The sequence below is a fragment of the Oratosquilla oratoria genome, chromosome 6 (assembly GCF_046742065.1).
Source record: "Oratosquilla oratoria isolate Oo_2021 chromosome 6, ASM4674206v1, whole genome shotgun sequence".
In the NCBI taxonomy this organism is placed as follows: domain Eukaryota; kingdom Metazoa; phylum Arthropoda; class Malacostraca; order Stomatopoda; family Squillidae; genus Oratosquilla; species Oratosquilla oratoria.
In genome coordinates, this window is record NC_134782.1 from 72,900,217 (window position 1) to 72,972,305 (window position 72,089).

Consider the following 72,089-nt stretch of genomic DNA (forward strand, 5'->3'; position numbering starts at 1 on the left):
CTGAGGGCTCAATTGATGAACTGCCCAGCCACAGCAGCCAGCCCCAGATTTCCCCATCTGATATAGAGGAGCCTGAAGAGGAACAGCAGGAACCGCAGGACTTGGATTGATGGAGTCACAAAGTTCAGAGCCTACTATATCTACAATATCAGAGTCTGATGCCTGTTCCTAGGAACTTCCCCCCTCCAGGGGATGGCCATGACAGAAGGCTCCATTTGCTCCTATCCTTGCACTCTCTTCATGTTTAACCATTCATGACAAGGAAATTTGGAGTGTTTAATCTTTGAAGATTATACTAAGAGTAAATTTTGTAAGGTATATTGGCCCATATATATCTACACTTGTTGCAGCATCCAAGTCCTGAATAAAAAGGTCACTTACTTCTTTATTTTCATACTGTGTCTAATGTCTCTTTGGATAAGGTGGATATGCATATGTGGAGGGATGAATCAAGTACTTACACCTGTTTTCATATACTTTATATTTAATAATGAAAAAAATAAATAATAATAATAAACTTGCGATTATTATTATTATTTTTTTCATCACTACTTACCAGCTTTCATAACCTTAAAAAATTTTTCTTAATCTCAGCTGGCAACAGTCAGCCCACATAGATCTCTCTGGAAGATTAAAAAAAAAAAAAAAAAAAAAAAAAAACACAAACAGTCTATGTTGTACCAGTGCAGGAGTGTCTGTAATTGTTTGAAAGTAGAAAAAGGGGAGAAGAACTTGCCAGCTGCCAGCTCTCCCTATATATGATACTAACTAATGCCTGAGTTTCACTGTATGGAAAACCCACTGCCTCACAGTATATTGGTCCTTGGGTCCTCCAACAGGTCTTTCTGGGAAGAAAATTTGGACCGACGTTGTCTCCTTTGTATAGGTGTGGGACGGTTTCTACATCAACAGCTAAAAGTGGTAAGAGAGCAACTGTCAAATGTAAGCTTTTTATGTGCAAAAAAAGTGTAAGTTATACAGCTGAAGTTGATAGAAATCTTGGGTCCAATATGGAGACCAAATGTCAACCCCTCTGGGCTACACCTCCTGTTGTAGGTGAAGGGGATGACTTTAGAAACTGGTGAGCTCTGCTGTCCATTTTTCATATCACAATAAGCAGGTACCCATCATTGGTCTTTTCCTATGTTTAAAGGTGGGAGGAATAATAGAGATCTTAGTCTCGGTTGATATGCAGCAAGTATTATGAAGGACTCTTGTATTTTCCTCTAACATTTTGACAATACCAAAATTTTTCTCAAGATATGTATTCATTCTCCATATATTTGTGACTGAATTCCACAGTATTTGTAAATTTTCATCTTGCTTACTTGCACAGCATTTTGTATGTTTTGCATCTATATTATGAAAACTCCAACAACTTTTAGTAAAAATTTTCCTGCAAATTAATATTATGAGATGATGAAAAATTAATTACTACAACCTTCCTACTTCCGAAGCACCATTTCTGTTGCAAGCATTTAGGTTAGCTTGTTAAGTTATTTGTACATTTTCATCTCACCTGCTCACACAGCAATTTGTATATATTTTTACATAAATATTACAACAACTTTTCTTCATAACTTTCTTCTGCAAATCAATATTAAGGGATGGGGAAATTACAAAAACAATGGTGAGACAAAACTTAACAAATTCCAACTCCATACCTCTCCTCTACAAGATGGAACTTAAATACACAAATCATGAATAAAGTTAATGAAAATTTGCACTATTAATAAGCTGCCTTGCTGAAATCTAGTGTGGCAAATGCAGATCACTATTTTAGAAGCAGCAGGAATCTTGCACTACCAGAATAATGTGTGTTCTGGTTGGAACTTTTTCATCAGATTATGCCTCATGTTGAATTCAAAACTAAAAGAAGTCACAAGAATTACGTGTTTAAAGTACACAAATATATTCAAAAGTGGTATTTTAGGAATAGGGAATTCAGAGTACAGTATTGTGAGAATTTCAGACATTCATGGTTGACACAAAGGAAGTATATGAATATGTATTTACCTAGCTATGCTTGTGGTGTCCCACCTTTGTATCTTGTAGTGTAGTTTGCTCTTAAACTCATGAATGGGTTTTGTGCACACTATTTCATTGTCCAGTTTGTTCCTAGTGTCCACCACTCTATGTGGAAAACGGTTTTTCTTCAGATCTCTTCTATAGCTGTTTTTTTATTTTCTTTCCATGTCCTCTTGTGCTTCTCTTGTCCCAGTTTAACAAGTCCCCTCTATCAAGTATTTCTGTGCCCTTCATGATTCTGTATATGGTCAGTAGGTCACCTCTCTCTCTTCTTTGCTCCAGAGTCGGTAACTCCAGTTTAACCAATCTCTCCTCATATGACAAGTTTGCAAGTGCAGGTGCCATTTTTGTGGCTGCTCTCTGGGTTCTTTCTACATACATATACCAAAGGCTTTTTTCTCTACACGGGGGATAGCCAAAAAGAAAAAGGCATAGAAACCACTCCCACCCATTCCATTTCCTATATATTCCACTCCCCTCCACCCTCCCTCTTATCTTGGCACCTCCTGGATGATGGGTCATCCCTGTATCCTCTCCACTGCCCTGGGTCAGAAGCAGTGTCGCAAGACACAGCAAATCCACAGCAAGGCGCTTCATAAATTCGGCGATCCTCCCTCTTTGTCCCCCCATGCAGAAAAGGAGAAGACGGGGAGAAATCCCTTCAGGCTGCGTCAAATTTTTTCTCATAAATACTTCCTCACCCCCCATCCCCCACCCACTCCCCCTCATGCATCACAGCATCATCTATACACAACCCCTCTCCATTCACCCCTATCTTCTGTCCTCTTCCATCCTTCCTCCATAGACATTCCTCTCTTTTGTAATGCTCCTTTCACCCCATCCATCCATCTCATCCTAGGACGCCCCCTCATATTCACTCCTTCTATTTTCTTTATATTCTTTTTGGTACTGGGTGACCACAATGTCGCCACATATTCTAGTCTAGGCCTTATCAGTGTGACCAATATTTTTTTAATAATTTCTTCGTCCAAATACGTAAATGCCACTTTTATTGATCTTATCAAATTGTAGCATTCTCCAACAATTTTGTTTATCTGTTTATCATAGGACAAGTTGTTTGAGATAATTACACCCAAATCTTTTTCTGATCTCCCCATCTTTACCTCCTTGGTTCCAATTTTATATTGTCCTGGTATTCTATTTTTGCTTTTTCCAAACTCAGTTATGCCACGCTTGTTAATATTGAAGTCCACTTCCCATTTCTAACTCCAGTTCCATACCTTATTCAGGTCTTCCTGCAGTGATTCACAATCCTTTTCAGTTTTTACTTTCCTTAACAGTTTGGCGTTGTCTACAAAGAAGCTCATGTAACATTTCACATCATCCATGTCATTCACATAAATAGCAAACATTATTGGAGCTAATACAGATCCTTGCTGTACTCTACTGATCACTTCTTTCCATCCTGAATATTTCTCTCTGATCACTACTCTCATCTTTCTACCAATCAAGAAGGCCTCCATCTATTTAGTAGGTTCCCTTGTATCCCTCTTATATTTTTTTTTTTTTTTTTTTTTTTTTTTTTTTTTTTTTGTAGTACTTTGTCATCATCTCTTTGTAAGTCCAGGAAGACAGGAGGTGTAGCCCAGAGGGATTGGCATTTGGTCTCCAGATAGGACCCAAGATTTCTATCAACTTCAGCTACATAACTTACACTTTTTTTGCATATAACAAGCTTACATCTGACAGTTGCTCTCTTACCACTTTCAGCTGTGTTCATAAACATATGAAGTATGGTAGAGGTTACTAGGTTGGATAGAGAAATGAGGTGAGGAGAGTGGGAGTGGAAAAGGAGATGGCAGATAGAGTTGATGAAAGATTATTGGGATGGTTTTGACACATACAAAGAATGAGTGATGAAAGATTAGTAAAACAGGTGGAGGAATTGCACACACAGGGGCGACTGAGGATGAGGTGGATGGGGTGAAGGGGTTGTTGAACAAGAAGGGAATGTCTGTTGAGCAAGCAAAGAAGGCAGGAGATAGGGATGAGTGGAGAGTGACTTATGCAAGGGAGGGGTAGGGGGTGTTTGTGTGAATGCTATTTTGACACAGCCTGAAATGGTTTTTCCCTGTCTTGTCTTTTTCTGCATGAGGGGATGAAGAAGGGGGTTGCCAATTAAGTGGAGTGGCCTTATGATGGATGTATGGTGTCTTGGTATATTGCTTTCAACCCAGGGCAGCAGGCGGGATTCAGGGATAACCTGTCATCCATAAGAAGCTAAGATGGGAGGGGGGGAGGGTGGTGGATGGGTGTGGAATGGGAAGGAGTAGGTATGTGCCTTTGACTTGGCTACCTTTCTTAGGAGGAAAAAACTCTTGGTATATTGATAGACATACATATACCAAGGGCTTTTCTCCATTACCAGGGAAGTGGCCAAAGTCAAAAGGCATAATTCCACTCCCACCCATTTCACTCCCACCTACTGCACCTCCCTCTTATCTTGGCTCCTCATGGATGACAGGGCACCTTGCATCACACCAATTGCCATTTAAATGTGTTTGGGATGAAATGTCTAATAATTATGGTATGGGGTTAAAGGTTGGATAGTGAGAAATGAGGAGAGTGGGAATGGAAAAGGAGAAGGGAGATAGGGTTGATGAAAGAGCATTCACATGGAAAGAATGAGTGAAGAAAGATAAGCAAAAGAAATGGTGGAAGGCAAAAGTGGATGACTGAAGATGAGATGAATGGATGGGGGCAAAAGTGGCATTGAGCAAGAGGGGTATGTTTGTTGAGGAAGGGAGACGGCAGAAGATAGGGATGAGTGGAGAATGGCTGTGTACAGTTGATACTGTGATGCATGGAAAGGAGTGGGTGGGACGTGGGGGGTGGTTAGGGAGTGGTTATGCAGGAATGATATTTTGATGCAGCCTGAAGGGATTTCTTCCCATCTTTAATGTTTCTGCGTGAGGGGATGGAGAGGGGGATCGCTGATCAAATGAAGCAGCCTTGCTGAGGATATGTTTATGCATTAAAGAAATATTTTTTCAGTAAACAATTATTTGCTAAATGAAGCAGCCTTGCTGTGGATATGTTTATACAGTTAAGAAATATTTTTTCAGTTAACAATTATTTGCTAAATCATCCAACTAGAAAATCTCCATGAATTTTAGGAATGAAATACTGACATGAGAGACAGGACTAACTACTGAAGCACATTCTATGACACACCACACAGACTTGTGGCGTAGTGGTAGAGTTCCTGGCCACCACTACGGCAGTCCGGGTTCGAATCCCACCCAGGGCTGAAATAATTTCAGTACTGCTGTGCTGCAAGTCATTACTCCAATTCTCATGGACAGAGATGGGTGTGTGTGTGTAATGTTAGAGCATTACCCATAGATTGGTCATATATGAGTTCTGAGCTCTCTTCTGGGAGGGAAATAGCTGTTATCATAAGTCCAACACATAATCCATGATCATGGTGAATCACACACACACATACACGAACAAACCACCGACCTGTCAACAGCTGTCAACTAGAGTTCCACAGGCTGCCGAATAAGACGAAAATTCTCAACAAGATACCTGGGATATATTGAGTGGGAGGGGGAGCACTTCTGGTTACCCAAAATGATCTCTGTGCAGTGTTGAAAGTGTCTATAGTGAGAAAAATTCATGGGAATCAAGGCAGATCAGGGGAAAACAGTGACGTGTTTGATTCGAATGTTGACATAAATGCAGAGCCCTCTGGAGGCGCTATACCAAAATTAAACATAAATAGAGGGCTTGAGACCCCAAGAGGGATTGGTAGATTGAATGGCAAGGACTTTTTGGTGAGTTGATGATAGCAAATACAGTGCTTCGGAAGAAAGTCAAGCATAAGTACACATGGGAGAGGGTGGTGGAGGGAAGGGTGGTAAATAGAGTGTTAATGGATTGTGTAGTGGTAAATAGAATTATGATAGGAAGAGTTAAGAATGTACATGTGCTAAGGGGAGAGGGTGGGGGAATATCAGATAATTTTTTGGTGGAAGGCAAGTTGAGAGTGGAGGATAGATGGAGAATGAGGAAAAGGACAAAAGGTAGGGAGGTGCTTAGAGTGAACTCTTTAAATGAAAAAGAGAAGGAGTACAAGAAGAAGCTGAAGGAGTGGGAGGGAGTGAAGGATAGAGTAGAGATAGGTGTGGAGGAGGAATGGGGATGGTTCAAGGAGGGAGTCACAAAGTGTGCAAAAATGGTGTGTGGAACAAGGACAGGAGGAAATAGAAGGAAGGGTAGTGAATGGTGGGATGAGGAAACAAAGAAGGTTGTAGAAGAGAAGAAGCAAGTTTTCAGATTGGTTACAAAATAGGACAAGGGAGTCATATGAGAGGTACAAAGAAAAGAGAAGTAAAGCAAAAGATAAAGGAGGTAAAGAGGAGAGCAGATGTGAAATGGGGTAAGAGTATGACAGAAAATTTTGAAAGTAATAAAAAGATGTTTTGGAAAGAAATTAAGAGAGGAAGAGGAGGCGAATCAAGTAGAGAAGAAAAGGTAAAAGGTGCAGATGGAGAGATGATAATGGAAGAGAAGGCAGTAAGGGGAAGATGGGCAGAATATTTTAGGGAGTTGCTAAATGTGAAGGAGGATAGGGAAGGAAAGATAGTTGCAGTGGGAAATGCTAAGAAAATGACCGTGATGAGTGAGGAAAATGGAGGAGAAATAAGGAAGGATGAAGTGAAGGCAGTTTTTAAGATGATGAAAGCAGGTAAGGCACCTGGTCTGGATGGATGCCATGCAGAATGTCTAAAAAAAAAAAGGAGGTACAGTGATGGTGGACTGGCTGGTGAGGTTATTTAATGTTTGTTGGAGAGAGGGTAGAGTGCCGGAGGACTGGAGGAGTGCCTGTATAGTTCCACTTTACAAGGGAAAAGGGGACAAGTGTGAATGCAGTAGTTTCAGAGGGATTAGGTTGTCAAGTGTAGTTGGGAAGGCTTATGGGAGGATCTTGATTGAGAGGATTAGGAGAGAAACAGAGGGAGTAATTGGTGAGGAACAGTGTGGATTTAGGATGGGTAGAGGTTGTGTAGATCAGATTTTTGTGGTAAGACAGATATGTGAGAAAGCTATAGGAAAGTGGAGGGATGTTTTTTGGGCCTTTATGGACCTGGAAAAGGCTTATGACAGGATAGACAGAAAGGCACTGTGGGAGGTTTTGCAGATATAGGGGATAGGAGGAAAGCTTTTGGGAGCTGTCAAGAGTTTTTATGAGAGTAGTAGAGCTTGTGTCAGGATTAGAAATGGAGTGAGTGAGTGGTTCGAGGTAAAGGTGGGACTTTGTCAAGGATGCGTTATGTTGCCCTGGCTGTTCAACTTATATATAGATGGGGTGGTGCAAGAGGTAAATGCAAGGGTAGTGGGTGAGGGATTGGAGATGGTTAAAGAAAATGGAGAAAAGTGGGAGGTGAGCCAGCTGTTGTTTGAAGACGACACTGCGCTTGTGGCAGGATCGGATGAGGGATTGAGGAAATTGGAGACAGAGTTTGGGAGTGTGTGTGATGGAAGAAAACTGAAGATAAATGTGGGTAAAAGGTGAGGAGACGTACAAGGAGTGAAAGTGGCAGTAGACTGGAAGTGAGCATTAAGGGAGAGCGACTGGAGGAAGTGGATAGTTTTAGATATTTGGGTGCAAATGTGGCAGGAAAAGGTGGAGTGAAGGTGGAGGAAGAATATAGATTGAGAGAAGCGAGTAAATGCCTTGGTGGATTGAAGAGTGTAATGAGGAATAGACATTTGGGAATGGATGCTAAGAGGAGACTGTATGAAGGAGTGATTGTGCCAACAGCACTGTATGGGGCAGAAACATGGAACATAAGAGAGGAAGAGAGGAGTTTGAATGTGTTTGAGATGAGGTGTCTGAGAAGTATGATGGGGGTTACTAGGCTGGATAGAGTGAGAAATGAGGAGGTGAGGAGGAGAACAGGGGTGGAAAGGGGGTTGGGAGATAGGGTTGATGAAAGAGTATTAGGATGGTTTGGACACATGGAAAGAATGAGTGATGACAGACTAGTAAAAGAGGTATGGAAGGCAGATGTGGAGGGAGTGAACATGAAGGGACGTCCTAGGATGAGGTGGATGGATGTGGTGAAGGGGGCTTTGGGGAAGAGGGGAATGTCTGTTGAGGAAGGACGGGAGAGGACAGAAGACAGGGGTGAATGGAGAATGGTTGTATTTGGATGATGATGTGATGCATGAGGTGGAATGGGCAGGGGGATGGGGGGTGAGGTAGTATGTGTGAGCAAATTTTTGACACAGCCCGAAGAGATTTCTCCCTGTCTTTTTTATGCATGGGGTGGTCACCAATTTAATGAAGCGGCCTTGCTGTGGATGTGCTGTGTCTTGCGACACTGCTTCTGACCCAGGGCAGTGGACAAGGTGCAGGGCTGGCCCGTCATCCGGGAGGTGCTAAGATGAGAGGGAGGGTGGAGGAGTGTTGAGTGTATTCAGGGATGGAATGGGTGGGAGTGATTTTAGGCCTTTTCCTTTTTGGCTACCTCCCTTGTAAGGGGGAAAAAGCCTTGGTATATGTACTGTACTAAAAAAGGAAATTTGAGTTGAACCATAAACATGAAAAGGGAGAATGTTAACAGAAACACATGGGAAGGAGAATCCATGGAACTATAAAAAGATTGTAAAAAAAAAAAAACAGGTACAGGTAGTCGTCAACTTACGACCTATGACCGTTTGGTCGGCAGGCATCACTCTTGCTTATCGGATGGTAGAAAAGTATAGTGCGTCTAGTTTTGTTCAACAGTTTTATCACAAGCCATTCCAAGGCTCCATTCTCCTATACTGCAAACTTGTCTCAGTTACATGTTGTCTTCTTTATTTTGTAACCATGTCTTTCTATCATTCCTTGGTAAGATTTCTCTTTTTTATTTTTCTTATGAAGCTCCTCACTCCTATGTACATCACGATCAAATCTCCCACACACACTTCTCTCTTCCAGTGTGCTCAGATTCATTTTGTTCATTCTTCAAAAGATATATTTCTCATACAAGGAATCAGCAGTTTTCCTCTGTATAGCCTCCAGTTTATGTATATAGATGTATGGAATGGGGGGGGGCTTTTCAGGGTGTTCAGAAGGTTTAACTTAAGTAATAAATCTTGTGTTAGGGTGGGAAAGGATGTTTGAGTACAATTTGAAATGAAGGTGGGGCTGCACTTGGGTTGTGTGTCACCATGGTTGGTCAACATGTACAGTCATCGACTTACCAGTTTGTCGGAGTTACAGTATTATTATGCACTTAAAAAAGTGAACGAGTTCCATTGGTGCAACGTAGTACCACTCACAAAAACAAACCTTTTCCGCCACTGATTACGATCCAGCACTCACGTGGCACATCGAATCAGTCTTTGTCAGGATTGGAGGATGCTGGGTAGGATATCTAGAGGGTTAACACTGGAAAACCATGTGGTTTATCTACAGGGAAGAGTAGGGTTTCACTTTATCTCTTTCACAAGGTGCAGCTCACGGGACCACAGCTTGATTGTTGTGAATTGCCAGGTGTTTGGCATTGAGTGGGGAGTGACTTCTGGCTCCGGGTGAAAAAAAAAAAAAAAAAAAAAAAAAAATCTGCTAAGTACAGTACTTGTATTCCACTTATCCCAGCAGCTGGAATATGAATGCCTCAAATTATGGCGAGGGGTTCTCTCTTCTCTGGGGTATGAAGGATAATCCTAATATATTTATCCATACATTTAGAACAAAGACCGACTTGAGACCGAATCGACTTACGTCTGGCAAATCAGAATCTAACCTGGTCATAAGTCAATGACTGCCTGTATAAAGGTAATGAAGAACCGTCGAGACTAGATTTAATATTTACAACAGAACCTGAATTTGTGGATAAAATTGAATACAAGACACCAAATTGCAATATGGATACTAAAATAATGTAAAGAAAAATTAATGAACAAAATATACAACATAAGTTGCTCACTCAAAGAAGGAAAAATACCAAAGGACTGGAAATATGCCATTATTGTACCAATATATAAAGGAGGAAACATGGAAGAACCAACAAATTACAGACCGGTCTTCCTTACAAGCACTGTAGCCAAAATCTGTGAAAAAATCATCAAGAATAGATGGATAAAACACCTGGAAGATAACAATATAATAAACCCGAGACAATTTGGATTCAGACAAGGAAGATCATGTGCCACAAACTTAATCTGTTCCTACTCAAGACTGATATAATGCAAGAAAAGGATGGATGGGCTGACTGTGCTTTCCTAGACTTACAAAAAGCCTTCAATAAAGTACAAAAAAAAAAAAATTAATAATAATAATAATAATAATAATAATAATAATAATAAATAAAATTGAGAATATAGGAAGAATGTAAGGTAAATTACTGAAGTGGATTATTTCTTGCATGGCAGAAAAATGAGAGAAGGTATTGTATGCATGTATTGGTTAGAAATTAAACTACATGTAGAATTAGATTAATGCGTAGTTTCTGTGTACGTGTGTGCGTGCGTGCGTGCTTTAGCGTGAGTTCCAGAGTTCTAGAAGTCGTTGTACCTGTTAATTAATTGTCATATAAATTGTAATGCGAAAGTTGAGTGAATGGGATATAGATCTTTATTACTATCAAATTTGAAGTTGTCATGTAACTGAAAGTGTGTAAATGTAAAATTCTGTATGCAAATGAAAAATTAAAATAATTAGATAAATAAAAGTTAGCAACTGTTCTGTGGATCGAATCGGTGCTTGTCACGCAGCACGCCAGATTTTTGTGTGAGCTCATTCTGTACGCATCAGTGCATTTTCCGTGACTGTGGTGAAGAGTGGAAAGACGAAGTGTACCTTACTCGTACAATATATTAACTTTTGACGTGCAGCGTTTTACTTCACCTTATTGTTAACCAAAAACAATAAATGGTGGCGCGGTGTCGAAAGTTAAGTGCTCCCCCGACCGGCCTAACCACAGCGTCTACGCCATTAGTGCATCGGCAGTGTACAAGTCTCTCTTTGCATTGTTTACAACAGAGTGAAGATCTGTGTGACCCTTTTCCAGTCTGCGCTCCTTGTGTGATCCCATATTGCACTTTCAAGCAATTCTTTGCCCTGCAAGCGGCATTCCACCATACACAAGCGCCAGTGCTATAAGGTCACCTCACCACGCTACCTCCAACCACGTTCGTCGCTACCCAAGCCATCGTTCGCATTTCCCGTCTTTCACTCTCACCGTCACCCTTCAGCTCGCACCCCCCTACCCAGCTCTCAATCATTCTACGAGTCAGCTCACCAACTACCTTACAGCATACGCGTGACTCCAAATTCCCGCAAACGCGTACTTCCAGCATCATCTTCTTCTTCAAGTGGATTACGCAGTTCCAGTCTCTGCTCCACTTCTCCACTTCCAAAGTGGAATCCGGAAACCACGACCATTTGGAAGTCTCCGCTCCAGCTTCAACCACTTCCACGAACGTGCTGTACTGTGCTTTGCCCAAACGAGGTCACCAGCCCCAGCTCACGGCCTAGCTCCATGCGTGACGTCACCGTCTGCGCAAGGCACCACTCCACCTCCATCCGCTCTCCGTTCCTCACAGCGAGACCCAACGGACTCGCCTCCACTGCGACACCAACCACCTCCGCCGTCTTTGCTGAGCGCTCTACCCTCCACATCACCCACCCGACGTCGTCTCCGTTACACGACGATTCCAGTCGGTTTACTGAGCCCCTCCTCCATAAGTGCCATTCTTGAACTTAAGTTTCTAAAGCAGTTATTTATACTCGTAAAATCAGTGTTGTGTTATAACTTAGCATTGCCATACAAACAATAGTGTTACTTTTTGTTTTCTTTGTCATTACCATTATTACTTGTATTATTTTGTGTATGTATATATTAATGTTAAATACCTTCATAATTCCTTATAACTCCAATATATTTCTGTGTACCCTTACTAAAATCTTCCACTGTTTGCAGCAAGTTCCACTGCTCTTCCATTTCACCTGTGTGTTTCTCCATCCCTCTGTGTCTTCTCTCTACATCTCAAGACGTCTTCTTCTAGTATTTCTAAGGTAAGTGGAAAACCATTTTGGCAGTCAGTACATCCTTTATGACAGACCTTCCTTGTAATATTTTTCGTAGCCCCTCCCTCCAGAGTCTACCTTCATCCACAGACTCAACACCTTCACCTCATCCCTCCCCAAAATTCTCATCGCTACTCAGTGTGTCACTAAACGAACTTCCACCCCTACCTTTTTCTCCGTTCTCATCCCCAAGTTTAAGCCCTACCAACATGGCTTCTTCCAACAACCCCGTCAACTCATGACTATTGTACACGAGAAATTGCACTACTGATGATGAAAAACTCGGTGTCCTACGCAGCTTTGTTGATCAGATCTCCGTAGCTGGAGACATCCTGCAAACAGATGCATTTCAAGAATGCAACACATATTCTACTTTTGTTGACTTAATTAAGACTCAATTTGGCCAACACACTACCCTTGGTGTTCTCACTCCCCTATATGACCTTGCCTTACAAATAAACTCTCCTCCTTATGTCAAAAAGGCTGCAAGACTTGCTTCAGACATAAAGGCTCGTCTAAAATCCACTCTAGCATCTTCCAACTGGGTTGATGCATAGAAATTAATTCAGCTTGGGAGGTGATTAGTGGAGTTCCACAGGGATCGGTATTGGCTCTGATGATGTTTGCTATATATGTGAATGACATGAAGATGTGGATTGTTATACAAGCTTCTTTGCAGATGATACTAAATTGCTGAGGAAAGTGAATACTGAAATGGATTGTGAATCACTACAGAGGGGCCTAAACAAGGTTTGGAAATAGCCAAAAGTGGGAAGTAGACTCCAACATAAATAAATGTAGCATAATGGAATTCAGAAAAAGTATTTAAAAAAAAAAAAAAAAAAAAATATCAGGACAATATGAAATTGGAACAAAGAAAGTGGGATCTGAAAAAGACCTGGAAGTATGGTAGCAACTTTAAGGGATCACCATCTCCTGCCCCCCACCACTGTGTAACATTGTCACCAAAACTTTTGTTAGCTAAAGGAATAACAAGAACAGCTGCAGGAAATTATGACAGTGGCTGAACATACTGCAGGTCAATTAGCCTCTGTCACACTTACTGTAATTATCTCAAATAACATGTCCTCTGGTAAACAGATAAACAAAATTGTCGGAGAATCTCACAACTTGTTAAGATCAATAAAGATGGCCCTTACCCATTTAGACGAAGAAATTATTAAAAAAAATACTAGTCACAAATAAGGCCTTGAGTATGCTGTGACACTATGGTCACCCATTACCAAAAGGAATATATCAACACTTGAATGAATCCAGAGGGCAGCCACGAAAATGGCCTGAACACTTTCAAACCTGTCATATGAGGAGAGACTGGCTAAATTGAAATTACCGACTATGGACAAAGAAGAAAAAGAGGTGATCTGCTGACCATATACAGAATCATGAAAAGCACAGAAGTCTTTGATAGAGAGGACTAACTAAATTGGGTTAAGAGAAATACAAGGGTACATGATAAGAAACTCAAAAAGGATAGTTATAGAGACCTGGAGAAAAAAAAACAGTGGTGGATATCTGGAACAAACTGGATAAAACAAGTGTGTGCAAAAGCTATACACAAAATTAAGAGCAAACTAGACACTGCGAGATACAAAGACAGAACACCACAAACAAAGCTCGCCTTCCCGTAAGATACTAAATACACACAACTCGATGGCACAGTAGTAGCTTTCACAGCTGCCACTACGGCAGTTCAGGTTTGAATCCCGCCCAGAGCTGAAATAAATTCAGTATCACTGCACTGTGAGTCGTTACTCCAACTCTAGGCGGGGAGCTGGGTGTGTGTTGTCATGTAAGGTCAAAGCATTACACACAGATCAGTCATCTATGAGCTCTCTTCCAGAAGGGTAACAGCTGTTGATCACGAGTCCAACACATGATCCAAGACCATGGTGAACCACACACATAAAGGACAATACAAAATTGAAACAAAGTAAAAAGTGGGATCTGAAAAAAAAAATAATAATAATAAAAAAATAAATAAATAAATAAATAAATAAACAGATAAACAAAATTGTCAGAGCATCTTACAACTTGCTAGGATCAATAAAGGTGGCTTTTACCTATTTCGACAAAGAAATGGTTAAAAAAAAATACTAATAAGGCCTAGAGTATGCTGTGCCACTATGGTCACCTGGTACCAAAAATATAACGAAAATTGAACGCATTCAGAGGGCAGCCACGAAAATGGCCCCAACACTTTCAAACCTGTCATATGAGAGACTGGCTAAATTGAAATTACCAACTTTGGAACAAACAAGAGAAAGATGCGATGTGCTGACCATTTACAGAATCATGAAAGGCACAGAAGTCCTTGATGGAGAGGAATTACTAAATTAGGATAAGAAAAATACAAGGGAACATGAAAAGACTCAAAAAGGATAGCTGTAGAAGAGACCAGGGTTTTTTCCACAGAGTGGTGGATATCTGAAACAAACTGGATAAAACAAGTGTATGCAAAAGATATACATGAATTTAACAGCAAACTAGACACTGCGAGATATAAAGACGGTAGACCACGGGCATACCTCCCCTTCCCGTAAAATATGACTAAGTCAATACAGGTAAACGTCGACTTACGATGGCATTAGGTTTCGATAGAGCCATCGTAAGACGATCTCATCGTAAGTCGATCCCCACTCTGTTCCGTGGTCACTGTACCTAGCCTACCTGTATATTAACCACCAGAGATACTGAATATAGCCTATTAAACATGTACAGTAGTTTATTTAATCATTTTTATCCTTTTTACCATATTCAAACACTATAATATGTATTTTCAGTACGGGACTTAAATCTCGCGGGCAGCAGCCAATGCCAGCCGTACGACGTGACGTAATAATACTCGCATCATAAAATATAGTCACCGCTTATATCGATCGTTCTCTCTTTCACCCGCGAATTTTGAAAACCACAGAGAATGAATCATTTGAGAGAATGTAAAAACACAGGGGCGACTACAATAAATATAATCAAGACGCCGATATGGCAGCGTCGCGAATCCACTTGCTCCTCATGACGCATACGTGTGCGGCACCGTATGGAAGGGGTTAAATTATCATATCGTCGTCGTCGTCGTCGTCATCGTAAAGTCGAACAATCGTAAGTCGCGGCCATCGTAAGTCGACGTTTACCTGTATATGTCAATCGTTACAGTGACAAGTAAAAATTGGAGCTCCCGAGAAATACTTTAAAAATGGAACCTCTCTACAGTGCTTCAATAGGAGGATACCTAGGTTGTGTTAAATGGAAAGGGGAGTGCCCGTGGATACCAAAAATGGTTAAATTACAGCGTACCAAGTATTCAAGTAAAATGGAAGAAAATTATGACAGGCCTGAAAACCCCCATGACGGTGGTCCGTCATATTACAATGTAAACATGTACCCAGCCATCTGCCGGTGCAAGAGTGAAGCAAAATGTAAATATAGGGTTCAGGTCACCGCGAGGTACGAAAAGATTTCTATTGGATAGTGGAGACAAGGGACATTTTTCTGGATTCAGTGGGCTTAAAAGAAGACTCTTAAATAGAATTATAGACATTAAGAGGGAGATGAGAATTATGAACGAATCATAGAAGCAAGAGACTAACGATCTATGGAGGATGAATAAAGAATTAAAGAAGTGTGACTTAAAAAATGCAAACACTGCGATAAAAGAAGAGGTGAATGCACTAAAATAAGAACTGGTCGTGTTAAAATGTGAAATTGAGATTTTGAAAAATAACACTAATAGTGACACAAATGAACAGATAAAAGCAATGACCATGAAAAACACAGGAGAGGATGACTTACAACTCAGGAATGATTGGAAGACAAAGAAGATAAGGTAATTTTCACAGAAATAGTTCATCAACAAATGCAGAGGGCTGAAGATGCAGTCATTAAGGTGAAGAAAAAGAAAACATAGTGAAATATACAGTAGACAAAAAAGTGTATAGTAATATGTTCTAAAAAGAAAAACAATCTAAATTGGCCCCTGAGAGATAAAAGGAAGGAATTGTCAAGAAAAGTTCTAAAAGTAGTGAAATATGAAGAACAAGAAATAGAAAAGGAAATAGTTCATCAACAAATGCAGAGGGCTGAAGATGCAGTCATTTAGGTGAAGAAAAAGAAAACATAGTGAAATATACAGTAGACAAAAAAATGTATAGTAATATGTTCTAAAAAGAAAAACCATAATCTAAATTGGCCCCTGAGAGATAAAGAGAAGGAATTGGCAAGAAAAGTTCTAAAAGTAGTGAAATATGAAGAACAAGAAATAGAAAAGGAAATAGAGGACGTGCAGAGAGTGGATAAATATAAAAAAGGAAAAAGTCGACCCCTAAAGATCAAATTAAGGTAAAAAATGGCAGCGGGAGAAATCTTAGCAAAAACAGGAAAATTGGCAAGAAACGAACTTTACAAATATATGTGGATAAAAAGAGACATGAATGATCAGGAAAGAGAAAAAGAGTGAAGACAAAAATGCAGTTCTATTGGAGTGTTAGACATGAGACTGAAAAAATTGGTATATTCAAGGGGAAAAAATCAGAGAATAAGATGGAGTAGAAAATTAAAACTAGCTTATGCCAATATAGATACACTCATCTCTGATTTAAACAAACTAAATGATTACCTGTCAGAAGCAAAAACAGACAATGGGAATTGTCGAGACAAAATTAAGGGATCCACTAGTAACAGTGTTGGACATAGATTATATAATCACTGGCTTAAAAAAAGAGGAGAAACAGGGTGGAGTAATGCTCCTGGTTAAGAAAAAATTAAATGTGATGAAATTTACATATGGAGAGAACAGTTTGATGATCACAATAAGAGTTGATAGCAGAAAAGCAGAAAGTTTGCAGTGATGTATGTGCCCCCAAAAACAGGGTCTTTGATAGAGAGTATTTCAAAATGTTAGATGATATGAGACTTTTATTAAACGAGATACTGAAGGATGGGAGTAATGCGGTTCTTATGGGAGATTTTAATTGCAAAAAACATATGTCAGGAAGAGATGACAATGAAAGGTGGAGAGGATCAATGGGGAGATGTATTACTCAACATGACTTGAACATACAATGACACAATGGGTTAAAGAAAACATGAGATTTAGAAATAATGAAGAACCATTGAGACAAGATTTACTATTTGTGTCAGAACCTGAAATAGTGGACAAAACTGAATACAAGACACCAATTGCAAAGTGACCACATACTACTTGAGTTAGAACTAAAGGAGGAAATATATATAAAGATAAATGAGACACACAGAAAAGGAAGACTGATGTATAGTAAAATGGACTTTGAGAAACTTTGGAAATTTGTTTAAAAAGCAAGCTGGGAATATTTTTACAAGAACCACAAGTGTAAGAAAATTGGATGATTCTAATGAAATCTATAAAGGAATGGATAAATATGTCCCAAAGCAAACAGGAAAAGGTGTACAAGTGCTGGTTTAATAGAAAGTGCAGTGAAGCAAGCAGAGGTGGGCGCGCGAACCTTTTTTTGGGTCCCGAATCCGAACCCGAATCTTCGCCGGTTTTGGGTTCCGAACCTCCGAATAGCGAACCCGATTTTCAGAATTTCGGTGCGAACATTTATTCCGAACATTTGTCCACGAACCTCCGAATCTTTAAAAAATAGCAGAGCGAACCTTAATTCCGATACCTTCCGAACATTTTCAAATCTAAATTTTACTCATTCCGAATCTAAATTTCAAGCTTTCCGATTAAAAAATAAGTGTCTTTTTTAAGATATCTACATTATTTAATAAACAAATTACTAGAAAAACAAATTATTAATACAAGACAGTAAAAAGTAAAAACAAAAGTTCACAAAACAAAACAGTAAACATTTAAAACAAAAATTCACAACACTTCAGTCTTCACAGATTCACTCTAACTTGTCGGCCCTCTCGCTCTCCCTCTTAACCAACTTCAAGTTTTCCTTCATGAAGGTCAGGTTCTCAAAGTTCAGATTGGTCAGAGAGGCTCGCTTTGGCCTCAAAATGTCCGTGCCGAAGCTGAAGAGTCGTTCAGCTGAGGCAGACGAGGGCAGGGGAGTGTTATATTTGATGAAACAGTTCACCCAGTGCTGCCTGTGCTCCTTGGGGAAGTTTGCCGGGGAGATCTTCACGATGCTTGTGCCTAGAATGGCGCCCCAAGTGTCTACTTCCTTGCCGACCTCCTCCACCAGGTTGGCCACCACCACAGGCTCCTCCTCGTCCTCAAGAAGGAAGTAGAGAGAAGCGATAACGTAAAACACAATGCTAATGGTCAAAGGCGTCTCTAGTTGTTACAGAAACATAGGCGTCACCATATCTGTATGCCGCGGAAAAGTTGAAAACCAATGTTTGGTCGTCTTCGTTTTTTCGAATTTTTCCCGGGATACGAAGCTTCGGATTCGCGAAAAAAAAGACGTTCCGAACCCGGAAGTCCGATTCTTTTTTGACGTCGGTCCGAATCCGAACCTCCGAACCCAAATCCGGGATTTTGCCGGTCCGAACAAATCCGCGGATAAAGGTTCGCAAACATTTGTTCGGAACGCCCACCTCTGGAAGCAAGAGATAGAAAAGATAAAGCTTGGAAAAGATGGAGAAAAGACAGAAAACCTAGTAAGTGGCAAATATATATATTAATCAAAGGAAGAAAAAGAAATTATGAAAAAGACATAATAGAAAAATGAAGGATCAGCTTAAACTATTCCATAGATATGTAAATGGTCAACTAAAGAACAAATAGGAAATAGTGAAACTATGCCAAGGGAATATGGAATACACAAAAGATACAGAAATAGATGAACTCATGAAAAAACACTTCAAGTCGGTTTTCACTAGAGAAAATGTACATCAGAATGAAGGAAGAGAAGTGACCACCAGCCCGATGAGGGAAATAATAGAAACATGGAAAGAAATAATGGACCAAATAATGAACCTTGATGTCAGAAAATTGCATGGCCCAGATGGTATAGCAAACTGGATATTAAACGGTTATCAGGGAGGAATTCTTCCGGTGTTTTCAAGATGGTTTTGTAACTCATACGCTTGGGAGCATGGCTCCAGCTTGACACGCCCAGTAGCTTCAGTGTTTAGCTTGACTTGATTAAGGGTGGATGTATGGTCCAGCAGTCTCCGTTAGTTTTTGCTCCATAGCCCATTTTGGGAGAATTTCTCCCACAGTTCTGTGTCTACCATACAGTTTTTGGTGGAGATAGAGGGATGGGTCTCAGCCAGGGCATGTTTGCATCACCTAAGACTACACACACAGGAGGATAAGATCAGATTATTATTATTATTATTATAAAATTTTTTTTTTGCTAATTATGAAGTTTTTTTTAATTCACTTTTTCATTATTTTGTTTGTCAGGGTTTTGTAAGGTACTTCTTAAACTGCAATCTTTTATTCAAAATAGCATAAATTAAAGGTAAAGAGTTGTATTTTCATTGTGTATTTTCAAAATGTTTTTTGTACATAGGTATGTGTTTTAATTTTTTTTAATTTGGGTTAAATTCTCCTCGGTTAACTTTCTATGTTAGCAAAATAGAGGGTAACCATTCTAGGGTTAAAAGAATGTAAAGAACAAGGAAAAAAAGGAAACAGACCAGAAGACTGGAAAAATGCTAATATACCAATTTATAAAGGAGGAAATGAGGAAGTCTGAACAAATTACAGACCAGTTTCCCTTACAAGTACTGTAGCCAAAATTTGTGTAAAAGTTTTAAAAAGTAGGTGGATAAAACATCTGGAGAACAATATACTAAATACAAGAAAATTTGGATTTACATTGGAAAGATCATGTACCACTAATTTGATCTGTTTTTACTCAAAACTACTATAGTACAGAAAAGGGATGGATGGGCTGATTATGATTTCCTTGATCTATAAAAGGCTTTTGATTAAGTCCTTCACAAAAAACTATTAAGAAAACTGGAAACCATAGGAGGAATATAAGGTAAATTACTGAAATGGATGGAGGACTTTTTACATGGAAGAGAAATGAGGGTATTACTCAGAGATAAGAGTTCTACTTGGGAAAAGGTAATCAGTGGAGTTCCACAAGGATCAGTATTGGCTCCAATAATGTTTGCTTTGTGAATGACATGGACAAGGGTATGGAATGTTTACATGAGCTTCTTTGCAGATGATGCATAATTGTTAAAGAGAGTACTGAAACAGGTTGACTCACTGCAGACAAACCTGAACAGGGTTTGGGAATGGAGTCAGAATTGGGAAGTTAACTTCAACATTACGAAATGTGGCATAATGGAATTTGGGAGTTAAATGAAACCAGGTTTTTCCATATGGTGATATGTATGGTAAAAACATAGAAAGGCCCAGTAGGGGGTAAAAGAGGAAAAGGAGAGTAACTTGTGCCAATGTACTGCATTGGTTTACAGTAAACAATTGACTGTTGGTGTTTATCCCATGCCTCTACCACTTAGTCGTTTATATTCGTCTGTAGGCCCCATGCCTTGTCCTTCTCTTAAGTATGTTTCTTGATGGGGTGAATTAAATGAGATTAAGTTTTCTTCTTAGTAAATATACTTGGTTCTATCTACATCAAGGGACTCCCGGTTGGGATCTTTGTACATCCCACCAAGCCAAGTCTGCTCCGACGTCACAATTTAATTCATCCAATAAGTTGAATGTTACAAATAAGTGCCACCCTTTAAGGGCGTGACTTTACCTCCATGCACCAATAATTTCTCTCCTCCTCCACCCTTTCCTCCAATCAGAAAGGCTGTTATATTGTCAAGCAATACTGTTTACGTAAGCAAGCAGAATGTGGCTTCGTGTTACATTTCATCAATTCAGCACTCTCTCGATATCCTAACCTATGTTTACAAAACACAAGACAGCAAGCGAGAATACGCAACTCTGCTCTTCCTATCAGCCATTGTTTCAAAACATCCAAGTCATAAAATTTGCATATCTTTTCACCTACCCCTCTATCTACTTGAATGTCTACCTCTATCTACCGGCCTCTTACAGTTGGTCATTATTAGCAGGGAGGGCAAGGATTCAGTGTATGCCACATCACACAAAATAAGTGAGCCTTGTGAAAGAATTTCACTAATATAAACTTGTGTATTCAATTTGTTAATGTCTTATACAATATATATACACATATATGAAGTGCTCTGTGTTGATCATACTGGAGGGATAATTTCACTAAACAAGTAGATACAAGTCATTGAACAAGAAATACTTCACTAGCTTTACAATTAAAATACCTACAGAGATAAGATTGACCACTGAATCATATCACATGATTAAGAAAACTTGAAATTTATCTCAGAGCAGATCTAATAGGCATTGATATTGCAAGTGACTTGCTGAAAAAATGCAAATTATTACAGGAAAACTCTAAACAGAATCTAAGAGTTGTGTAGAAAATTAATTCTAATATAAAAAATGGCAAACTATAGGAAATGAACAGAAATACTGTACAATTAAGCCATCAATGATTTGCTAAAATAAATCGATCAGTTGCACATGTAAAAATGTGAGGACATGGAAATACTAATCATAGATGTCACCCAACACTTGATATAACCAGATTTTTTGTAAGACACAAATATAAGTGCTGAAAAGAAGAGATAGACAGATAGATATATAGATACAGAGAGAGAGAGGGAGAAAGGAAGGTAGAGATGGAAAGAGGAAGGTAAAGATAAGGAGAGAGAGATAGAGAGGTAGATAGTGATATAGACAGATGGAGGTAGAGGTAGAGATAGGGAGGGAGGTAGAGAGAGAGCGAGATAGGTAGAGGTAGAAAGATAGGCAGAGAGAGAGAGGTAGAGATAGATGTATATATCAGGGCAGGAGAGGACGGAGAGGGGGGATCACAGGTTATGGGGGGCAGGGATGGCACCCCCCCCCACCTTGAAATTTTCAATTTGTTAACTTCAATATTTTCTGGTAACTACCACACCAATTTGGTGGGGTAGAAAGCTATAGATTGAAAATTTCCAGGGGGGGAGGGCACAGTCACTCCCCCCACCTTGAGGGTACAGCCCTGCATATATGCATACACATATTTCCCACAGACTGGAATATGCAGTAATGGTATGGTTCCCACACAAAAATGTTACAACATTGAGAAAATACAAAACATAGCAAAGTAGCCCCCAGCTGGCAGACCATATAATGAAATGTTAGAAAAACTGAGTCTCCCACCATTAGAAGAGATGTGTGATGTACATGTACCCCACAAGCATCCTTGTGGGGTAAAAAAGCCACTTCAACAACCTACGATCACTTTCTACAGTCACCAGAAATCCTTGTGTATGTGGTCCATTCACCATCAACTTTTAGCACTGCAAGTGCTTCCCTTCCAATGATTGAATATTTTTTTTACTCTGAATGTGCCTGAAAAATTATATTGGCTGTTGGTACCAATTTTCATCAGACTGTTGTAGTAATCCTCTGATTACTAAATCCCTTGCATCTGTGTTCAGTATGAAGGTCTTTGTGAAATCAGTGTGTCACACTCCTCTCCACACAGGAGTAACTGGCCAAAGAGGCATAATCAAGGAAAAGCTAAGTGGGTGGATAAACAAAGTGTACAATTCCAAGTACTTTATTTGTGTGAGCTCATAGCTAGTGGAATATATTGTTGAGGGAGTTGATCAACTAAAGCTTACTGACCTGGAAAGTTTGTGCTTCCTTTCTGCAAGCCCTAAGGGTACCTTGCTTATGATACATGAGGTCCTCAAATTATGTTCTGTTCCTATGCCATGTTGTACACTGATTTTTAGCATTGTTAGACCTAGCCTAAGTAAGCACCTTCCATGGTGATTGCTTTCCTTTTCTTCAATACACTGCCATCAGAAGTCTACCTTATGCTTGGAAGCCATAATGAAGGGAAGAAAGTTCCCAAAATTGGAACACAAATGAGAGAACGAATGATCAGTAGTAATCCAAAATGGTGCACAACCCACAGTCTATTGTTGCATGATGACACATTCCTCTGCCATACTAATCAGTAGTTCTTTGTATAATATATAAAAAGGGAATGTACAGAGATAAACTGCCTGTGTCATAACCATGAAATGGCAGAGATGCAAACCATCATAAATCAAGGATTCCCTATATGGCACTTCCTTTGGGGGTTATACTTTCCCTATTTGGGCCCAATGATTGGTCTATGGTAAAATTCTTAAAGTCATCTGACCAATAACTGAGGTCATTAAACAACTTGACCTACCTGTAGCACAGTACATTTATCATTTCAAGTCCTTTTTGCCAGGGTCACCAAAGTCATATATTAGCTTCCTTTTGACACAGTTGACCTTGCTTGCCTGAGTAGTGTCATACATCTGTGGTGGTAAAATGATCACAGAAATAGCATCACCATAGAAGAACGTACAAGTATAGTGAGTACTAGGATTAAAATTTTTGTCCAGCAGTAAAAGAAAAAAAATTGATGATGTAGATGAGAGGATAAACAGAAATGAAGGTTGGATGATGCAAATCTATTTTTCTCTCTCACTAACATGGTCAAGGCAATGCATGGGTGTGGATGTGGAAGTAGTCAGAGGACAGGTAGGCGTTGAGACTGGAAAAAAAAATGAAGAATGCAAGACAGGAAAGTCACATGAAAGCAAGGCAATGGAATGCCTGAAAGCTTTGCAAAAGCACGTTATTATAATATATGACAAAGAAACAATAGAATTCATTAATATACTTGGGAACACATAGGTTTGGCAGAAATATTAAACAGGCCAACCTAAAGTGGTTTGTTCATTTATAAGCACAAATTACAGTCGATCCTCCATTATAGGCAGTAGAATAAAAAAGTGAATACCCCAACTATAACAATAAAAACCACCCTTATTTCATGGCCATGATTTTTTTGAAGTCTTTCAATTTGAAAGATCCAGTTCCTGAATACCTTGTTTAAATACAAATTTTTTCTTAAAAATCTTGGAATTTCTTCTGTTGCTACCAATAGATCAATAGGTTCCTTCCTGTTCATTACATTCAACATCTGAGATAATACAGCTTCGGATGACGAAATTATTTTGCTCTCGTGCTCCTTGAGTGTGGCTGCATATTCATCCATTTCTGCCATGGTTTCTTTCAACTTCTTAACCATCATTTCTCCTGCAATAATAGCCTCCTTGGCTTCACCATTGATTTTAGACAGTTTCTCCCTGTCTAATCTGACCTTGGCTTTGCACTCGGACTGAAGGTGCACAAGTGATTCACTGGAGGTCAATACTTTGTGTCGACTGGGTCCGTGAGAAAGTATAATGCAATCTGCACAAATGATGAGGCGGCAAGTTTTACACCAGTAACGCAGAGGGCTTTTGTGTGTGCCACATATATCACCCACTTCTTCATTTGTAAAGCCAACTTCAGATTTTGTGTCAGATTCTTTCTCCTCCTCTACAAGACTTTCCATTTCTTTATTTGGTTTCAGTTCAACAATACTGATTTCTGCATGTGAAGCTTTGCAAGTTGGGCACAGGAGAGACTTCATGCCTTTCAATGCTTTAATGCACACCTGGCAGAAAGTATGGCCACATGGCAGGTTAAGAGGGATTCGTTCTCTGCCGAATAAGTGTGCACAGATGGTACATTCCATTCTGAAAGATATAGGTTTGCATTAATTGCTATGCACAATGTCAGAAGAAAAATATAACAGTAGTGAAAAGAGGAAATGCTGACCATAAGATGGGTACATAAACAAAAATGCACTACAGGATAAAATTACATAATATAATATGGAACAAAGTCCCAACAAAATCACACAAAAACCACAATACTGTGCCGTTACGAGAGGTAACGGGGCTTTTTTATATGTCCATGTATCCCCATGTTTACATATCTTTTTGTCGTAAGGCTCGTTTCCCCTCGGAAGAGGTTTTCAAGTTTGTTTTTCGTAATGTTTAATTTAAGTATGCTGCGAGCAGAAGCTTCGTCTGCTTAAGAATACTATCGTTGTAAGTTGTCTGCAAGCTGTGCTGCAAGATAGCATCTCATTATTTGTACAATGTTCACTTTAAGAATTAGACTTAAGAAGGTGTGTAAGAACCTGTTGCGGTGGTGTGATGTCACGTCACGCCTCCAGCCAGTGTGGTTTGAAACGCCTTCAGTTGTATACCCGCTCCCTTCGCGGCCTACTCGGTGAGTTTTGAGCCGAATTTAGTTTTAGATCTGGTATATTGTTTCTTGTATGTCATAATGAATTTAGCCTTAAGCTGCTCGTATTTCATGTTCAGATTATTTGTAATTCTGTATAAAAGCTGTTAGTAACGAGCGTCGCTCTGGATTGTTTTACAGTTTTTCATCTACTACTACTACTTCTACTCTTCCTCCCAATTACTGTCCGCTGCCATAGTTTCAATGGCAGCACCTGTTGTGTGAAGATGAGAAAGTCGTGTTTTCTATTGCCAATAAACGTTAGCGACGAGCACTTCGTGGATTCTTAACCCCGCGTTGTTTACGTTACGTAACGCCAGAAAAGAGGGCACTCGTTACGCTAACCCCCTATGCGTAGCAGAGTAATCTGTGATGCCACAATACAATGATTTCAATTTATTCACACCAATGTATTTATTTGATCATTACAAAGTAAAAAGAGCTACACTGATGGAGTTTTGCCTCTATCTCCAACTGTTAAACTTGGTTAAATTAATCTATTATTTTTCTTATTCAACTATTTCCTCCTAAGTTATTCCAAAAATTGATGCATTTGTAATGTAAGCTCTTAATATTCTACAAATATATTTTATTAATTTTTTCCCCATGACATTCTGTCACTCTCATCCCAAAGAAAATTGTTTTTCCTATAATTTTGTCCACACTTTCCATTGTTCTGTACACATAAAGCAAGTCACCTTTTTTCTTACTTCCCAAATAAGAACTAGAACTGGAAATAAAACTGGAAAAGAAATTATAACCCAAAACCAAGAGGACTAACAAACTGCCAAAAAAGCAATTGTCAGAATTACTAAGAAAAAAAGTAACATTACAAAACAAATGGTCAGCAAACAAAATGAAAACTGGGAAAAACTAATAATCAAAATGGATGGAGACTGACAATGAAAAAAATGGAGAGCAGTAAAAAAACATCAAACACTTGAAATTGAATCCTCTACCCCACCCCCACTGATGAAGCTGTTGGAGCAACTTTAGAGAAAATACCAACATCAAAGCGATGTGACATCATCCACAGCACTTCTCCAAAACTAGCTTCAAGACCATCATACCATAAAACAGGAAAATAATTAACGAAATGTGGCAAGTCAAACCTGACAATGAAACCAAAGCTGAAGGGCCAGACAACATTTCACATATCTACCTTAAACACCTTGGCCTAACTGCCATACAAGCCTTAACAAATATTTCTGACTATCCCTGGCTAAACAACATTTTCCCTCCACCTCCATTCTTTGCTACATATGACCAAAAATACTTAAATACTTCCTTTTGGGTCTTTCCTTTGTTACCTCTAACTCAATGCCACCTTTACCCCTTGTACATTTATCACCTTGCATTCACTTTCAACTATCTCTTTTCACACAACCTCCCCAGACTCAACCACAAGTGCAGTGTCATTTCCAAACAACAACTGTCTCATCTCTCACTTACCTGGCCCATCATCCTCACATTCACCAACCACACAAACACGTCCATATACCATAGCTGCCACAAGTATGGACACGATAATGCTGACGTCAATACTTATGCCACAAATTGGAAGTCCCTCGCCCTCAATATCACAAGTGAGCCAGACATTTTTTCATATACCTGGCAGCAAGACCAAGGTTAGCTGCCCCCAGGTCATGCAGTGTTTCCAAGCTCAGTGCTGTTCCAGATTCGACAGGGGGAGGATTATGTTTCTGGAGCTCTGTGCTTTGCCTTCGATTTTACGTAAATTCTTAGTATTTTACCTAGTTGTATTTTATGGGAAGAGAGCTATACTTGTAGTGACCCAATTTTGTATCTTTCCACATCCAGTTTGTTCTTAACCCCTTCACTCCGGGCCAAAATCTCGCGGGCAGCATTAGCTGCCAGACATGCGATGTTGCGTCATAATACTCGCATTACAACCACTCCTCGTTTAACGACCTACTCGGTTAACGACAACGCAGAGTTACGACGGGCTTTATGACAGACCAATATTCGTTTAACGTAAATCTTCTGAAGTTACGACGTCGTGTACGATAATCAAGTTGGCTGAGGCATATTTGTATGATGTTTTAAATGAACTTGTACGGTGGATATTAGCTGTGAGGTAAAGTGTTCTGAAGCTTAGGTCTACATTACCATCCTGCAAGCTGCAAAAACTACCTGGAGTACAGTATATACCGGTATTGGTAAATTTTTAGTTTCGACCATGGGCGCAATATAGCAATAGAATATTAATTATTAATTTTGTAAATTATAATGTATCAACGTAATATGCAATTTTGTGAGCGGAAATAAAAAACAAAAAAGTGCTAAAACAGATTTTGTAAGTAACGAAGTCATGTCGGACGAATAGTACACCATGTTTGTTATGATAGATGCATATATTTATATATATACATATATATATATTTATATATATACATATATATATATTTACATATATATATATATAAACTGAAAGTGAATCATTATTTTCACTTCTAATAAAACCGACAAAAAACAAATACCGTATATACTCGTCAATAGGTCGATCTCGTGTAAAGGTCGACCCCCTATTTTTGGCCCAAAATTCTAGAATTTTCCATATACCTCATGTATAGGTCGAGTGGCTTGTTTTTGTTTTGGTGCTGTGAGCATTCCACTGTCTTAATACTTTGAAGTGGCGTGTCTTGCCTGGTATAGCAATTGATTATTATGGTTTTTTTCACTTCATTAATTCTGATGTATTTTGGTTTATGTTTTTTTCAAGTTCACTGATTTTAATATCTAATAAGTTTCACTGAAGTTGCCATTTCAGCAGAGTGAAAAACTTGAACAGATTACCAATTTTTTTTTATCATGAAAGTAGTAGTTGCCGACAAGACTGACGAGTTAAACACCATATGAGGATGGAGCCTTTATTTGCACGACTTTTCTCTTATTACAGCCTTTTCAAGTACAAACTGAGATACATATGCTTGAGATTAAATAAGGGGAAAGGAGGGAACGGGGAGAGAAAAGAAGTAGGGGGAAGGGAGAGGAGGAGGAGGGGGATTGAACACTGGGAAAGGTTGAGAATGCTAGCCCAAACGTCCGTGGGCAAAATGTTCACAAAGGGTGGTTTAATTTTTTTTTTTTTTTTTTCCCCCATGGGTATTAGGGGAATTATGTGGGACGAGATGTTGAACATGCCCCTATTGTGTTCAATAGTGTTCGTTCCTTGAATGATCGCCGCTTCTAAACACTTCCTGCGGATTTTGTCTGGTTCTTGTATCAGCAGCTCTGCATTCTTCCAGTCCATAAGATGGTTTTCCTTGTTTCTATGTGTCACACATGCATTGGTGGTGACATCATGCCTGACGTCGTAATGATGTTCACGTATTCGTGTATTCAGGTTGCGTGACGTTTCTCCGATGTAAACACGGAATACGATAAACACCAGCTTTGGTGCCCAGTGTTTGGTTGTTGTGTATTTTCTTCTTCGTGATGTCTTTTATCGTCCTGCTTGTCTGGCACACTACTTCCAAATTGGTGGTTCTTAAAATATGTGTCAGGTTGGTGGCAACGTCGCTGGTTGGCAACACGAGACGTCTTGTTGTGCAGCAGGACAGCACAACAAGACGTCTCGTGTTACATTGTTTTAGTAATGGTAACAATAATATATACCATATAAAAAGCTAAATTTGAGAATATCACAATATCTTATTATTTTTCAACCAACTATGAGTACTATAATAGTATACATGATATAATAAGCTTGCCTGTGCTAAGAATTTTAACAAACAGGTAAACCCACAGTATGGGGTTACCGTATCTAGAAGGAATTTCACATGTTTTGGTATGTACCGTGTATTTCATGTCCCCATTGTTTACTGGTAATAACTAGTAGGTAAATATTTTGATTTCTGAACCTAAAGAAAAGGTACGAGTTCTTCCTAGCCTTTCTTGTCATGTGTGGATTTCAACCTAACAAGATTATGACTTGTGTATAGGTCAACCCCTAGGTTTTGGCCTAAATATTTTTCCTTAAGATATCGACCTATAGACGAGTATATACGGTACCTGTATTTCTTACCAAGTTACAACGCAAACAAAACCTAGTTGTATCCTCACATCGATTGCCTGGAGGTTTATTTCTGCCCTCTTTCTTTTCGGCATTTTCAGACTCCTACCTCATAAATTAATTACCAAACCACACTGCACCGTGGCCACATCAGGACTGCAGCCCAATGTATGAGATGTGAATCATGCAATCACACGTTCACAACATTGGTCTTGTGCAGTTCCTGTCTACTTCGGCTGCCGAGTTCTGACGTTGACTTTGGCCTGGGTACTCCCACATAATTTAATTGTACGGCATTATTGTATACCTAGGGTTATTTATTTATTTACTAATTTATTCATCTATTTTTTTTTTTTGTCACACCCCAAGAAAGGAGGACAAATGCACGTCCGACGTGAGGTTGCGCCAGATGGAGGACAAAGTGCTCAAAAGGAGGACTGTCCTCCCTAAAGGAGGACGTCTGGGCACCCTATACTCATTGCATCGAGAAATGGCCGTTAGGGCGGAGCACTGGGAATCCCCCTGTGTTACCACATATAATTATTTTATAATTTTATTTTATATTCTTATAATGTTGCCACATATAATTATATTACAATTTTTTGTCACACACCACCACTGAGGTAAAAATCAATGCTTCTATGCAAAGATTTCCTCGAGTCATAGACATGGCATATGAGCAAGAGAGAGCGACGTTGTCGCTACATCTATTCTCTGGCCCCATCCCCCTCACACTGCATTCAGTGTGAGCCGTGCGGGCTGTGTTATCTGTGGAGATGTGGCAACACCGGGAAATCTCCTAACCCCGCCTTAGTGGTCACTTCTCGTTGCGCTGACTATAGTCTCACACAAAATATGAGAGAGATCAAGTTAACCATCACGGCATTTTATAGTGCACGCACATGGCATGCATCAGAATGTAAACACCAAGATTGACGTCACAGCCGATAGTGTTACGAGAACAGCCGAAGATCGGCGAAGGAAAAGTTCGTCTGCTACCGATATTCTGATATGCCTTTTTAACACATTGTGTAATAATTAGGATTTATTTTTGCATTATTATATTAAAAAAGTGACCAAGCCATACATCTAGCAAATATTCACCACCTCTTGGAAAAGCTCAGTTGATCTTTAAGTCGAAACCCATCAGAATAACCGATAAATGTGGGTATTTTTCACAAGAAAAGTAATAGCGTAGTGAGGTGTACAGATTCATGTCCGCATGGGATTTTTAGGAACTATGTGCAGATTGTTATTGACGTGTAAGCACGAAGTATTGAGGCATCAGAAGGAATTTACATATCAGGTTAGTGTTTTTGTACAGGCCCCGTAGCCACGGGGGTGGGGGTGGGGGGCGCTATGGAGGGGTTTAGCCCCAACTCTCAAGCTCATATATCTATATTTTTCAGCCATTTTACTTATACAATAATTGTCAGAATAGAGCTGAAAGTTAGTTTGCATTTCGGTGCAAACTAATGGGTTTCGAGAATATTCTTTGCTGCAAACGTATGTACTTAATTTATTATCTTGCAACTTAGCACCTGCACGTACTTCTGTGGTGTACATATGTACCTCACAAGCATGCTTGTAGGTGCAAAGTGATGCATTGGAGTTGGATGGTAGTCTGACCTGACTCAATGCTCGAAGGCTAGGATGGGTCACCCCAATTAGGTCGCGTCTGCTCAAGGTGTCAAATCGGGCCTGGGTATATATACCGCCTGCCCTGACTCAGCAGAGGTCAGACGTCACTCTTCGTTCCAACTCTCTCAACAGCGTCCATCAATCTTCATGGCCGGTCGCGGAGAAGACTTTTCTCCTTTGCTGCTGCCGGTCTGGCACAAGGCTGACCTCTTCGTTGACGCTGGCAAATGGGTTTTCACATTTCCCAAGCCACGTAATTCTCTGCTTTGAGAGTTGTGCTTGAAAGAAAAGAGAGAGACACGCACACTTTCTTGCTGGCTTAGCAGAGGTCAGTCGTCCCTTAATCGAACTCTCAGTCAGCTCCTTTAACTTTTCGCCAGCCGGTCCTGGGGGAGGATGTGCAGGGCCTCTCCTGTCGACCAGCCCACACCCATGCCTGGCCTCTTCGCTGACACCGGTGTGCGGGTTTACACTTCTGACAATTACACATAATTCCCAAGTCACGTAATTCTCTGCTTTCAGAGTTGTGATTGGAGGGAGAAAGATAAAACAACACTCGCCCGCTGGACCCCCTCACACTGCCATCGGATCCACTCTCTTGACTACGCTTCGGATATTGCCTATTCAACACTCAAGCCTCACCTGGGGTTAATCAGGAACGCTCAAGCCTCACCTGGGGTCAATCAGGAACGTTCAAGCCTCACCTGGGGTGAATCAGGAACGTTCAAGCCTCACCCGAGGTTAATCAGGAATGTGCTACCTAACTGGGGGCTAATCAGCAACGCCACACGCGGAAAGTGAACTCTACCCACTTCTCGTAAGGTACATACACACAACTCTCACGAACATAACCACGCCACACGCACAAACATCTACACGTACTTTTTCTTCGACTAAAATTAGCTTCCTTTCTAACTTTCTCTTATATACATCTCATTTCAGTTTACCTCCCACTAAAGATTTCTCCTTTTTTCAACCTTTCTCTACTACTATGCCTCCTACCATTTCCTCAACTTTTGGTGATTCTAATCCTAGGCGTCAGTGCCGCCATCCGAGTTCCCTGCCTGTTTCTCCTGAGCCACCACCATCAACCACCCTTTAATCACCCACGAAAAAGCGCTTATAATAGCCATCTTTTATACACTACTATCTTTTCACTTACATTCTTCCGCTCCCACACGAACCGATTCCGCGTGAGCGGGTAGTCTGCCCTAGCTAGTCAACAGTTGACTCAATCATCCAGATTCTCACACTGTACCATGCCCAGACAGACATAATACCTACCTCTGTACGCACGTTGGGCCTTCGCGTTCAATCCCCTACATGGGGGGGTGGGGTGGAGACCACGCCACAACAGTCCTTAGGCCGACGCAGCAATAACCACCTGAATAAAGCGCTTAAGCCACACCGGGTGTCACCCCCTCCCTCAGCACCAGGCCCGTGCAGAGTAGGGGTGCTGAGGGTGCCCGAGCATGTGCCCCTTTGCCCTGTGCCCCAAAAGTGCCCTTCACAAAAATATATAAAAATTAATGAAAAACTATTTCTCACATGCTTTTTCCACTTTCTTACCATTCAGAAATTATAATGTGGAAATTGGTTTCAGAGTTTACACACACACATATAATACAAAAGAGTGAAGTGCCCAAATTTCCAGCCCAAAGCACCTGCCCTTTGCAATGTCTGTGCACGTTACTGCTCAGCACCATAGTCTGTGACATTTTACACTTGTACTGCATTATTTTTAATATCTAATGCACTGATGGCCCTGACTATTTGTGGTTCAGTAATGGTGTAGGTACGCGCGGCGCCACTGTCGACCATGTGCTGTTTACATCGCCATTTTTTGCGGCCCACTAGCTTTTGTTTAGTTTGGTTTGAATGCTTGCTGCGTTCAGCGCATGCGCAAGATATTCAAATTACCTTGTTGTTTTGCAAATGTATGCCCAATTCTTAAAATAGAAACAATTTTTCAGCGATTTAAACGGAAATTTGGTTATCAAACTTGGCAACATAGTTTTCAGAGTTAAAATATTAAGGTAAGGCATTACTATATATTATTTTAATTTACATAAACATGTTTATCAACCTATTTTCTCCCGGAAATGAGAAGCTCAAGATCGTTGATCACTTGATGTTTGAGCTTAGGGTCATCACATGTAGGCATATGGTCACGCGCGAAACCATGCACGGCGCCGATATCGCCATCTTTTGCGCCCCGTTGGATTTTGATTTTTGTTTGGCTTAGTTTGAATGCTTGGAGCGTTCAGCACATCCGCAGGGTATTAAAATTATCTTGTTGTTAAACAAGTTTATGCCCAGTTCTTCAAAACTTTACTAATTCTTACCGGTTTCAACGCAGTTTTTTATATTAGCCTTGGAAAATTAGTTTTCTGAGTAAAAGTGTAAAGGCAAGAAACTAAATCATATAATATTGAATGTAATAATGTTGTTTATTAGCCTCTATTCTACCGGTTATGAGCAACTTTGAAATCGTTGGTAATAGCGCAGTTGTGCAATCTAAGTTTCTTGAAGTTTAGATGCCTATTCGACATATTGTTGCCATGGCAACGTGATAGGTGTCAGTAAGAACGGTGTAAGAGGAAAGTCCTGCATTGTTTTTGACATGCTCAGGATATTTTTGGACCCATAAAACCTGTGCATGACAAGTTGCATGTCAGTTGGGCCAGCGGTTTGGATTTTATTGATTATTTCTAAATTGACAACAGTTGCCATGGCAACGTGATAGATATTTGTAAGAATGGTGTCAGAAGAAGGTCCTGCAATGTTATTGACATGCTCAGGTGTTTTATTGACCCGTAAAACCTAGAAATGCCAAGTTGCATGTCAGTTGGGCCAGGGGTTTGGATTTTATTTATGATAATCTGAAAATTGACAACTTCATGGTTGCCATGAAAAGGCAAATATGGTATGATGGAGATGTCTTGCATTGTTTTTGACATACTCATGTGATTTGTGGATCCTTAAAACCCAAGTATTCCGAATTTTAATAAAATTGGACCAGTGGTTTAGAGTTAACGTGTATTTCTTTACCGAAATCTTTACAAATGACCACCCTTAATTCTAACATTTTGCTATGATAACCAAAAATGCGGGCTAAAAAAATAATTAAAAAAATCGTATCTCACTTATTTTTTGAGCTATTTCAAAAATTTAAAAAGCATTTTGTTTCTAATAAAATTGCCTTTCATATGCAACAATAATTTAAGAGTTAAAAAAATGAAAATTTTGTGCCCGTACCTAAATGGTGTCATAACACTGCTGTTAGTGCTATTGTGTTATTACTGTTATACAAGGTTAGTAAATTTATTTACGTTTACCCCTCCCAAGTCATGCGTTCTGGCTACGGGCCTGGTTTTGTGAAAACGACTTTCCAGGGGGTGAGCAGTTTATAATCTAATTAGATTTTTCTCCAAATGTTGTCACTTATAAACTTTTATTAGTGGATTTTTCCGAAAGTGAGCTGTTAATGGTCATTTTCCAAACTAACGGAATTTGGAGATATTTCAAGTCCCGCCGTTAAATTAAATAACATTAATGATTCCTGTCAGACATAACAGATATCTGAGAAGTCTTGTTTCTTATCTAGTTCTTTATTTAACGTTTCAGACTCTTGAGGGAAGAACTCTAGGTTAGATTAGTAGTTGTTCATTCAACATTGACACAGTGTCAGATTCTGCCACACGCCGAATGTGGAGTATTGTTTACATTGCTGTGTCGGAGTGGTAATATGTAAGAATATATTAAAATATTAGTTTATTGCCTCTATCTTTCAGTACCACTTCCCGAACTACGACGTGGTTATTCACATACGAGTCATTCAGGGGCAGAGCACTATTACAGGCATTGATTTCTGGAGAGGGCAATTACTATTTTGAGGTGAAGTGATTAATTTCATGTTGATCGGATGGAACTTGCCTTTCTACAAACATATTGCACAACACTAATGCATATTTTGAATAGGAAATGAATTCTAGCAGTACTTGAGAAATTGAACACTGCCTACCCAAATTGTCAACGAAAATAAATTTACCACAGAATTAACAATATTTTGCAATCATTCACCCCCCCCCAAAAAAAAATGGTTTAAATGTTACCTTAAAAACGTAGAACACTCCGGTACACGAAGCTTTAATGCACTGCTTGCATCTAGTTGCATGACTGCTGCGATAATAGCCCCAACGACTAGCTACTCGTCGATAAGGTTGCAATTTACCGCCAGCCAACATTTCCGTATTCAACAAACTACTCATGTTCAGTACTTGTGTGATTTGCGATGTTTAGTCAACTTTCACTACTACTTTTTATACATGTATTTACGTATTATACACGTAATTACGCAACAGTGCTAATAATAATGTATAAGTATTATTATACAACGTATGTGCGGCATCTGTCTTCGATCGACGCGTAAGCAAGCGAAAACGTATTCGACAGCTACAAAACGTAATACTTCCACTAAGACCCGTAATAGTCAGGCGCGGATCTAGGAACAAAGTTTGGGGGGGGCCCGACGGCAGAATTTTCGGTTGTTTAACGAGCATTAGCATTACCGTTTCTCCACTCACGGGATTCTTATTTGTTAATAACTGGCGGACTGACCTAAATGAATGGGCATAACCATCTGCTCTAGGTGCCAGTGTTTCTCTTCGGATTCAAATGAGAGAGGAATTTTGTATCTTATCAAAACTTTATTGAAAGTAAGAAATTAATAGCTAGAGACCTAGAGACATTAGACCTCAATTTAAATGTAGAATATATATATAAGACAGTAAGCATTATACTTTATAATATTACCTATGATAGTAGCCTTAAAAGTAACATGCAAAGGTTATTACACTGAAAGGATTATTCACACTGCAGCCTAAGCAAAGAGAAGACGGCGGTTCCATAAATGATACAATGATAATAAAAATGGATTATAACATGGATTAAACATGGATTATAAAAATGAAATAGTGAACTGAAATGAAATCGGGCCAAAGGGCCAAAGCCAAAAGGGGGGGGCCCGGGCCCCCTGGGCCCCCCCCTTATATCCGCGCCTGGTAATAGTTTATTGATGGAAGAAAAAGTAGACTTACCAATAATATCCGTGTAATAATCTCCACAACACCGACACGCATACACATCAAGACAAAGTATATGTATATATTTTCGCAGTTACTCATCAAAGTTGTTAAGATAGGAAAACAGTTACCACAGCACTGCCCTTTTTCAAGGCCATCAAACCGAGGTCCATACACGTCTGATAAATGAACAAGACAAGGTGAAAATATGGCAAAAGACTTATGCGTGACTCAAATCCACGACTAGGAAAACGAATGGGATCAGGTGATTTCGGCCCAGGGTTTTTCTGGGTCGAAATCACCGGTGATTTCGGCCCAGTAAAAATAACCTTTTAAATTTGAAGGTTTGGTGCCCTGGCTTGGTTAGTTAGTTAGAGGGCAGGATAGATGGGGGAGAGGGTGGGAGGGGGGATTGGGGTTTTAGTGGAAGGAAAGAATGAAATGGAAGGAAGTATGAGTAATGATAGATGTGGGGCAGACCCACTTGCTCGGTTTATATAGGCTTGGTGCACTGTATAATAATAATTTCAATTTAAATAATTTGTTTCATAAATTTCATTTCGTTTTCACACAGTATGTGCAAAAAATATTGTTACTTGATATGATAAGTAATTTTTAAAAATTCTTTTAATAATATATTTTCTTTCAATAATAAGTAAATAATAGCAACATTTGGAGGACTAGCACAGCTCTGTCCGAAACGTAAGTTCCCGAAACGTCTGTGGCCGAAACGATCCTACATTCGATACGCTTCCCTCCTGCATGCTCACTAATGATGTTGAATTTCTGGGCTGGGTTGTTCAAAACAAATTTTTGCACTATCTTGGCGTTAAATCTAACTTGACATTAAACATCATGGTAACACAGAGCGTTACCATGACATTTAACATCAAGATAAACTAACGCCAGAATTAGTTTTTTGAACAACCCAAACCTAGACTCCTTGTAAAATATGTTATCAATGTTAGGCAACTTTTAGTGCAACAATAGCACCATTTACCTTAGTCCACACATGAAAGTTGTATAATTTCAATTTAGATAATTTGTTTGATAAATTTCATTTCATTTTCATACAGTATATTTATGTGCAAAAAAAAAAAAAAGTTACTTGCAATATATAATTTTTTTAAATTCTTTCTTTCAATAATAAGTAAATAATAATAGCAACATTTGGAGAACTGGCCGAAACGTCCTACCCTGTAGAGTTCTGGTGATTTCGGCCCAGAAAAACCCTGGGCCGAAATCACCGGGTAGTGCTGGCCAAATACCGCTAATTTCAATACCGGAATTACCGGTGAACAACAATACCGTTACCGAAATTACCGGCAGTGTACCGGTAACAGACTCGTGAAGTAGTAGTGACGTCCCAAGTTCTAGTCGAGTTCGAAAAATCAATGTTTTTGTCCTTTAATAAGCTATATATCTGGTTCTATTTTACATATCAATTTTATTGTTATGTCATTGTAAAGGGAAAAAGTCATACTTTAATTGGTGATACTATCTACCGCACAAGTGAGTGAATGGAGGGTGTCTGAGGGTGGCTGTGGTGTATAAACTTTCGTCCGCGTCTGTCTGCATGGATGGGTTCATGTTTGGAGGGTGCATGTGGGAGTGGGAGTTTTCTTAATACACACACACATACACATATAATGAGCTTTGACTAATTTGTAATAAATGTTTTCTTTAAAACTAACCTAAACGGACTAATTTGTAATAAATGTTTCCTAAAAACTGTTTTTAATGCTCCCTTGTTTTAATACTAATTTCATACAAATTAGCCCAGCACGTGATCCAAAGACCAAGGTGAATACTCAAGGATATATTGGATTTCATTGTCAGCACGTTTTTTATTTGTTTCTTCAATTATCTTTTCATACAAATTAGTTCATATTCTTATTTAGAAACAGAAGCATATTGGCATTTTCATCACTTAAGCATATATATGTATACATATATATATATATATATATATATATATATATATATATATAATACATATATGAGTCTTCGTTTGGCGACACGCGGAATTTTTCGATGAAATTTTCACAATTAATATAATTTCGTATGCTGACCACAGACATAACATTAATTCTGTTGAGAAATTAACAAAAATGCCGAAAATAAACTGTTTTAATGGTAAAAAATTACCGAGACCTTAGCGGTACATACTTGCTGGTAAAAGTTTAACCGGTAAAATTAGCGGTACACTGGGCCCGTCAGTACCGTCTTTCAGTACCACCAAGCCGAGACGTGCTTACTAGTGGTGGACAGCTACCGGTGAAATTACCGGTTTTATCGACAACAAACTTAATGATAGCTTACCGACAAAAATTCTGCTACCGGTAAAGCTTCGTTAACCGATAACTCGATAAGCTATACCATAACACTCAGAGAGCGGTAAGCACGTCTCGGCTTGGTGGTACTGAGTGACGGTGGTGACAGGCCCAGTGCCCCGCTAATTTTACCGGTTAAACTTTTCATTAAGCAAGTATGTACCGCTAAGTTCTCGGTAAGTTTTTATCATTAAAACCGTTTTTATCGGCACTCTTTTTAATTTCTCAATAGAATTAATATATATGGCAAAAAGAAGGAACGTGCCAACTTGACTTCAAAATAGAATTAATGTTATTTCTGTGATCAGCATACGAAACTGTATTATTTGTGAAAGTTTCATAAAAAAAAAAAAAAAATTCCGCGTGTCGCCAAACGAAGACCCATATATTATATGGGTCTTCGTTTGGCGACACGCGGAATTTTCTTATGAAACTTACACAATTAATACAGTTTCGTATGCTGATCACAGAAATAGAATTAATTCTATTGAGAAATTAAAAAAGTGCCGAAAAACGGTTTTAATGGTAAAAATATGACCGAGACCTTAGCGGTACATACTTGCTTAATGGTAAAAGTTTAACTGGTAAAATTAGCGGGTCACTGGGCCCGTCACTACCGTCACTCAGTACCACCAAGCCGAGACGTGCTTACCGCTCTCTGAATGTTATGCTTATCGAGTTATCGGTTAACGAAGCTTTAACGGTAGCAGAATGTTTGCCGGTAAGCTATCGTTAAGGTTGTTGGATAAAACCTGTAACTTTACCGGTAGCTGCCTACCACTACCACCTCCAAACATGAACCCATTCATGCAGATACGCGAACGAAAATGTATACACCACACCCATCCTCAGACACCCTCCATTCACTCACTCGCGCGGTAGATAGCAGACTATAGTAGCACTAATTAAAGTATGACCTTTTCCCTTTACAATGACATAACAATAAAAACAATATGTAAAATAGAACCAGAGATATAGCTTATTAAAAGACAAAAACATTGATTTTTCGAACTCTACTCGAACTTGTGACGTCACTATTACCTCACGAGTCTTTTACCGGTAAACTGTCAGTAATTTCGGTAACTGTATTGTTGTTCACCAATAATTTCGATATTGAAATTAGCGATATTTGCCCAGCACTACCTTGGAGTAATCAGCAAAGACATGACACCAAACAAACATATCAATAAAATAGTTGGAGAAACCTTCAACCTATTAAGGTCAATGAAAGTGGCATTTGACTACCTGGATGAGGAAATGATTAAGAAAATATTAATTACACTAATAAGACCAAAACTGGAGTACAATGCAACACTATGGACACCCAGTACTAAAAAGAATATAAAAAAAGAATACAAAGAGCAACGACAAAGTTGGCACCAACTCTCCAAATTAACATACAAAGATTATCCAAATTGGAATTACCAACCCTGGAACAAAGAAGAGAAAGAGATCTGCTGACTATCTATAGAATCATGAAAGGAATGGAAATCCTTGATAGGAACGATTTACTAAAATGGGACAATGGAAAAACAAGAGGACACAAAAAAATCTCAAAAAGGATAACTATAGAAGAGATCTGAAAAAAAAAAAAATTAGCTTCCCACACGGAGTACTGGATACCTGGAATAATTTAGATAAAGAAACAGTGTGTGCAAACACTATTCAAGATTTTAAGAAAAGACTTGATGCTGAAAGATACAAAGATGGGTCACCACGAGCTTAGCTCCCTTCCTGTATAATACAACTAGGTAAATACACCTTCCCTAACTATACACTCTTTAATCCTGTCTCTAACATCACCTATCCCTGCCCTGGGGAAACACACCTGGGTCATATGCTTCCTATCTTTGTCGCAGAAGGCCATATCCAAATACCTCACCTGGCTATCTCCTACAACCAAAATCTTACCTGTGGGCAGGGATCTAGTGACTGCCCTACCCTTCTTCTCTTTAATTTTTTTTTTTTTTTTTTTTTTTTTTTTTTTTTTTTTGTAAACCTGTGAGGGCTTGAAATGATATTCTGCATTCAGGCAGGTCTGGTGAGGGATTTTTACTATTATCTCCATGTTTTGTTTGTCACCTTTTTCCACCCAGGTTCCATGTTCTGTGTTTTGGGTCTTTGAGTGAAAAACTTAATTCTCCTCTTTAAGGCCCTCAACAGTCTAGTTGGAAAAAGAAAAATCACAGTGGAACCAATGTTTAAATGAGGTTGTGGCTGAGGTTAGTAAAATAAGAGGACACTTTAGGAGTAACATATTAAAGAAAGAACACTTAGATGCAGCTAATGAATTAAAAAAAGACCCCAATATTATCATCAGAAAAGCTGACAAAACTTCAGCTTTTGTCCTGAAGAAAAAGGAAGATTACTTTGATAAATTGAATTCCATTTTAAGCAATACCACTAAATTTAAAAAACTGAACCAAGACCCTACAGGAAACCTAAAGAAAAAGATTAATAAACTGATTGAGGCCAATAACTTTGCTACTAAGTCTATTCATCTCAACAAACTTATTGGTGAGTATAAACCTGGATACTGTTATGGTAATGTGAAGATACACAAACCAGGAAACAAATTACAGCTGATAATTGCACAAATGCTTATGCGAACCTATCATATAAGTAAAAGACTATGTGCCCTACTCTATACGTTCCAGCTACATATAGGCTCACTTCTCTGAGTAATTTTATAGACATCTTGAAGCACAACAACACTAATGGTTTTATTGCTTCGTTGGATGCAGAATCCTTATTTACACAAATCCCTGTAAATAGGACAATAGACTTTATTTGTGACAAAATATACAGGGACAGCTCCACCCCTGAGCTAGAAATCCCCGAGAGCATATTAAGATGGCTACTAACATGTACAAGCGAGGCACCTTTTACTTGCCCATAATGTAACCTGTTCTCCCAGGTCGACAGTGTCACTATGGGCTCCCCCTTTGGGGTGTTTTTCACAAGTTTCTTCATGGGAAGTATAGAGGAACTAATATTCCACAGTATGGAAAAACCGGAGATATACTTCAGGTATACTGATGACATCCTTATAAAAGTAAATGATTACCAAGAAGTGGAAAACATCAGTCTTAAACTGCAAGAAGCCACAGGACTTAAATCACAACTGAACATAGTGTGGGTAACTCCATGCCCTTCCAGATGTCTTCATTACTCAAAGTGGACATAATTTCACCACTAATGTCTACACCAAACCTTCCAATGAAAGCCAATGTCTCAATGGAAACAGCAAGTGCCCTAATCGATATAAGCAGTCTACCATTGGGGCTTATGTCCACCAAACACTCATGCATTGTGATACCTGGTCAAAAGTCCACCAAGAACTTGAATGTACAACCCAGGTACTAGTAAACAATGGCTTCAGCAACAAAGAAATCAATAAGGTTACTGAAAATATTTTGAACAAATGGTACACCAATTCCAACAGTACTCCAAACCAAGAAGAAATAAGACTTTTTTACAAGTCACACTTTTCTTCAGCTTACAAAGAAGATGAAAAGGCCATCAAAGACATCGTCAAAAGAAACATAAAGCCTGTGGATGACAACACTTCAGTCAAACTAATAATTTATTACAAAAGCAAGAAAACCTCCAATCTGCTTCTCCAAAACAACACCTGCCAAGAGAGGAATGAGCTGAAAGTCTCATGTCATATACGAATATAAATGCACAAAAGTGAATTGTGAAGCCCTTCCTTCCTCACATGTAGGCATATAGGTATAATGACTACGAAGCTGGAATCCAAACCAGTTGGACACAAATACACAGGAGCCCCAAAGAACCATACTATGGCATCACACGGATACTACATTACACAAGAAGAATTGGAACAGAACATGAAAATCTTGGAAACTTGCATGGACTCAAGAAAATGAAAAATAATCGAGGCCCTTTACATCAAGTACAAAAACCCTAATTTGAATATACAGGCCCTTCATTTATTAGTGCTACCCAGTATGAGAACACAGGGTAGGCCAGAAGCCTAAGGAGATAATTTATGGACATCTATCATGTGATCTCTCCTAGTCTAAAAATTTCATGTGGTCAAATACCACTCTTAGTTGATACTAGACACACTCCCTGAAGATGGTTCAGCTGAGTCAAAATCCAAATCTGTGATTATGACTGCCTACACAGAAGTTCTAGAGTTTAGGCCCTGCAACAAGGCAATTAGTGAGATCTTTAGACTGTATCTGCAAGAAAATTATTAATGCAGAAAACAGCATCACCTTCAACAAAATATGTTTATTAAAATGATATTAAAAACAAAAAAGGGCTAAACTAACAATGGAACATTTGGAAGAAAGTCTTCGATTGGCTCTTCATGAAGGACACTTGAAAACAAGGGATTTGGCCAATGACATGCAAAGTCAAGGATCACATTAAAAGTTCATAGGTAAGAATTTTACTTTTATAATTATTATTTAGTCCTATGTTTTACATATTTTATTTATGTTTTTATTACTCACAAGCTATTTTCTTCTCATTTCACAAGTGTAGTACACTTTTTTATACAATACTTTTTATTGTATATTATGCTTCTGTTGAAAAATGTAACTCATTAGGTGCCCTTCAGAGGGTGCTCAGTTAACCAGAGTTTGCTTCAGTGCTCAAAAAGATAGAAAGGTTAAGAACCCCTGCTCTAAAGCTATACTGTACTTATATTTGGTGCCTTTGTAACTGTATAATGGAACATTAGACATGCAGTCCTCCAGTCTTCTGGCACATTACCCTACTTTAGGCAGTCTCACCAGCCAATCCACTATAACTTATTCCTTAATCAGATACTCCATACATCTGTCTAACCCTAGTGCCTTACCGGCTTTCATCACTTCCACTGTTTTTCTTTTTTCTTAATCTCATCCTTTCCAATATTTTTCTGATCCTAATCTAACAAGGGTTTTAATTAAATCATTTCTTCAGGCTAGGGTCTACCCTCCAGTTAGAATTGTTTGACATAAACTAAAATATAAATTTTAAAACATGATGAACTATAAATCCTTAGATTAACTGAATTCATTCTAGTCTGTTCACTTTAACCTTGCAGAGATTACTAGAAAAATCATACTATCATTATTGGAGTAAAAATGTTGAAAGCATTCATACATAAAAAAAACACAAAATTATGTAAAGATCTGGATCAGCAAAATATAATGAAGAATATCTACATTATGTTAAAATATACTGCATATAATCCTCATAGGCTTTTCCAAAGGCATGTGGCAGGTTAGTGTGTATATAAGTAACTGCAGCATTATTTCATTCTCATTCATCAGTGAACCTCAGCTTGTTCTAATTCAACTGATGCCTTAAATTTTGATGACTGGAAACCTACAGCCTCAGATCAGCTGTCAACAATCATCAGGCCCTCCCATAGATCTCTCTGGGAAGAAACCTTGGACCAATGCCTGTGTTGTACCAGTGCAGGAGTGTGTCACTGGCTGAAAGCAGTAAAAGAGGGTGGAGAACTTACCAGACGTCAGCTCTATGTTTGATACTAATTGATACCTCAAGTCTCACTAGGTGGAAAACCCAAAGCCATACAGCAGCTAGTATTGGCCCTTGGGTCCTCTCACAGATCTTTCTGGGACTGTTTCTACATCAACAGCTGAAAGTGGTAAGAGGCGAGTAGTTTTCAGTTAAAGATTTCATGTGTGAAAAGGTGTCAGAAATATAGCTGAGGTTGATAGAGGACTTGGGCCCAGTCTGGAGACCAAATGTCAACTCCCCTGGGCTCCACTTCCTGTTGGAGGTGAGGGGCTGATAACTTTTGAGAATGGGGAGCTCTGCTGTCCATCTTGCAGACCACCACAAGCAGGTCCCTCCCCATGTTTAAAGGTGGGAGAAATAATAGAAATACAAACTGAAATGATAGAGAGAGATCTTAGTCTCAGCTGAAAGACCAAGTGGCAGCCTCTTAAGGATGCATCTCCAAATGAAAGTGAGGAAGTTGACAGTATTTGAAGAAGGGCAGCAGGGACTACCTTGTGCAAGTACCCATCATCAGTCCCTGCATCCAACTTTGTGTGAAATGAAAAGCATATGAATTATATAATTTTTTTTATTAGGTAAAATGGTATACATACTGTTGAAGAAAAAGCTAAATCAGTCCATGAAGATGTATATAAAGAACGAGATTACAATAAAATTACTTAGGAACTAAAAGGCACAGCCATTTATCAAGGCCACCTTTTATCACAGACTTTACTTCATTATCTTTGCATCTAGCTTTTTTGACAGACTTAAAGGTATCTTCTTTTTTTCCCTCCCAATCAATCAAACCATTTGTCAATCCTTGAGCTTTCTTTCAGGAGACCCATGGCTCCCAAATATCTGGCAATGGCCATTGTACGGGCCCATATGTCACTTAAAGGAGAAATATTGTGTTCTTTGTAGATTGCTAGTACAGGGCAGTGTAGGATGATGTGTTCAGTGTCCTTTATGTGATCGTTGGATCTAGGGCAGTTGATTCTGTGGCCAAGCCTATTCTGTGCTGGTACTTTCTTAGAGTGGGTGGTGCCCTGATTGCAAGTATAATAGTGAGGTTCTTACTTCTTTTGAGAGGAATTTTTCTGTGGAAACAATGATCAGGGGATTCAGTGGGGTATTGTGTTTGGTGGGTTGTCTTGGAGAGCTGTGAAGAACACCCAAGCTTACTCAGATAAATCAAAACAATGGCTTAGAGATAACAGAATGGAAGTCTCACCCCAAAAATCACCAGTAACTCCAATCATGAATCAAGAAAACATCCAACATTGAAACTAAATGGCCAAACCCTCCCACTGGAAAAGAACCCTAAAATATGAGGCCCCACTTCTGATATTCATATGACCTTGAGACCATATATCAAAGTTTTGACAGTAAAAATCATTAAAACCAATCACAACAACAGGTTTTGGACAACAGACACTTTAATCAGCTTACGAACAATTCATTAGAACCACACTTAAATATGCATTCATAGCATGGCTCCCAAGAATTAGCAAAATATAGACATCTTTATATTCATACAAAATCAAGCATTGATTATAATAATAGTATGCACCATAACCATCCCAACAGAACATATTCATAAAGAACCCAAAAGCTTTCCTATAGAACACCATGTGAAATGATAAGTAAACAGTTCTATGCAAGAGCCCTCAACCTTTCTCATTACATAACACAATACAAACAACTCAACACAACAAAAAATGACAGCAGCAAACTGCTTAAACATCTACAACAATCTACCACCTGCATCACACAAACACATTCACACTCAGATCATAACTCAAGCAGTTCAAGATCATCCACCAAACACCCAACTCCATCAAACTCCTCCAGACATTAGCCTCACAGAAAATTCCCATCCAATAGAAGGAAGAACCACTCCAGAAGGACTTGTTCAGGTCACCATCCAACACTAAAACATTATTAACACAGAATATAGTTGGTCACAGAAACTGCCCCAAATGCAAATATCACACAAAAACACCAAACACCTTATCCAACACTGCCCCACCCAAACCATAACCAGACAAAATATTTCTACTTTGAATGACTTATGGGCCAATATGATGGCTGTTGTTAGTTAGGAACTATGGGTCTCCTGCAAAAGACCTGGGACAATGGATTGATTAACTGATGTCAGCATCTTGTGGATGAAAGGTCTTCCCTCATCCCTGCTACACTGCTCTATTCCTCGTCCATTTTAGAAATTTATGGAGCAGACAAGATAAACATCTCTTTGGGATGTGTCATTTCCTCATACATTTACAACCACACAATTCACTACTATCTTTTAAACTATCTCTTCCTCACTCACCATTCTTCTTGCATCTAATGACCCTTTCACCCCATCCATCCAACTCATCCTTGGTCTTCCCTCAAGTTCAGTCTCTCCACTTCTGCTTTTCACATGCTTTTTGCTCGTCTTTCCTCACTCGTTCTTTCCACATGCTCAAACCATCTCAACACTCTTTGACCTACCCTATCTGCTATCATACAGCTTGACTCTCCACCTCACCTCTACATTTCTCACTCCATTCATCCTTGTTACACCTACCATACTCCTTAAACACATTTAGGCTCTTCTTTTCTGCCTCCATCAAATTCCACATCTCCATTCCATGCAGTGCTGTCTACACCATCACTCCATACAATCTTCTCTATGTGCTCACCCCCAGATGTGTCCAATATTTTTCATTCCCATTTTTTTTTCTTTCCTCATCTATAATTCACCTCCATCACTCCATCATTCCCACTTACAACTTGCTAAGATCAATAAAAGTGGCATTTGTATACTTAGACAAGGACATAATAAAAAAAATATTGGTTACACTGATAAGGCCTAGACTAGAATATGCGGCAACATTGTGGTCACCCAGTACCAAAAAGAATACAGTATAAAGAAAATAGAAAGAATCCAGAGAGCAGCAACAAAAATGGCACCTGCACTTGCAAACTTATCATATGTAGAGAGATTGGCTAAACTGGAGTTACCAATGCTGGAGCAAAGACGAGAGAGAGGTGACCTACTGACCATCTACAGAATCATGAAAGGCACAGAGATACTCGGTAGAGAGGACTTACTAAACTGGGACAAGAGAAGCACAAGAGGGCATGGAAAGAAAATCAAGAAACATAGCTACAGAAGAGAACTGAAGAAAAACAGTTTTCCACATAGAGTAGTGGACACTTGGAACAAACTGGACAATGAAATAGTATGTGCAAAAAACATTCATGAGTTTAAAAGCAAACTAGACACTGCAAGATACAAAGGCGGGACACCACGAGCATAGCTTCCCTTTCCACAAAATACAACTAGGTAAATACTTACATGTGATCTCAAATACTTAGAGCAATCCACTTCTTCCAGCCTCTCACCTTTAAACTCACTTCTAAATCACCAATACTGCCACTCTTTGCACCTCTCATCACCTTGCATTTACTCACATTTACTTTCATTTTTCTCCTCTTACACACTCTCTCAAACTGTTGAATGTTTGTTATTCATGGCTATCTAGAGTGAATAATGTTACTGATGATTTCTGGGGTTTCTACACAGAAGGCTCAGATAGAATCTCAAATATCCATCTAAAACAACTTGGACCAAATGTAATAAAGGCCTTATCTAATACTTTCAACCACTCCTGGCTGTACAACAAAATCTCAGCAATCTGGGAAACAGTACATAATACCCATACTAAAACCAACAAAGTACCACAAAGCCCAGTATTCTACATACCAATATCATCATTATTTACCAAATAGAGCTGATGGAAATAATAATCACAGAAACAATTCATTTGTCCACCTCCGCAAACCAACATGGATTCAAGGAGGACCACTCACCCAGAACACTTCTTATAGATATCACAAAAGAAAGCACCACCATATAGAACAGTTATAATGGCAAGAGACATAAACAAGACATTTGATAAAGTTCCCAGACACATCCTATAAAAATCACAGATACAAACATTCACAACAACAAGAAATATGAGGGTCATTCCAAAAGTAATGCCTCCTATTTTTTAATTCAAAAAGTTGAAGAGCTACGAAGATAGGGGTGGCACCATTAAAATGAGCGATCTTTTGTGCTCCAAAATTTATTTTTCTACATAGTCACCACCATTCTCAATGCACTTTTGCCAGCGATGAATGAGAGCCTTGATGCCTCAGTCGTAAAAGGCAGCGCCTGCTGAGGCGGTCCATTTTTTTCACGGCTGCAATTACGGCGTTGTTGTCGGGGAAACGCTGCCCACATAATGCGTCCTTCAGAGGTCTGAACAAGTGGAAGTCTGATGGTGCCAGGTTGGGACTATACGGTGGCTGAACTTTGTCACACATTCCGTGGTATTCAAACTTGTGTGTAGCCTGGTGTTGTAATGTTGTAAACGGAATGTTTCCCTTTTCTCTGGCCTTACATGGGCAATCCGGGCCTTCAGCCTGGTCATTGTTTCAACATAATGGTCAGAGTTGACAGACACCCCTGGTTCCAAGAAATCCAGGAGGATGACGCTCTTCCTGTCCTAGTAGACAGTGCACATCACTTTGCCTGTAGATGTCTGCGTCTTGAAGTTCTTCTTAGCTGGGGAGTGTGAGTGGTGCCATTCCATCAATTGCTGTTTGGACTCCAGCTCTTAGTGGTGACACCATGTCTTGTCACCAGTGATGATGTGGTCCAAGAATCCGTTACCTTCGGCTTCGTACCGATCCAACAATTCCTGACAGACATCCCATTGGTGGTCCTTTTGGTCCTGCGTGAGCATTCGTGGAACCCACCTAGCACACACTTTGCTGTATCCTAGGGATGAAAACATTGTTTCCAGTGCACTGACACTCACATCCAACTCTAAACACATTTCATTCACTGTTATCCGCCGATCAGCGTGGATGAATTGATCGAGGCGCACTTTGTTTTCCGGGGTGGTGGCTGTGCATGGGTGTCTGGAGCGCACTTTGTCACTCACATCTCTGTCGCCACTCTGAAATCGATGAACCCATCTCCTAACTGTGCTGACATCAACTGCATTGGCTTCGTAAACATTCACCAGGTGCCGGTGAATGTTGATTGGTTAAATTTTTTTCTGCATGGAGGAATTCAATGATGCATCTCTGCTTCTGACGCATGTCCATGACAGGAATTGCTTTCTTAGAGTGTCACACCATCAATATCTGCAACAGAGAGATGAAACTTTCAGGTCATGAGTGCACGAGTTCAGTCATCATAAAAATGCAATTTGCAATCCCCTTGGGTCCCTTCAAGCGGAATAAAAAAAATAGGAGGCATTACTTTTGGAACCATAGTAGGCTCTTCTTCAATGAATAATAATGCAGCCCTTCTGGTTGGAAGATAATACAACATCTGATGAAGATGTGACCTTTGTCAAGATAAAAACATAAACTAAGAAAAGAAACTTTTCCAAAACATGGAAAAGTCATACCACAACAGTTTTGATCAGGTCACCACCCGGGATAGAAACATATCAACACAGAATCATTCTGGAAATTATCTTATATTAGGAATACACCATAAATAAGGCACAGAACACCCAATTCTGCACTACCAGCATTAACAAAGTAGACAGCAATACAGAATTTCTTCTTTGGGTAACTTATTGGCAAACCTTGGTGGTTGTTGCCAGATATCTTGGGACCATGGGTCTCCTGCAAGTGAACTGAGGTAGCTGATTGACTGACTGATAATAATAATTATTACCTTGAGTTTCACTGACTGAGAACTCATGACCCTACAGTGGCTAGCAATGATTCACAGGCCCTTCCAGAGATATCCCTAAGATGAAACATTGGAGTATTGTCTATGTTGTATTGGTATAGGACTGTTTCTGTTATCAGCTTCTTAGGAGGAGAGGGTCAGTTACAAGTTGTTTGCTCTCCTTGTGTGAAAAAGTGTAAGAAATACAGTTGAAGTTGAAAGAGAGATCTTGGGATTTGTCTGAAAATCAAGCATCAGCCCCTCAGGGTTTCATCTCCACATGGAGATGAAAATGCTGAGGTATTTTGATTCTCTCTAATGTCCATCTTGTAAGACCAGTACTTGCAGGTACTTGTTCTTGGTCCCATTGACTGAATGACTGACTGAGAAGTCACTACTCTTTCTTGCTACTGGATGTGACATCACTCATATGTTACATCACTCCCAATATCCCCAGCTTCTCAAGCCACTTACTGGAGGCTATTTATGGTATAAAAACAGATAAATACTAGGTGCGAGGCCACTGTATAATGCTTGTGGTGAAGAGATTAACCTGCTAGTGCAGCATTTAAAAATCTTCTTTAGACATAATGGACAAATAATGCTTAAATATTAAGCATTTCTCAGGTACAGTAAGAGCATCCTCTGAGTAGGGAGCCAAAGCTTTCTGCTGGAAACTGTATGTGTTCTTCATTACTAAAATCCTGACATATGTCAGAATTAGACATGTTCACTCAGCCAAAGTCTTGATGTGCATGAGGAGGGCATCTGTGTGAGGGTCTGGGACAACAGCCAACCATCCCAGCACAGCTAGTGCTGTCCGACTAACACAAATCCATTTCCACCATTCTAATACTTTACCCTATAAAAAAGAAAGGGAAAAAAAATCTTAGAGCATGTACACAGGGGAGAAAAAATATATTAACTAAAGGAAGATTAAGTATATGAAGAGAAAAAAGTTATTAGAAATAGTATTAAATACATTATGAATCACTTTATATGGCTGTCTAAATACTTTTCTATAGACTCACCTGAACCTGATCTATCATCTCTGAAGGGTAAATGTTGGTATGAGCTAAGATGTCCTCCACCTTAATTGCCACTAGAGAGAGCACAAGGCATGTGAGGTAGATGGCTGGGCACCATGGCACCTTAATATTGTGTCCTGATATTATCTTCAGGCTGCCAATGTCACATCTGGTGTGCAGAAAATATATCATCACAGAAAGAACTAAAAGATAATGAAGAGATTAATTGTCATCTCTGACCTTTATAAAATCTATTAATTCTAAGATACCCTAGAAATTATATTCATTCCTGAGGTATTCATACTCAAGCAAGAATAAAATATTCAATTTAAGGAACTTCATGAAAAAGTAATATGAGAAATATATACATATACCAAAGGCTTTTTCCCCATACAAGGGAGGTAGCCAAAAAACAAAGGCATAAAATCCATTCCCATTCACCCCCTCCCTCCCTCTTATCTTGGCTCCTCCTGGATGATGGGTCATCCCTGAATCTTGCCCACTGCCCTGGGTCAGAAGCAGTGTCACAAGACACAGCACATCCACAGTAAGGCCATTTCATTAAATTGGTGACCCCTCACTCTCTGTCCCCTCATGCAGAAAAAGAGAAAACAGGGAGAAATCCCTTCAGGCTGCATCAAATTATTTTTTTCATACATACTCCTTCACCCCCCACCCACTCCCTTTCATGCATCACAGTATCATCCATACACAACCATTCTTCTTTCACCCCTATCTTTTGTCTTCTCCTGTCCTTCCACAGCAGACATTCCCCTCTTTTATCCCATCCATCCATACCATCCTTGGTCATCCCCTCATGTTCCCTCCTTCCATCTCTGGCTTCCACACCTTTTACTAATCTTTCTTCACTTATTCTTTCCATGTGTCCAAATCACCCCAATGCTCTTTCATCAACAATATCTCCCAACTCCCTTTCCACCCCATTCTCCTCCTCACCTTCTCGTTTCTCATTCTATCCAGTCTAGTAACCCCTATCATACTTCTCAGGCACCTCATCTCAAACACATTAAAACTCCTCCTCTCTTATGATCCATGTTTCTGCCCCATACAGTGCTGTCAGTACAATCACTCCTTCATACAATCTCCTCTTAGCATCCATTCCCAAATGTCTATTTCTCATTACACTTTTTAATCCCTCAAGGCATTTACTTGCTTCTCTCAACCTACATTCTGCCTCCACCTCCACTCCCTTTTCCACAACATTTGCATTCAAGTATCTAAAATTATTCACCTCCTCCAGTCTCCTTTAACCACTTCCATACAGTGACGTCTACGTAGGCGTCATGAGGAGCAAGTGGGTACGCGATGATGCCGACATTGGCGTCTTGATTATATTTATTGTAGTCATACCTACATAACCTCCATTCTCTCTAAACTGGCTTCATCATATTTTCTATAGTTATCAAAATTCACGGGTGAAAGAGATCAAACGATTGAGCACTGACTTTATTTTTTATAATGCGATTATGACGCAACATCGCACGTCGGGCAGCTAATGCTGCCAGACGTGCGATGTGCCCTGGAGTGAAGAGGTTAATACTCACTTTCAGTCTGCTACCACATTCTCCCCTTGTACATCTCATCACCTTACTTTCACCCACATTTATTTTCAACTTCCTTCTTTCACAAACCTTCTCAAACTGTCACTAACTTCCTCAATCCCTCCTCTAACCTCACACAAGCACAGTGTTGTCAGCAAACAACAACTGGCTTATCTTCCATTTTTCTCCATTTCCTTTAACCATCTCCAATCCCCGACCCATTACCCTTGCATTTACCTCTCGTACCACACCATCCATATATAAATTAAACAGCCAAGGTGACACAACACATCCCTGGCAAAGTCCCACCTTTACTTTAAACCACTTACTCTCTTCATTTCCGATTCTAACACAACTTCAATTACTCTCATAAAAACTCTTGACTGCTCTTAACAGCTTTCCTCATATCCCATATATCTATAATACCTCCCACAATGCCTTCCTGTCTACCGTCATAAGCCGTTTCCAAATCCATAAAAGCCCAAACACATCCTTACCTTTTCCTAAAGGTTTCTCACATATCTGTCTTACTACAAAACTCTGATCCATGCAATCCCAACCTGTCCTAAACCCACACTGTTCCTCACCAATTACTCCTATGTTCTTTTCCTAATCCTCTCAATGAAAACCCTCCCATAAGCCTTCTCAACTACATTTAACAAGCTGATCCCTCTGAAACTACTACATTCACACTTGTCCCCTTTTCCCTTGTAAAGTAGAACTATACAGGCACTTCTCCAGTCCTCCCTTTCTTAAACAAATATTAAATAACCTCACCAGCCAGTCCACCATCACTGTACCTTTTTTTTCTAGACACTCTGCTTGACACCTATCCAACCCAGGTGCCTTACCTGCTCTCATCTTAACAACTGCCTTCGCCTCATCTTTCCTTATTTCTCCCCCATTTTCTTCACTCATCACAGTCATTTTCTTAGTGCTACCCACTGCAACTACCTTCACATTTAGCAACTCCCTAAAATATTCTGCCCATCTTCCTCTTATCGTCTCTTTATCATCTCTCCATCCGCATCTTTTACCTTTTCTTCTCTACTTGATTTGCGTTCTCTTCCTCTCCTTATTTCCTTCAAAAACATCTTTTATTACTTTTAAATTTTCTGTCATACTCTTACCCCATTTTACATCTGCTCTCCCCTTTGCCTCCTTTATCTCATGCTTTACTTCTCTTTTCTTTTATTTGTACTTTTCATATGCTTTTCTTGTCCTATTTTGTAACCAATCTGTGACTGCTCACTTCTCTTCTACAACCTTCTTTGCTTTGTCATCCCACCACTCACTACTCTTCCTTCTATTTCCTCCCATCCTCCTTGTTCCACACACCATCTTTGCACTCCTCGTGACTCCCTCCTTGAACCACCCTCATTCTTCCTCCACTCCTAGTTCTTCTCTATCCTTCACTCCCTCCTACTCCTCTCTCTTAGCTTCTTGTATTCTTTCTCCTTCTTTCTCATTTAAGCAGTTTACTTTAAGCACCTCTACCTTCTGTCCTTTTCCTCTTTCTCTATCTATCCTCCACTCTCAACTTACTTTCCACCAAAAAATTATCTGATGTTCCCCCACTCTCTCCCTTTAGAACATGTACATCCTTAGTTCTTCCTGCTATTCTCCTGGTTACCACTGTATAGTCCATTAACATCCTATCTACCACCCTTCCATCCACCACCTTCTCCCATGTGTACTTATACTTGACTTTCTTCCTAATCACTGTATTTACTATCTTCAACTCTCTAGACACATCTCTATCATCAACTCTCCACTATAATTTTTTCCTGGAACTCCATACTTCACAACCACTCCATCTATTGGTTACTTTCCTACCCTAGCATTAAGGTCCCCCAATACCACTACATTGACATTTCTCCCCTAAACCCTCTATGCACTCATTTAAATCTATCCAAAAAGTCTCTCTTTCCTCTACACTCTTCTCACTACCAGGCCCATATGCACTTACAAAAACCCACATCTCCCTTCCCAATTTCACCTTCATCCACATTAACTTTGAAGAATCCTCCTTCCACTCCACATGCTTACCTATTTCTTCACTTACTAGTATAGCCACCCTTTCTCTCCCTCATCCTCTCTTCACTCCTGAGACCCTTCCAACTACACTCCCAAACTCAAACTCACTCCCTTTCAATTTTGTTTCACTTAATGCCAACACACTGATCTTTCTTCTCACAATCAGACTGCCTATCTCTCATCCCTTTTACTCACATCTGTACCACAACATCCACACACATTAAAAGACCCAAACCTTAGGGTTCTGGTTGGAAAACTCCCCATAGACCTTATGTCTTTGCTTTTTTTTTTTTTTTTTGTTTTTTTTTTTTTTTTTTTTTTTTTTTTTTTCATGTCACCTTTAGGGCTACAGGGAGAAGGATGACTAGTCCTATCTCCATCCTATTATTATTGCCTTTTACAACTCAAGTGGGACTCAACTTATAATTTCTTCCCAAGTAGATTTTCTATCTCTGAGCACCACTCTCATTTTTCTTCCATGCAAGAAATCTTCCATCCATTTTCCTTGTATACCTCCTGTTTGGAATTTTCTAAAAAAAAAAAAAAAAAAAAAAAAAAAAATAATAATAATAATAATAATAGAATAAATAAAATAAAATTGTGTGGCAGTTTATCAAATGCCTTTTGTAAGTCCAGGAAAGCACAGTCTGCCCATCTGTCCCTTTCTTGCATTATATCTATTAACCTTGAATAGAAACAGATCAAATTTGTGGCACATGATCTTCCCTGTCTAAAACTGATTTGTCTTGGATTTAGTATATTGTTCTCCAGATGTTTAATCCATCTACTTTTGATAACTTTCTCACAAATTTTGGCTACTGTACTTGTAAGGGAGACTGGTTTATAGTTTGTTGGGTATTCCTTATCTCCCCCTTTATATATTAGCATGATATTGGCAGTTTTCCAGTCTTTTGGTACCTTTTCTTCTTTGAGTGAGCAATCTATTATTTTATATATTTTGTCCATTAGTTCATCTATACATTCAATTAGTATCCAGTTTGCAATTCTGTCCGGGCTGTGTGATTTTCTGACATAAAAAATCATTATTTGGTCCCTTTTTTCTTTCTGTGTCACAATTATTTCTCTCATTGGGGGGGGGGGATCTTTCTCCCCTTCTTTCATCCCAATTGTGTATGTTTTCTTTAGTGAACAAAGATTTGAAATGTTTGTTCATAATTTCATCCATTTCTATATCCTCTGTGTATTTCATGTTTCCTTGATGTAATTTTACTATTTCCTGTTTATTTTTTAGTTTACGATTCACATATTTATAGAATAATTTAGGTCGATCTTTATATTGGTCTTTTTCATATTTTTTCTTTCTTGTGTATTTTGACATATTCATTTCTTAGTTTGATATATATTTGCCACTTTCCATTTTTCTTTTTTTTCCATCTTTTCCAAGCTTTGTTTCTTCTATATTTTGCCTCACTACATTTTTGTTATACCAGCATTTAATGTACACCTTTTCCTGTTTTTTGTTTTTGTACATATCTATCCACTCCTTCATTACAGATTTCTTTTAATATAGTCCATTTCTCTTCCACCTGTGTTTCTTCATAAAAGAATTTTTCCCAACTCAATTTTTGAAAGAATTAGCGAAGTTTCCCAATATCCATTTTTTATACATCAGTCTTCCTTTTCTGTTTCATGTTTCTCCCCATATATATTTCCTTTTTTTAGTTTGAGCTCAAGTAATATGTGGCCACTCTTCCCAATTGGTGTCTTGTATTCAATTTTATCCATAATTTCAGGCTCTGATGTAAATATTAAATCTAGTCTTGATAGTTCTTTGTTATTCCTATATCTGGTATTTTCTTTTACCCATTGAGTCATTGTGTATTCAATTGTCATGTCCAGTAGTACATTTCCCCAAAGGTCCTCTCCACCCTTGACTGTCATATTTCTTTAGAGTTAAAATCACCCATATTTACTAGACTTTCATTTAATGTATGCCTTGTGTCTTCCAACATTTTGGAATGGTCACTCTCTGTAAGAGGCTCATAAAGGTAGACAAGTAAGGTAGATAGAGGGGTAGGTGGCTAGAATTTCATTTTATGATTAGGATGTTTGATAAACAACAGTTGTAGGAAAAGGAATTGCACAACCTTGCTTCTCACCTAAGAGTTTACAAACCATTGCTGGGGACCTTATTTCATTGCTGTATTATGCTGATGTAACTGTATGTAAACTAAGTTGATAGTGCATTGATTTCAAGATTGCTTGAGCAAGCTATATTGCTTATGGGATTTGAAACTACCTATCTGACTGGAGAAAGGGTGGAGGAGAAAATTCAATTGGTTCATGGGAGTAAAGTCACACCCTTAGGGGAGGTACTTAGATGTAAAAGTAACTAAATCATGATGTCATTGTGGACTGACCTAGTGATCAAATTGAGGATTCCAGATGGGAGTCCCTTGGTGTAAATTACATAGCCAAGTGTAATACTATTCGGGAAGAAAAGACAGAAAAGTTAAGTTCAGTTTAATTCCCCTCTCTTGAGAGTAAGATTAAGTAATCCTACAATTGAAAACATTAAGTAAAGTATCATATGTAACAAGACAGTGTTGAAAAGAAAATAGAAAGTGAGAGAAGAAATACAAAACTATTGAAGGGAACAGTGACTAGTGGTAACAATGGAGGTGAGACTTTTTGAGAATGTGTTTTCAGGGGTATATAGATCACCACAAATTTTCTACTTTTCATGTCACTAGTTTCAACTTTTATCATGATCAATTCCACATTATTTTCTCCTTGTGATCTTCATCATGTTTAAGCCCTTCTTAGTTCAAAACATGAATCCTCCAGTGATTATATAAACCTTGTCCAACACTATTTGATAGTAGTGGACCTTTCAATTTCATCTCTACAATTCCCATTATATCTGGTTTTTCTTGTCAGTGGTATGATCTCCACAGAGTGAAGGATATAGGTAAGATTGAAAGAATTCAAAGGGCAGCAACCAAAACTGGTTCCCAGCCTGGCAGAGTGAAGGATATAGGTAAGATTGAAAGAATTCAAAGGGCAGCAACCAAAACTGGTTCCCAGCCTGGCAGATAAACCAAATGATGAGAAACTGGGTCTGCCAACTTTACGAGATCGAAGAGAAAGGTAATATGATTACAGTAGTCAGATCACTAAAAGGGATAAACTACATTGACAGAGATCTCTTGATAAGAAATCATGAGAACAAATTAACCGCTTCCATACCATAATGCCTATGTAGGTGTCATGTGGTGAGAATGGGTTTACAAGGATCCCAGCATTGGCATCCTGATTATATTTATTTTGTAGTTGTAGCTGAGTGACCCCCAAATTCTGTGAACTGGCTTGATCAAGTTTTCTGTGTTTATTATTACTTAGAGTGAAAGAGAGCAAGTAAATCAGTAATGACTTTATATTCTATAATATGAGTATTGTGATGCATCATCAAATCACTATACATTAGGTATCCGATGCTGCGTGCAAGAATTTGACTTGTATTGAAGAGGTTAAGACTACATGTCTATAGGATGTGAATTCAAATCTAAATATAATAACTGGATATCAAGGATATACACAAAGTTGGACCTGTAAATGAATTTGAGGCAAGGTATGACAAACTGGAGAGTAGGAGATGGGACCCGTCAAATGTTGCTCCTTAGCTCTATACTACAATTAGATAAATACAACCTGTACTAGCTGTCATATTTATAGTCATCTTATATGGTTACAAAGTAATTACAATTTATTGACATATTTCAAGATTAATGGCCTTTCTAGTTACATTTTTTCTAAATATTGTATTTCAAAATGAGATTTATACACTACATATCATAAAAGAAAACTTACCTGTCACAAGTTGCAACAAGGCAGATTGTGGTAAGAAAAATGATGACAGCAAAAAATACTTGTGCAATAGTAGAGGAGTATGCACTTCCAATTGCAGCGTTTATTTCATCAAGAAGGAAAATCTGTTAAAAAAAAAAATAAGCAAGTGGTTGAGTGAATCAAGTTCTCACTTTCATCTTTTAGGTATTCTGAATTGATGGAAAAACATCTATGTGCAACACATTAACCCTTTGAACAAAGTGATATACCTTAGGGAGGCTGCACTAACTAAGGTTGCAAAATTTCATCAAAATAAAAATTTACATACATATACATACTAAAAGGGCTTTTCCCCCTTATAAGGGGGTGGTCAAGGCATACACCCAATCTTCACTCATCCCACACTCATTTGTTGTACCTCTTTTGGCTACTTGTAGATGAAGGGTCATCCTTGTCCTCTGCCTGCAGCATAAGTTAGAAGCAAAGCAGAGACCAACAACTCAACTTGGTTTATCCCCCAGCTTTATTAAATGGCACTCCACCCCTCTCATCCATTTATGAAATTATTGAGAAGACAAGAATAAATCCCTTCAAGCTCTGCTAATTTCTCATCCACTCAATGCGATTCTCCACTTACACTTTTCTTGCCTTCTTCCTTTGCTGCTGAACAGATATTCACCTTGCCCCCAAGATCCTTCACCCCAACCTTCCACCTATTCTTGGTCTTCCTTTCAAGTTCACTCCATCCACGTCTACCTTCCACTCATTTTGTTAGTCTTTCTTTACTCATTCTTTCCATATGTCCAAACCATCCCAATATTCTTTCATTTACTCTAACTTCTAGTTCTCTATTCCCCCCTGCTCTGTTTCACCCCCCTTATTTCCCACTCTATCCATTTTTGTAACTTCTATCATACTTCTTACACACTTTATCTCAAACTTGTTTGCAAATGATGCAAAAATCATGAGACAAATGAAAAACAAGGACTGTCAGCTGTTGCAGAAAGATCTAGACACTACTGTATATTCACATGAAGCCAAGAATGAAAAATTAATTTCATTACAAAAAAAAAAAAAAAAAAAATACTGGAAATGGGCAATAGCTCTAAAAGACCATCTTTGAACTATTCCTTGAAAACTGAGTCCATTACAAAACATAAGAGGAGCTAACAAGACATTAGTATTTATTGCTGGGATGGTTACAAACAGAAGTGTGGAGATCATCATTAAGCTCTATCTCATGATAGACCCATCCTTGACAGTTTGTCTCCATCATACAGAATAGATACTAATTCACTAGAATCAGTACAGAGGTGAATGACCAAAATGATAAAAGGGTTTAGAAATTTACCATACAAAGTCAGGCTCAAGCACCATAACTTACACTCTTTGGAAAGACAAAGAGTGTGGGGTAATCTAATAGAGGTATTCAAATGGGTCAAGGGCTATAAAAAGGATGATGCAGGAAAGGTCATCATTTTAAGACAACAGGGCAGGACTTCTAGTAATGGATTTGAATATATATATAGCCCAAGATTGAACAATACATTAATTCATATCTACATACATACATACATATAACAAAGGATTTTTCCCCATTACACGGGGAGTAGCCTAAAAGAAAAAGGCACAGAAACAACTCCCACCCATTCCATTCCCTACATATTCCACTCCCCTTCACCCTCCTCCCTCCCTCTTATCTTGGCACCTCCTGGATGACGGGTCATCCCTGCATCCTGTCCACTGCCCTGGGTCAGAAGCAGTGTCGCAAGACACAGCACATCCACAACAAGGCCTCTTCATAAATTCAGCAACCGCCCCCTCATGCAGAAAAGAAGACGGGGAGAAGTCCCTTCAGGCTGCGTCAATTTTTTTTTCATACATACTTCCTCACCCCCCATCCCCCCCCTCATGCATCACAGCATCATCCATACACAACCCTTCTCCATTCACCCCTATCTTTTGTCCTCTCCCATCCCTCCTCAACAGACATTCCTCTCTTTTGTAATGCCCCTTTCAACCCATCCATCTATCTCATCCTAGGATGACCCTCATATTCACTCCTTCCACACATCTTTTACTAATCTTTCTTCACTCATTCTTTCCATGTGTCCAAGCCATCCTAATACTTTTTCATCAACCCTATCTCCCACCTCCCTTTCCACCCCTGTTCTCCTCCTCACCTCCTCATTTCTCACTCTATCTAGCCTAGTAACCCCTATCATACTTCTCAGACATTTCATCTCAAACACATTCAAACTCCTTCTCCCTTCCTCTCTTATGTTCCATGTTTCTGCCCCATACAGTGCTGTTGGCACAATCACTCCTTCATATAACCTCCTCTTAGCATCCATTCCCAGATGTCTATTTCTCATTACACATTTTAGTCCACCAAGGCATTTACTCGCTTCTCTCAATCTACAATCTACCGTCACCCCCACTCCTCCCTTTCCTTCCACATTTGCACCCAAGGATCTAAAACTATCCACCTCCTCCAGTCCCTCACTCTTAATGCTTACTTCCAACCTGCTGTCACTCTTTCCCATTGTACATCTCATCACTTTACTTTTGCCCACATTTATCTTCAGCTTCCTTCTTTCACACACCTTCTCAAACTCTGTCACTAACTTCCTCAATCCCTCCTCTGATCCTGCTACAAGCGCAGTGTTGTCAGCAAACAACAACTGGCTTATTTCCCACTTTTCTCCATTTTCTTTAACCATTTCCAACCCCTGACTCACTACCCTTGCATTCACCTCTCGCACCACCCCATCCATGTGTAGACTGAACAGCCAGGGCAACATAACACATCCGTGACGAAGTCCCACCTTTACCTCAAACCATTCATTCTCTCCATTTCTAATCCTAACACAAGCTCTACTACTCTCATAAAAACTCTTGACTGCTCTTAACAGCTTTTCTCCTATCCCATATATCTGCAATACCTCCCACAGTGCCTTCCTGTCTACCCTGTCGTAAGCCTTTTCCAGATCCATAAAAGCCAAAAAAAACATCCTTACCTTTTCCTGTAGCTTTCTCACATATTTGTCTTACCACAAAAATCTCATCTACACAACCCCTACCTGTCCTAAAACCACACTGTTCCTCACCAATTACTCCCTCTTCTCCTAATCCTCTTAATCAAGACCCTCCCATAAACCTTCCCAACTACACTCAACAAGCTGATCCCTCTGAAACTACTACACTCACACTTGTCCCCCCTTTCCCTTGTAAAGCGGAACTATACAGGTACTCCTCCAGTCCTCCGGCACTCTACCCTCTCTAAAACAAACATTAAACAACCTCACCAGCCAGTCCACCATCACTGTACCTCCTTTCTTCAGACATTCTGCATGGCATCCATCTAACCCAGGTGCCTTATCTGCTCTCATCATCTTAACAGTTGCTTTCACTTCATCTTTCCCTATTTCTCCTCCATTTTCATCACTCTCATTTTCTTAGCGCTTCCCACTGCAACTACCTTTCCCTCCCTATCCTCCTTCACATTTATTTACCTTTTCTTCTCTACTTGATTCGCCTCCTCTTCCTCTTTTAATTTCTTTCCAAAACATCTTTTTATTACTTTCAAAAATTTCTCTCATACTCTTACCCCCTTTCACATCTGCTCTCCTCTTTGCTTCCTTTATCTTATGCTTTACTTCCCTTCTCTTTACTTTGTACCTCTCATACAATTCCCTCATCCTAATTTGTAGCCAATCTATGAATGCCTGTTTCTTCTCTTCTACATCCTTCTTTGCTTCCTCATCCCACCATTCACTACCCTTCCTTCTCTTTCCTCCCGCCCTCCTTGTTTCACACACCATCTTTGCACACCTTATGACTCCCTCCTTGAACCATCCCCATTCCTCCTCCACTCCTAGTTTTACTCTATCCTTCACTTCCTCCCACTCCTCTCTCAGCTTCTTCTTATACTCATTCTCCTTTTCACATCTAAATATGATTATTGGAAATTAAGGATATAAAGCAAGTTGGAACCATACATGAGTTTGAGGCTGGGTATAATAAATTAGATAGTAGGAGACAGGGCTAAATGAGAGTTGCAACTTTCTTGTATACTCCTATTAGGTACATACAGTATACAGTATTGAATGGAAAGATCCAACAAATTATGAATACACAGACTAGTCAAAGATATTAAGAATAGGAAGGAGAAAAAGACACAAACAAGAATGAAAAATGAACTGATGTGAAAATGCAATATTACCATGATGCAGTGTGTAAATGTGATTCCTGCTAGAAACCCCTGACAAAAGACTGCAAAGGACCGAAAGCCCCTTTGTGTGTTCAGAGCATGAGCCTTTCGAGTTTCAGTCATTTCTACAGGTAGATCTTCCATTTTAGCATTGCCATCAATGCTGCTCTCACTGCTCAAAACAAAACCACTTGCATTTTCTTTAAATATTGTACTGATAACTTTGTTTTTTTCAGATTCCTCCAAATGATATGGAACAAAGGGATCTGCAGTATCCTTTTCCTTCTCAAGGCTTTCTACATCCACAACATCTTCACTAACTGCTTTTAAATGTTGACATATTACAGACTGTGAAAGACTGGGATCAAAAGTAGGCACTGACTTCCTATTGATGTACTCTGGAGAAAGGGAAGGAGCTGAGGGTCTAAATTTGTCTTCTGGTTCATATTCGACACCATCCTCTATCTTGTCTTTGTGTTTTTCTTCAGCCTGAGGAGTTGGAGTTCTTGTGTTCTTACTCTTCTTAGTCTTGCTGGCATCATCAATAATAGCTGACAACTTGGAATTTAGAAGATCTTTCTCAACTTCCTGCATAAGTTCCTCCTCAAACCTGTTATTACTAATTTCTGATGTAGCACTTGCATGATGACTTTCCTCTACTCTTTTCTTCCCTTTCTCTTCAGCACTACTTTTAGGACGTGGTAACTTTGATTTCTGAGTTGACCTGGGCCGTTGCCTACTTTCTGTGCTCTTTGTATTTGCCTTGAAACTGTCACGTGGAGAACTGTACTCAACTGCCAGGGAGGTCTCGAAAGATTCACGAGAATGTAGTTCCCACCTCCTTCTTCTACTACTTTGGGCTGAACCTACTCGATTCTCCTCTGCCATTCCTGTAGCATTGGGAAAAAAAAAAGTGTCTTGTAACTGTCATGTATGTTATGGGTACATCTACAATTACAAATGTATGAAATAAATTAAAAGACCAAAAACAGGTACCTGCATGAGGTAGTCCAACAAGATGAACATCAGTCATTTCCAAAACCTTTCAATATCCCCACCTGCAGTGACATGTCTCTAGATTGGACCCAACATATCTTACTATCAACTCCAACTTTGCAATCAGTCCTTATACTAAGTCAGCCATACATTGTCAGGTGAGGCAGCTGTGGATACCATGTCAAACTCATGAGCAGGTGGTCATGAGTTCAATTCTTAGAACCTGTTGCGGGCTACGTCATGTTGGTTCCTGACAGCCTCGGCCAGGTGGTGAGGTGACCCAACACCGACCTAAAAAAGACTAGCTTGCTGCTACTGACAGGGCATTGTTCTACCAGGGGTTTCTCACTTCCTACTGCATGGGAGTGGGATGATAAGATGTTATACACCAAACATTGGTCAAATTCTAGAATCACTGAAGCATAGATATTTAATATAAAACTTACATTATCTAATAGCTCCTAACTTAACCTAACATACCAGTAACCATTCAATAGAAAAAACAGACCTTTCAAATGCAAAAAAGAATGATGTGAAAAATGTATTTGCCTGATAAAGGAATAGAAACCAAACATCTCATAACTGGCAAGTATACCTTAAAAATCCCCATTATTACTGGACTTTTTTAAACAAGCTCCTGAAAGAAGTGTCAGTCCCTAGAACGTCCATGAAATTTATCTGGGTATCTGGGTAGAGACCAATGACAGGTACCTGCTAATGGTGATCATGTAGGTATGGGAAAAAAAAAATGTATATATATCCCTTAAATTCTTATTGCATATGAAAGACAATTTCATTAGAAACAAAATACTCTTTAAAATAGCTTGAAAAATAAGGGAGATACAATTTTTTAAATTATTTTTGTCCCAAATTTTTGGCTAGACTTTACCATAACAAAAGGTTAGAATTAAGGGTGGTAATTTGTAAAAATTTTGGTAAAGAAATACACATAAAATCTAAACCACTGGTCCAATTTTATTGAAATTTTGAATATTTGGGCCTTATGGGTCAACAAATTACCTGAACATGTCAAAAACAATGTGGAACATCTCCATCATACCAAATTTGCTTTTTCATGGCAACTATTAAGTTGTCAATTTAGAGATGATCATCAATAAAATCCAAACCCCTGGCCCAATTGATGTGCAACTTGGCATGTGAAGGTTTTATGGGTCAACAAATCATCTGAGTACGTCAAAAACAATGTAGGACCTTCCTTTTATACAATTCTTACTAACGCCTTCCACGTTGTATTGTCAATTGATAATCATCCATAAAATCCAAACTCCTGGCCCAATTGACATACAACTTGGCATGTAAAGGTTTTATGGGTCAAAAAATCATCTGAGCATGTAAAAAAAAAATGTAGAACCTTTCTTTTATACTATTCTTACTAACACCTATCATGTTGCCATGGCAACTATTGTCAATTTAGAGATAATCATCCATAAAATCCAAACCCCTAGCCCAATTAACATGCAACTTGGCATATGAAGGTTTTATGGGTCAACAAATCACCTGAGCAAGCATTCAAACTGAGACATACTTATTTCAACAGGCTGCAAAAGATAGCAGGGTGCGTGGTGACAGACTTAGAGATGAATCAACCAAGAGAAACTGGAAAAAACACAGCCGTGTATCAGATGATTCAGCAGTGAAAGTAGACAAGGCTAAAGCAGAAGTGAAGAGATTGGCTGAGATAGGAGTCTGTGTAGAAAATCTCCTGGGTTGTATCTAACGTTAATGACAAAGATGCCAAAGCACGCATCACAGAGGAAGAGCCTGTGAGAAATGCATCAGATGAGAAAGAAGACGAAACATGCCGAAAGATCCAGCAACATTAGATGAGCTTGTCACAGACGAAAAGTGGGCAGCAACATCAGCAGAGGAAGGTGGAGAGAGATTCCTGCAGTATGATAACCAGAAGTTTGGCCAGAGGGTGATAATATATGCCAGTGATGCAGGCCTGGAGAAACTACTGTAGCAGCTTCAAGATGTTGGTTCATGGATAGGAACTTCAGCATGGCTCCAGACCTGTTCAAGCAGATTTACGTCATAAGAGTGCCGTTCGGTGATACATCTATATCTGTTGGTTATTGTTTGTTGGAGAGCAAGGGTGATGGTACAGATCCTTGTTGACAAGTGTCAGGAGCTAGGATACTTTCTAGAAATCGAGAACATCATGGTGGATTGTGGGTGGGCAGTAAATAATGCGATAAGAAACATAATCTATTGTCTCCAAATTTGATGATTATACAAAACTGTGTGGAATGGCAAATGATGACTTAAATCAGTTAGATATTCAAGAAGATATTGATAAATTACAGCAATGGTCTGAAAAGTGGCTAATAAAATTTAACACAAGTAAATGCAAGGTACACATAGGTAAAATAACAGTAAGTACAATTACAAGTTATCTGGAAATTCGTTAACAAAAGTGGATAGTGTAAAAGGATCTGGGCGTAATTATCAGTAATTATCTCAAATCATCTAAGCAGTGTATTTCAGCCTCTGACAAAGCAAACAAGGTTTTTGGATTGATTGCGCAATCTTTTGACTTCAAAAGTTCATCTCTCATTGACAAGTATATAAATCGTTAGTTCGTTCACATTTGGAATATACTGTTTCCGTATGGTCACCAAATCTCATTAAAGACGTTGACAGATTGGAAATAGTACAATGGCGAGCCACAAAACCGATTCCAAATATAAAAAATAAATCATACGAAAATTGACTAAAACATATGAATTTGCTTTCCCTAAAAAAGCGTAGATTCAGGGGTGACTTGAAATAAGTCTTTAAGATTCTAAAGGGAATTGACATAAAAAATGACAAAATTTTCACACTGAAGCGGGAATCCGACAAGTAATAATGGTCTCAAACTGTCAGGAAATAGATTTAATTTGGAAGTGGGTAGAAACAACTTCACCAAGCGTGTAGTTAATGAATGGAATAAACTTTCTGCAGAGGCAGCACAATGTGTTCAGTTCGAAGCTTTAAGATTCGTTTAGATAAACACCTTAACAAGATACTGTAATGCCTGCCATTTATTTTATATTATTTGTTTGTTATTATTTATTTGTTTATTATTATTTGCTCGATTTTCATTTATTATTAATTATCTGTCAATTTATTACTATTTACCTGATTGTTTATTATTCAAACCTATGCATTTATTTGTTATTATTATTTATATTACCATAATTTTTATTTATTTATCATTATAATTTTTTTGCATGCGACCTAGTTATGGACCAAAAGGTCTCTTGTCGGCATGCTCTGCCTTTGTAATCCTTTGTAAACAATACGTGTGCGATGGTGGTGCCACGAGCGGATTCACCCATACTTAGATCATGCAAGATAGATGGTAAAGAAAATCACCTCCTTAGTGCCCATTTTCAAAATGTATCAACCTCCTCAATTCCATTTTGAGGTACATTCCCTGGGAACTATCACTTAGTCTCCGTACCAAGCAAGTCCAAGATCTGTTAACTTCAACTGCATTTTCTCCACCTTTTCAAATAGGAGAGCTGGTGACTGGTGTCCATTTCCTTTCTACGACTACTACTTTAGTTAGGTCAAACACCGCTAGAGGTGCCACCATCATTTTACGTGCACGTCATTCAAATGGCCAAATTTACATATCGCAGGAAATTTAACTCATAAAAATGTCACACGAGTGTATTTATTACAATCGTAGTAAATTTCAACCAATCATATCATCAATTAAATGTCAGTACATAAAACATAAGATAAACATGGTGGCCTGCATTCAGCAGTAAATCAAAAATTTGTTTATGTTTCAATGTGAACAATGAGCTAAAAAATTCTATTAAATGGGCAACAGACACAAATAAAGGAAAACTACTAGTCTCACGGATTATTCTAATACCAAAACCAGGGCAGGGTATTACTTTATTTTCCTATTGGGTCAGATTATTGGATGTCAAACTTATTGCGACATTTCAACCGCCAATGCAGACATGTCCATTGGAGCATGCTATAGCCTACACACGTTTTGGCCTGATTTTCTGGGACAAAATAGGCCTGATTTTGTACCCTTCAAAATGCAATATCTCAGGAACTAGGACAGCTAAATGGATAATTAAAATTGCATTGTACTCATAGTGACATTCTGCATCCCATGAGAACTACTTCAGCTCAAATATCAGGAATTCCACTTTTATGTTGACCTAGCTTTCAGCAAACAATCATCAATGTGAATGTAGATAGATAGAAGTCCCACACTACAGTAATACAACATTGATATCAGTTCAAATTTCCATGGGAAGGCTAGTTACTGTGGAACTATGTGTTTCCAGTTGGTGCAACTCGAATGAACACTTATTCATTATTGTTATTATCAACTATGTAACCCAGACTATAATGATAATCTAAATCTTATTCCCCACAGTGAAGAGATTAACTTAAGTTCAACTTCGTTCATAACATTAACCTATCTCGCATCACAGGAATAAAAATACAAATATACTCTTAGACCGTAAAAAATGTTACATCAAGAAATAGAAAGTTTCATACTTTGCTACATGTAAATAAATAGCAGAGGTAAAAGCACCACTTCGTATTCCCCTCCGGAATGTCACTCATAGTAATGTAAACAAACAGACGCGTACTCTTTTGTACTTCGTCCGATTGCCTTGGGGGAGGGCATAACATGCAAACATATTGCAGTTTTTCATGACAAAGAAAATACAATATATGAATATAATTTATATATAATTATAAACAAATTGATGCCAGAAAATAGTGTTGAATATCGAGTTTAGCTGTGTTTTTTCAAGATAAATTATATATGGGGAAATATGCCTGCTATGTTCTAATCTTATGTTCATTTCATTGGTAAGTTCGGCGTTCTGAAATGTGAAGATCTGTTGGCTTGTCTACTGTAGCTGCTCTTCTCATATCATGCCTTGCTAAAGCTATCATCACGTTCATTTTGTCCGGTGCATGCAAGTGTTCTTTCACAACGTTTGGATCTTCTAAGATTTTGGTGTTTTTCGTAGATGTAGGACATTTAGTCTTCTGACAATTAGTCTTCTGGACAATTAATCTTCCACCAGTTAGTCTTCTGACAATTAGTCTTCTAGAATTGGACATTTAGTGTTCTGATGTTCTTTACAATCAATAAGTTAGAAATTTATTCCACGCCTACTTTTGTCTATTCTAATCCTCCTATTCTTGTTATTTATCATTTATATATGGTTATATTAAATCACCAACTGATAATAAGATAACTGAAGTTTTAAGCTGATTATCCTATTTTAACTTGAAGACAAGTTAATGACTGGGAAGACTAAATATCCACATTTATTTTTCAAATGAAGACTAATTGTCAGAAGAATAATTAGTGAAGGACTATGTGATTCAAAAGTACTTACTTGTGCGTCGATGACGTCGGTTCTTCGGTTTCGGTCGCTCCTGGGTGGGCCCTTACATTCCTTTGCGGCACACTCTCCACTTCTCTAGCCTAATTCCCTACCTCCTAACCATTAATGCTAGCTTACCATATCCCCCTTTCCGGGTACTGTACACTCCACTCACACTCGCATTCACCACCACCCACGCACGGTCCTTGTTCGGCACTGCGCCACCCAAGCCAACGTGAGGCCACCCCCCCACATTCGGGTGGGAAGGGGGATACCAGCGCTCGTGCCCTTTGACCCCCTCCCCCCCCCCAGAAAGAGGGGGAGGGGGTGCCAACCGTCCGTCCCCGTCCGCGCCATACACACTCACGCTCACACCACAGACTAATTGTCCAGAAGACTAAATGTCCGAAGATTAAATGGGTAGGTGTAGGACATTTAGTTTTCTGACAATTAGTCTTCTGGCAGTTGGTCTTCTGACAATTAGTCTCCTAAAATTGGACACTTAGCCTTCTGATGTTCCTTAAAATCAAATAAGTTAAAATGGCAAATGAACTTCAATATCTTAGGCCGGCCACACAGGTGCAGTTTAAACTGACAATTACAACTTCAGTTATAACTGTCAGTTGAAACTGCTCGTGTGTGGGTATCTCAATGATGCTGAGATACCCACGCACGTGCAGTTTCAACTGACAGTTATAACTGAACAGTTGTAACTCTCAGTTTAAACTGCACGTGTGTGGCCGGCCTAAGTGTAGCGGTTAAACGTAGGGCTACACAACCCCGAAAATAGATACAGCTTAGATAATACGCTTTTAGAGAAAACTGAGTGTGAGAGAGACTTGGGAGTTCTAGTGAGTCCGAACCTTAAAACCAGGACACAATGCCTTATCGCCAGGAATAAAACTAACAGAGCATTTGGTTTCATTGCTAGGACGGTAACGAATAGACGTGCAGAGGTAATTATCAAGCTCTATCGAGCGATAGTTAGACCCATCCTTGACTATGCGGTACAGTTTTGGTGTGCGTCCTATATAATGGACATCAATTCACTAGAATCAGTACAGAGAAGAATGACCGAAATGATACATGGACTTAGAAATTTGCCTTACGAGGAGAGGCTTAGGCACCTTAACTTACATTCTCTGGAAATACGGAGAGTGCGGGGTGATCTAATAGAGGTGTTCAAATGTATCAAAGGCTTTAACAAGGGTGATGCAAACAAGGTCATCATATTAAAATAACAGGGGAGGACTCGCATTAATGGATTTGAACTGGACAAATTTAGATTTTAGAAGGAAATGGGCAAGAATTGGTTTACGGGTGGTCAACGAATGGATTAGATTTAGTAACCATGTAGTGAGCGCTGAAACTATCAGTTGTTTTAAGAAACGGTTAGACAATTTTATGGATGGGGATGACAGGTAGTGATGGATATGGACCTGGCTAGTATAGGCCTAATGGTCTCTTGCAGTCGCCTTCATTCTTACGTTCTTATGGAATTGGACTCGATGCTTCTTACTTCGTGCACGAGGATTAGTAAAAAAAAAACTACTGAGATTAGTTTTTGATTATTTAGTAATTTAGTTTAGATAACATAATCTACCCGAAAACATGAAAGTAGACATTATATTTTGGTGCTTTAAAAGAAGTATGCCAGAAAGAGTATAATGTAATCGATCACAATTTTCATTGGTATTGCGTCATGAAGAATCGTTGTAAACAAAAGGACCAACCTTATACAGGCTACACGGTGCACCTAAATGGTTTACGGGAATGTAGTATTGCCGAAACAGAAGGTTTCAAAAGAGAATCTTTACATGAATAGTATTTTTCTACATATTTTTCGATTTTTTGATTGGCTGAAAAGTCCAAGAAATAGACATGGCAGGTCTGAGTGGAGTGTTAAAGCTGACTGACCTCGATGATTTCATAGCACCATCGCAGGTAAATCTGTATTTTTGTGAGTTGGAAGAATAGGCATAACCAGGGCTATCATCTGGGGGAAAATAAACACCCTAAAGATAAGAGATTTCGGTTCTGTTCCAGTAACACACATAAGCGTTTTTTTTCATTTTATTTTTTATTCACTTCAAAGCTAGGTAGGTCAACATGAAAATGGAATTCCTGATATTTGAGCTGAAGTAGTTCTCAGGGGATGCAGAAAGTCACTATGAGTACAATGCAATTTGAATTACCGTATTTTCGCGTATAGTGCACGACTTTTTTCCGTTGGAAGGGCCTAAAAATGGGGGGTGCGCGTTATCCGGTGGTGCGCATTATCTACGGTCTATGATAAAAATTCTGCGGCAGTGTGTGTAATTTTTTTCACAACAACATGACGATGTTGGCCGTCACAAAGTCGGGACGGCACACTTCTCTGTGACGTTCCATGAGAACAAAAAGAACAGCCATGGTGACATGAAAGAATATGTCAGCATGGGCTATATAAATATTTGGTATAGGTAGGTATCTATCGAATCTTATTTTTCATGTTTAAATAGGCCTAAACACCTTGAAACATGATCAATATTCATGATATTTGCCCATGTTCACAGCATCCTAGTTTGAATTTTTATGACTTTGTTGCTTCACTTTAGGTACGGTACAAATTCTGTTGCGGCCCTTCATAAACTCATGTCAAACACCTGACTACAACACCCTCTTTCGGGAGTTATATTAACTAAACGTCACCTCGATGAGAGACTGTCCTATTTCACCACTGTCATTGTAGGTTCAAAGCTAAAACAAAACAGTCTGTAGTTTGTTTCAGTATTAAATAAAAAATGGTAAAGACGAATTATTTCCTCAAGATATAACATGAAAAGTTTCTGTAAAAATCCCAAAATTTTTCTGTATATTTTACTTCCAATAAACTTTTTTTAGATCATATTTCCTACAAACTATTTAAGGTACATAGTAACAATAGAAAATTAATTATTAATTTTGTAAATTATAATGTATCAACGTAATATGCAATTTTGTGAGCGGAAATAAAAAACAAAAAAGTGCTAAAACAGATTTCGTAAGTAATGAAGTCATGTCGGACGAATGGTACACCATGTTTGTTATGATAGATGCTGATGTCGAAGAAATGAAAGGATGATAAATTAATTTGTCTAACCTAAACTAAACTAACCTAACCTGTGTTTAATAAATCATTACCTGCAAATTAAATGTCATCCGGCTCGTCCTCGTTGTTGTCGTCGTCGTGAGAGACGTTGGCAGACGACAAGATGGCGTCCCGAGCCTATGCTACCGACTTTGTTCATTAGCATATTTTCTTGTAGCATATTTTCATTTCCGCCCACAAAATTGCATATTACGTTGATACATTTTAATTTACAAAATTAATAATTAATTTTCTATTGCTATATTGCACCCATGGTCGAATCTAAAAAAATACCCCGGTATTCAATATGGAATGTCAGCATACACGGATTTGGTCATATATGGTAATTTTAGGAACCTAACCACCGTAAATAAACAGTAAATAAAGCTTTAATGTACTGTATAAA

General features: G+C 39.0%; 3 protein-coding genes across 5 annotated transcripts in view; 1 reads left to right on the forward strand and 2 right to left on the reverse strand.

Moving 5' to 3' along the window:
- Positions 1–20,600: 20,600 nt before the first annotated feature.
- LOC143026612 (tripartite motif-containing protein 5-like) lies at positions 20,601–36,159 on the reverse strand. Of its 2 annotated transcripts, none has more exons than XM_076187314.1 (2): positions 36,003–36,159; positions 20,601–24,670 (listed from the first exon to the last, which is right to left on the reverse strand). In XM_076187314.1, the coding sequence occupies exon 2, from the start codon at positions 24,667–24,669 to the stop codon at positions 23,857–23,859; it is 813 nt and encodes a 270-aa protein (XP_076043429.1). In that variant the 5' UTR covers position 24,670; positions 36,003–36,159; the 3' UTR covers positions 20,601–23,856. The 2 variants fall into 2 exon arrangements, with proteins under 2 accessions (XP_076043429.1, XP_076043428.1); XM_076187313.1 differs by lacking the exon at positions 36,003–36,159 and adding an exon at positions 35,019–35,364.
- Positions 36,160–43,932: 7,773 nt separating this feature from the next.
- On the reverse strand, positions 43,933–69,143 carry LOC143026614 (uncharacterized). Of its 2 annotated transcripts, none has more exons than XM_076187319.1 (5): positions 68,587–69,143; positions 62,204–63,081; positions 58,000–58,121; positions 50,573–50,738; positions 43,933–50,403 (listed from the first exon to the last, which is right to left on the reverse strand). In XM_076187319.1, the coding sequence occupies exons 2-5, from the start codon at positions 63,077–63,079 to the stop codon at positions 50,272–50,274; spliced, it is 1,296 nt and encodes a 431-aa protein (XP_076043434.1). In that variant the 5' UTR covers positions 63,080–63,081; positions 68,587–69,143; the 3' UTR covers positions 43,933–50,271. The 2 variants fall into 2 exon arrangements, with proteins under 2 accessions (XP_076043434.1, XP_076043433.1); XM_076187318.1 differs by lacking the exon at positions 68,587–69,143 and adding an exon at positions 67,727–67,831 and having other exon boundaries at positions 43,934–50,403.
- A 1,127-nt stretch (positions 69,144–70,270) lies between these two features.
- The window catches only part of LOC143026615 (cytosolic Fe-S cluster assembly factor narfl), a 62,035-nt gene continuing 60,216 nt past the window's right edge, over positions 70,271–72,089 (forward strand). Inside the window, exon 1 of the mRNA XM_076187320.1 lies at positions 70,271–70,518. Within this exon, the coding sequence (XP_076043435.1) occupies positions 70,456–70,518 (63 nt within the window). The 5' untranslated portion in view covers positions 70,271–70,455. The remainder of the gene's footprint in view (positions 70,519–72,089) is intronic.

What these genes read in the sequence shown, in the direction of transcription:
- LOC143026612 (XM_076187313.1), bottom strand. Translation starts at nt 35,080, where the DNA reads ATGCAACTAGATGCAAGCAGTGCATTAAAGCTTCGTGTACCGGAGTGT. An exon ending in GAGTGTTCTACGTTTTTAAG is followed by an intron (nt 24,671 to 35,018) that starts GTAACATTTAAA and finishes TATATCTTTCAG; the next exon opens with AATGGAATGTACCATCTGTG.
- LOC143026614 (XM_076187319.1), bottom strand. Translation starts at nt 63,079, where the DNA reads ATGGCAGAGGAGAATCGAGTAGGTTCAGCCCAAAGTAGTAGAAGAAGG. An exon ending in CATTTACACACTGCATCATG is followed by an intron (nt 58,122 to 62,203) that starts GTAATATTGCAT and finishes TTTTTTTAACAG; the next exon opens with ATTTTCCTTCTTGATGAAAT. An exon ending in CTTGTTGCAACTTGTGACAG is followed by an intron (nt 50,739 to 57,999) that starts GTAAGTTTTCTT and finishes TCTGCACACCAG; the next exon opens with ATGTGACATTGGCAGCCTGA.